The sequence below is a fragment of the Hylobates moloch genome, unplaced genomic scaffold (assembly GCF_009828535.3).
Source record: "Hylobates moloch isolate HMO894 unplaced genomic scaffold, HMol_V3 SCAFFOLD_20, whole genome shotgun sequence".
NCBI lineage: Eukaryota > Metazoa > Chordata > Mammalia > Primates > Hylobatidae > Hylobates > Hylobates moloch.
In genome coordinates this window covers 44076936-44149024 of record NW_026652295.1, presented here as the reverse complement: position 1 = coordinate 44149024, position 72089 = coordinate 44076936, and the positions used below count along the sequence as shown (strand labels likewise).

General features: G+C 40.6%; 1 long non-coding RNA gene across 1 annotated transcript; it reads right to left on the bottom strand.

Moving 5' to 3' along the window:
* Positions 1-17850: 17850 nt before the first annotated feature.
* Positions 17851-47215, bottom strand: LOC131382136 (uncharacterized). The gene is made up of 3 exons (XR_009211339.1): positions 47156-47215; positions 25254-25413; positions 17851-19400 (listed from the first exon to the last, which is right to left on the bottom strand). It is a non-coding gene; the product is annotated as an uncharacterized LOC131382136 (long non-coding RNA).
* Between the last annotated feature and the right edge of the window lie 24874 nt (positions 47216-72089).

The window sequence follows — 72089 nt, the reverse complement described above, 5'->3', positions numbered from 1 at the left end:
ATATGGCACTTCTACTGGATCTGTGTGATTTTCCTCCAACTTGTTTCCCTCAACAGATTTCCTGGACTGTGAACTGATCAAGCAGAAATATTTAGAGCAATGAAGGACACTGCAGGGCCCTGAACAACCTCACTGTCCAGGATTAAAGAGTCAGTCAACATCACATATTCAGCACTATACTAGGCACTGTGGAAAATAACAATGATGTCAGCAACAACAATAATAGTAATGACAATGAATGTTTATTGAGCACCTACTATATGCCAGGCACTCAACTATATACTTTTCCTAGATTATTTCTGAGTCTTCCAAAAATTGGATAAAGTGGTTGTCATTCCCTCTGTTTTATACACAAATAAATGAAGACTTAAAGAAGTTAGATAAGTTGCTCAAAGTTCTACAAGTAGTGAGAATAAGGAACTATATATGATAATTTCCTTGTCCTTGAAGAGTTTTAGGAAGCACCATCTCTCATTTGTTATCTAAGAATACTCTCTTGCTTCTAGTCTCACATCAACATTCATTCAGTCAATAAGTTTTTATATAGCGCTTAGTATGTGTATCTGCAAATACCACCTTTGCAGATACGCCATTTGTATCTGCAAATACAACAGAGAGAAAATACACAGAACAATTATTCACTCAACCCTGGGGAATGTAATGAAAGGTCAGAGACAGAAATCAGTGTGGGCTGGAGAAGTAGGGAAAGGTTTTATGGAGGAGTGGGACTTGGGTTGGGTCTTGAAGGATAAAAGAATTATTCAAAGAGCATTCCTGGCCAGGGGAACAGGATAGGCAATAGCACTGGGGCATGAATAAGCATGACAGGGGGAAGTACGTTGGGAGGACACAGAAATGTCATAAGTGGAAGAATGAAACTATTCAGATGCCCTATGGGGATTGGACAAGAGGATGGCATTCATCTAGGAATTTATTTGGGCTATTGCAAATGATAATCCAGCGCTTCAAGTTTCTTATTACCTGAAAATATGGAGTACATAAAAATGATGAATGAAAACAAACAATATTATTTTGCAGTAACATTTAAATTACTAACTCTTCTATAAGAGAAGCAGTCTACCAAGTTAAGGAGTGGTTAGGAAGATTAGGAAAGTGTTTCTGTCCCTCACTGAGAATTAAACTTTTTTGTTTGTTTGAGATGCAGTCTTGCTCTGTCTCCCAGGCTGGAGTGCAGTGGCGCGATCTCGGCTCACTGCAAGCTCCGCCTCCCGGGTTCACGCCATTCTCCTGCCTCAGCCTCCCGAGTAGCTGGGACTACAGGCACCTGCCACCATGCCCGTCTATTTTTTTTTTTATTTTTAGTAGAGACGGGGTTTCACCGTGTTAGCCAGGATGGTCTCGATCTCCTGACCTCGTGATCTGCCCGCCTCAGCCTCCCAAATTGCTGGTATTACAGGCGTGAGCCACCATGCCAGGCCGAGAATTAAACTTTGTCCTCCAAAGATTTGTGTGTGTGTGTGTGTATTTGTTCTAACAATACCCCAGAAAACTAGAAAAATAAGAAAGTGTAACTCCTCCTCACCCTGATGTAAAAGGCTCAATGGGGACCGCATTTATCGTGCCCATACCCCTCGTGAATTAGTCTAAAGGTCTTGGAAGGTCAAAGACTACCATGGCTGCTATCCTACTTTCCTCCAGTAACCTCCCAAGAGGGCAGATGATTCCACATTGAATAAATCCAATTTAGGGGAAAACTCCTGTCAGGAAAAGGATGGATCCCTATGGTAAGACAAGTTTCTATAGGTAGAGTGGCATTTCCCAGCAATGTAGACATTTACACAACAGAAGTAAAAAGAAGAAAGTACTCTTGAAAAGAGGCAGTGACTTGAGGACAAAGACAGAGGAGCAAGATTGCAAACTGGGAATACCTTCAAGGGAACCCTTCTAGGATGATTTAACTTCTTAGGTGTCCTTGCTCTAGGAAAATTAGATACAGGTTAAAATTGTTTTCTTTTGTGGCAGAGACTCTTAGCTGTCCACCTTGTGCTTCCTTTCCATTATACAAATTTCCCTCTGAGAAATGACTGCTCAACCAGGTGTCTCATTTCCAAGCCCCCTTGCATCTAAGTGGGGCCATGTGGAGTCTCATGTGGAGTCTTCTAGAGCCCCGACTGCCATGGGCATGAAAAGGTCTTTTTCCTTCAAATCCTCCCTTGCTTCTTCACAGGAAATCTATTCATAATAACATTTCAATCAGCAGGATAATAATAATAATTATACTAAAATTATTAACTTACAGTTTGCTCACATGCATGATCTCATATGATACCACAAACCCTGTAATGTGGCCATGGTATCACCTACTTTTGTCCCCATTTTAGAAAGGAGGAAACTGAGATTCGTGTCTTATCAAAATCTGGTGTTAGAGCCGTAAGAAGCTAACGCGCCTCTGGATAGATGCTCCCTAAAAGAGAGTTGGTGGGTCTTTCCTAGGGAAATTGCTGTGCTCTGCTCTATGTCACTGCCACTGTCACGGGTACCCAGCTTCATCACCTTCTGTCCAGTTGCTCCTGTTAGACGTTGCTACCATTTTCACACCCAAATAAGCAAAAGACCAAGAAGGAGTCCTTGTTTCCAGTGGTTTAATGTAGAATCTCAAAGTGATCATTGAAAATGTAGAAAACAGTTCAAACTAAAGTCAAAATGTTGCGGTAGTGAGCTAAATCTCTTAACATAGGAATCTTTGCGCATGTTAGTTGTCCAGCTCTAAAAATGGCACAGAGTTCCATTGCCTCTAACATTACATTTATTCAATCAGTTGATAGATGGATTTAGAGCAGTGTCTCTTGATCTTTCATTATTAGACTCCTCTAAAAAGTCTTTTTAGATATTTCCCCCAATATCCCCATGAAAATTTAATGGCATAGATATACTATGCATTTATTTATGTACTATGGCGCTTTGAAGGGTCACAAACCATTGCCTTAAGTTTTTTTCACATCCTCACCCCCTGAATTAATTTGCACCCCATAGGGGCATTGTCACCTCCTCTCCCACATTGACATTGCACGGTGTAGAGCATTTGCTTTGAGTGAGGGATATAAAGTGAGGAAATTGACCAGACCATTGCCCTCAAAAGCATACACTCCAGCATGAAGTGGGCTTTGTCTTGCATCATCAACAACCCTAGGAAAGGAGAGAAGCCAGAGGACCTGGGCTAATTTCTGTGTAAACCACCAAAGGTGATTTTAAAACCCTTCTCAATCCAGGAGTTTAGTAGCATTAGATTGGGTTTCAGTTCTAAGCCATCATCAGTGGGGGCTCTACATACAGAAAAATTGGCAAAGACCTGAGGTCTATGTGGAAATATGGTTGGGAGGCATTCACCACACATTTATGGCATGAAGAATAATTTTTGCTATTAAAAAACTGTTTATAATGAAACACAAGACAGAATGGAACAAATTCCTCCAAAAAATGAAAAATGTTTTTTTTTTCAATCACTTCTATTGAAAAACCATTCAGCCAGATTTAAATAGCCAATCCTACTCAAGATAATGTTTCAGTTTCTTTAACAAGGGAAAGAATTTGAAGCCGAAAAGCCAACTGCTACTTCATTACTTTAATGAAAATCCCCTCGAATGCTATGATCTACGCAATCCTAGGCTCATAGGTTGAGTCACAAAGAGGTAGCAAATTCTAAGAAAGGGACTGAGTGGGGAGTAATTCCATTCCACGTTAGCACCTTAAAGCATTACTACTTCAGTGCTTCTGGTGGGCGTGAGGGAGAAAATTAAACATGAGCCACACTCCTTCATTCAGCAAGTATTTATTAAGTGCTACTATGTGCCAGGCACCATGTGAGGTGTTTAACAACAACAAAAAGAAGCCCATTAGGGAAAGATTTAGGACTTCTCTAGCATCCAGAGCAAGCTTAGCTTAGTACTTTACACTTGGGAGGTTCCAAATATATTATTAGAAAATTCTTACATGAAAGCAAGAGACTCAGGTCCTAGATGTACCTCTGAGTTTAGCTGTGTGGCCCTTTGTCAGTTACCTAATGTCTCTTGGACGTGATCTATTCATCTGAAAATTAGGGGACTATTCTAGATAGAGGTTCTCAACTATGGCTCTCACCCAGGGTACTTCAAGGAAATACTGATGCTTGGGGCCCTCCCATCTACGACCTACAGACTCAGACTCTCTGGAGGTGGGGCTGGAAGACAGGTATTTTTTAAAAGCTCTCCCAGCTATACCTCCTTTGATAAAACTAAAGATAAAACCCTAGATAGAAGCACATCTGAAAACAAGATGGCAGCTCCGACTTCCTGACCATTTGGGCAATTCTCAAAGTAAGAGAAACAGGGCAAGATTTGCCTCCAGTACTTCCTGTTTTAGCATATTTATGCTTTTCTTCCTCCTTTCCCCCGTTACCATCTGTTTCCTGATTCCCTTTCTCTCCTGACCCATTCGCTATGGCTTAGCACTTAGTATGCTTTTCTTCCTCTTTTGGCAACACGTATGGTAGCATTCATTTGCAGCTAAAAAAGAATTCATCTCCAGAGTTCCTCCTCTCAGGAAAGGAGACATATAACAGTAAAATGAAAGGCTCAATAACACTGAGAACATCATCACAAGCTTCAGGCAAAATAGGTTGGGACACTTCAGGAGCCATACTGAAATCAAACCATGTAGAATACTACCTTCTCTGGCTATGTGTAAGCATCATATGCACTTGACCCCTAGTGGAAAATTAGACAAAAATTCTCCAAGATTTAACCTAAAATGCTAAAAAAAAAAAATTGTGGAATGGATTAAGACGTCTTCTGGTCAAAAACTGCCACCCAGTGTTCAGATACCCAGGCCCATCAGATAATTTTACTTGATATTTTCCAATTTGTGGATATGCCTCTTTTAAAAAATGGAAATTCCATTAAATTAAAATATCTGCTAAATTATTTCCATACATTGAAAACCCCATGTGCCTCTATAAAGTCCAGTTGTTTTAATTACCTGAAGACACGGACACAGATTTCTAACTTATATCCACAAGAACTTATATTCTTGAACATAGAAGGTATTCAACTAATGTTCCCTTCCTTTTCTTATGAAAGAAGTATATTTTACATTGCTAAAGTAAACACAGGACGTTTTTCTTCAGTGACTTTCTTTCAGCCCCCCAAACCAAAAATGCTTCAAGGGAAGACGAGGATTCCTACTCAACTTTTGATTTCTATCACTAAGCAGACTCTTTGTCACTGCAGTGAACAGATGAATTAATGAATGAATGACTCCCTCAGGGAACACTTCATAATTTTTTTATTGTATAAACCATCCTTCCTTCTTATTCCCAAACATGTACTTTTTCCCACCACAAGAAGACTTGTACTACTTCAAGATTAAGTAACCCTATGGTCATACCCAAATGTCAACCACACTATCTGCACTGTGCCCAAATGCCATCCTCCCTGCCCTTCTCAGGCACCCATGAAGCTGTACACACCCATGGTGATGGTGTGGCAGCCTATGATATCATTATAAAGAGCTTTCTACTCTGGGCATCCTATCTGGCCACATGAAAGTTCCCTGTAGTCTCAGTTGAGAGAAGATTAGTAATTCACTTAGATCTCATTCACAAAGCTGTTTTTGACTTTTATTCTGAAATAATTTTATGTTCGCAGGAAGTTGTAGAAATGTACAGAGAGGTCCCACACATTCTTCACCAAATTTCCTCCAGTTCACCAAACTAGTGTGCAGTTGGCAGAATAACTTTTGCTCATGTATATTTATGTGAAGGAATGGGAAACAGGATGAACAACCAGCCGTTTGCCCAGAACTGAGGAGGCTCCCAGAAAGAATATGGGACTTTCAGTATTAAAATGAGACGGCTCCAGGCAAGCTGGAAAGAGATGGTCATACAAACACCACGGAAACATCCATATAAACTTGCTTAGCAAGCCATATTTGCTAGGGATAGAGCTCCATTGCTCTTTTTGGGCCTCCTCTAAAACTTGCTCCCAATGGTCTCACTGTACTTCTACCTATTTAATTTCTCCTTCTGTTTGCAGGCCCTGTCCCCTCAATACCTGGATCTATCTTCCCCACAGAGCCCTGTTTTAGAATTATGCTCTCACGCTTTCCTGAGCCCCTCTTTGGCTACCAAAATTTGCATTTGTCCCAGTGAAGTGAAAATAGCCCTGGACCGGGCAGAAATGACAAAGGTTCCCATCTCTCTCCTACCACCAATTGACTGAGTGACTTTGTGCAAACCGTCTTCTAGCTCTGGACTTTTTACTCAGAAAATAAGGATACTGGTCTAAAACAAGCTTTCTCACCCTCGGCACTACTGACATTTGTGACCCAATAATTATTTGTTGTGGAAGCTGTCATGTGTGTTGTTTGTACAATGTGTTAGCAGCATCCTTGATTTCTGCCCACTAGATGCCAGGATCATCCCTAAGTTGTGACAAACAAACATGTCCCCAGACATTACCGAATATCACCTGTGGGGTAAAATACCCCTGGTTGAGGACTGGTCTACATTATTTTTAGTCCCTTCCAGTTCTAAAAACATTTGATTAAATCAATTCCAAGTAAATTATGCATGATTAATAGTTTCCCCTCAGCTTCCCAAGAATATTTGCATTTTCCAAATAGTACCTATTTGGAAAAAAGTCTAGAAGAATCTTCGGCAAAATATTAAAAGCAGCCCTTTCTATGGTGGGGTCACAGAGGTTTAAATGTTCTTTCATTCCTCCTCCTCCTCCTTTTCATTTTTTGGTTTAATATCTACATAATTAATCCATTACTTGAGTTCTTTTTTTTAATGGATGTTTAAAATCCAAATGAAATCAGTTTGTGCTATTCAAACCCAGCACTAAGAAACATGAGCTTAAACAGAAGAGATTACAGTGAAAACAGGGCCTTACAAAGTCACATCATTTTGAGCTATTTAAACCTTTTCACATAGTTGTATTTATTATATATTATGAAATTCTTATGATGTATTTACACAAATCAGATTGTTTCAGCAAACAGCGAGTTTTGAAAAATACCTTTCCTACTAAAAGCAACCCAGTTCAGGGCACCTCAGCTGGAATTAACCAAACCTCATCACCTTTCACCTCCCAGAAACAATCAACCAAAGGAGGAATCAGCCTCTGACACTCAGCCTGTCTGGCTGAGACAGAGACTTATGGGATGAATTCTTGGAAAAAACTAAAAGCACTTTCAAAAGCTTGCGAATTATTCGTTCCATACACATGCTAAATATTTAATTGAACCATATGAAATTGTCAATAGTTGACTGTTTCTAACCTACAAAAATTTAGATTTCATATGGTTTCCCCTAGTAATATTCAGTAATGGTCAAATAGGTTAAGAAACCCAACCATCCATTGCAGTTATCCTGCCAGGTGCTTTGACATAGGAAGTTGGTGGAAAGGTAGAGAGAAGGGTATGGATCCAAGTCTTGCAGGCCTAATGGTCTGACTAGACCCATGATGTCACCAAGAGGAAAAAGCTAAAACAAAATAGTGGCTCTGCCCTGTGCAATGTGCAAGCTCTTGAGGGAAGGGACCGGGTGCTATTATTCAGGTCTGTGTGTCTTACTCTGTGCTTCTCACACTGCTTTACACACAGCAAGGACCCGAGTGTTACTGTTTAATGGTTACGGGAGTAGAAACATCTAAAGCATATTGCATAATAAAATGATTTATTCTGACCTTCATTCATAGATTCCTTCTTCAAAAGTGTGTCTATTACCTAGAATTTGCAAAGAAGAATGCTACACAATGTGGTTGGTTCAATAATTTTGTCCCAGCTCTCACTCAATTTCTAGACTATGCAAATTGGACCTGAAGAAGTGGTTTCAACACTAGAATCCAAGCAAGACATGGTTCCACTTGAATGGCTTTATCATTGAAATAAGTGAACTGGGGAAACGCCTTTGAAGTTATGTTCATGACCCCAGTTCCTCTGACAAACTACAATGCACTGTTAAAGTGAAGAAAAAAGCCTCATTGGAAGGGAAAAATATGTTCACTTCATTAATGATTAAATCTTATGCTTAGCAACTTCTTTATGTACTCTCAAAAACCATGAATTTGGTCCTATTCTCAAAGCTGCACATTAGCAGTAAATACTCCACAAATACTTCAATCTACTGAAGTCAAAATTGAAGCCATGAGGGAGGCAAATTATAAATTTTTTGGATTATTTTTGGGGTGCATTTTCCCTTTTGTAGCATTTATGACTTATGAACAAAATTGACTTGAATCAGGCCTTCCCACTGGTAGAAAGCCAATTAGAGTCATTCCAAATGACCAGAGCTATTAGCTTTGACTTGAGCTCAATAGAATAAATAAGTCATTTTTCAAGGCTGTGTTAGGCCATTCTGGCTGCTATATAACAAAGCCATAAACTGGGTAGCTCACAAACATCAGAAATTGATTTTTCATGGTCCTGTAGGCTGGGAAGTTCAAGATCAAGGTACTAGCACATTTGGGGTCTGAGGTCCCACTATCTGGTTCATCAATGGCACCTTCTCCATGTGTTCTCACATGGTGGAAGGGGCAAGCAAGCTCTCTGGGGTCTCTTTTATAAGGGCACTTATCCCATTCATGAGGGCTCCACCATCATGACCTAGTCACCTTCCAAAGGCCCCATATCCTATTACCACCACCCTGAGGATTAGAATTTCAACATGGGAATTTGGGGGAGATACAAACATTCAGACCACAGCAAAGGGGAAGCTGGTCTTCCATTTTCTATAAGAATTTCACCAAAATGCTCAAAGTCTGAAAATCTCACATGTTTTGATCATTTTCTTGTTTTGCCCTGACATTTGCATTGTTAATCACTTCTTCAAACATGGTTGGCTGGCTTTAAGTGACTGCCAGAATTTGAGCAGGACCATTTATAAAAGGCACAACCACACACCAGCATGTGGTCCTGCTTCTTGGAACCTGCTGACTCTCATAGTTATCATGATGGAAAAACCTCTAGCTGGAGCTCGGTTCCATCCTCTCTTCCTAACAGAGCATGGCCTACCTAGCTTACTTTTTAAAATTCCTCTTTAGGTATCCAAGATCTCCAGAGAAAAAGAAGAGTACTGGCGGCAGTAGGAGGGTCAGGACAGAGCAAAGGTCAACAGAGCTCACAGCCCACCTTTCTGCCTCCTATGTCACCTAGGGCCAGTCATGTGCCTCCTGACCTCATCTACCAATCACAGAAACTATATTAGATAACCTGAAGTTGTTTTAAATTTTAATTTTCTGTAATTCAATAGCCAGTTATGAAAAAAGCATGCCTCTTTTTGTTTCTGCTATCCCTTCTTCCCTTCTCTCTCTCCCTCTCTCTTCTCTATACCTCTCTGTCTCCCCCTTTCTCTCTCCCCACCTCTTCCCCTCCATCACTCTCTCTCCTCCTCTTTTTCTCTCCTCCTCTCTCTTTCCCCCTCCCTTCTATCTTTCTCCCTCTCTCTTTCTCCTTCTCTCCTCTCTCTCTCTCTCCCCACCTCTTCCCCTCCGTCACTCTCTCTCCTCCTCTTTTTCTCTCCCCCTCTCTCTTTCCCCCTCCCTTCTCTCTTTCTCCCTCTCTCTTTCTCCTTCTCTCCTCTGTCTCTCTCTCTCTCCCTCTCTCTCTCCCCTTCTCTCTCTCTTCCTGTCTTCTCTCTCTCTCTCTCCTGGCAAATGCTTCCCAGCAGCCAAATAGAAGTCATTACCAGAAGCACCGCAGCTAAACAGAGGGAAATGTTTAGGTAAGCATTATAATGGGCATGGAAATAAAGAGACCACAATTCAAAGCATAAGTCATCATAGATGAGAATGCACATGTTTGGGGCTAGTTTTATGAGAAATGAACGGGATGATGCTGCGCTGGCGAATCCCTGGACTTGTGTTTTCTTAATGCCAGGAGTGATTTATTTTCTGGTAAACAGTTTTGCTCAAGTAGGGCATCCAATTACTACAAACCTTGTTTGGTATAAAAACTAACTGCATAGAAAAATATTGCCTTAGCAAGGTTTAACTGGTTGTTAATCCAAACATGTGGCAGAGCCCGAATTCCAGGGCTCAAAATATCCTCCCGATTCTCAGCAGCATCCGAACGTCCAGAGATCATAATCATCACTCTCAATGAGGCGTGACTCAGAGGTAGCGTATGGAAAGAGGACATTTCCAGAAAAACCATGGTATGGAAACCAAGCCTGCTGGGAGAGGCAAGGCCTCCCTTCGGTAAAAGTTCTGCTCTGCTCCTTTGAAGTGTGAGGTTGGGCTGCTTGGGGAGAATGTTAAGAAAGATGAAAAAAAACTTTTAAAATCCTCCTTTCCACACAAATCTCTTCACATACAGCTCTGTTCCCTGGGATGTTTCATCACCTTAAGAAATATATTTAAAACAGACATAGTAAGAGTATCCTTTTGCAAGTAAAGCAAAGCACTAGACTTTTATTTTTCACACACACAAAAAATTTAATTGCCTCCTTCAAATTTTCAGGGTTTACCTCTAGCATCCATAAGACCTAATTATCATACTTGAGATGTTTTGCTTTCAGGCAAAAAAAAAAAAAGTTTGAAAGAACTTAAGAGAGAAAAAGAAAGGAAAATGAAAGAAAGAAGGGGAGAGAGAGAGGAATAAATCTGCTCATCAAGAAAATTTAGTTTTGTGTCAAAAATATGTCTCAAAATGAGAAAGGGAGGAGACAAATTTAATATCCAAATCTTCCTGTTTCCCACCTCTTTTTCCATGAGGTTTCCTGCTGTGCTAATAGTTTTCAGTTGTCTCTAGGAGGTATCTGGTGACCATGTATTCTGAGTACTGCAAATGCATACTTTGCCTGCATGTCCTGGAGGATTTGTTTAAAATACTTTTCCTATTTCAAGGTGGCAGTTGGCAGTCAGAAAGATCCTAAACGACTTTGGAGCCATTTGAGTCGAAAGGAACGTGAAGTGTCAGCTTACCCCAGCACACAGACGCAGCAGCCCTGCCACAGGGCAGCAGGCTTCTGGCTCTGCACACTGGATTCCCTGCCACAGGCAATACACTCAACTCAAAGAATCATGGCGCACCAGGAGACTTGGCCTATGGAATTATTGGCTCTGCCATCCCTCTGCTGGCTAGCAGGCAGATAACCAAACCATCCCACCACATTGATTCATGCAGATCACATTAATTTAAGAATTCCAAAGATGGGGATTTCATAATCCTCCTTGGTTGTTCATTCCAGTCTCGCAACCCTATCAAACAAGACCGTCTTCATCTCTCACCCTAATCTCCCCTGATGCAATTCTAGCCTCTCAGTTTTTTTCTGTCTTCACTAGAAATGAAAAACAGATGAACACCATCTTCTGCATAATAACCTGCCATAAACTGGGAGACCATTATTAAATCAACCGATCAACCGAGTCCTTGTCTTCTCCAGGTTAAACGACGCCAATGCCTTCAGATTTCCCTCATAGTTGCTGGTTTCTAACTCATTATTTTCATGACTTTGTGTCACTCAAATCGTAGAGGCATGAACTCAAAATTTTATGAGGATTTGACTAATACTAACTAAGTGCGTGTGTGTGTGAGTTTGTGTATGTTCGTGTAGGAGGGAGGTTTAGCTTACAGTTCCAACGAGTTAATTTTTTTTAACTTTTTTCTTTGTGAAGGATATCAAAAAGAGTTTATATAACATACGAGCACAGTTTAAAAAAAAAAAAACAAAATAAAATGAGGGCACATGCACCCACCACAAGTTATTTTTTCTATTAAAACTGACCTTGTGTTTGATTTTGCTTTATTTGAGAGGAGGTGGAGGGGGATTACGTTTTAAATCACATTTACATTTGGATTTCACTGATTAGATTTTTAACCAATGATACTTTTTAAACTCTTACACACATGTTTGTTATAGCCTCCTTCAAATCTGACAAAATTTAGCCGAGGCATCAAAATTGTATAAGACGGCCCATTCTAAGAAATCCCAAACTACATCAAAAAGTCTTTAAAAGGGGGAATCTTTCCAAGGAGGCAAGTTTATTAAGAGTCTAGTTCTCTGTTATTAAAATATTCATGTCTGAGCTAAAACAATGTTTTCATCAGGAAATGTCAGGAAACAGGCCATTTAATCATGTTTCTCTCAGATGATATTTGATGGTATCATTCCCATCATTCAAACAAACTGCCAAGAAGCAGATGTGCCTGGGATCCAAGCGAGTTAGAGATTCAAACCTCCCTAGAGTTATTGTCATGAATTTTCTACTTCATATCAGTCCAAAAGATACCACTTCATGAAAACATCTGAAATTACTAGCACTAACCAATGACTTTCATTTTGTATGTTTTAGGGAAAAATACGTTAATGAGGTGCCGTTATATCATTGATCCATAGCTTACCATTTATAGTCCATCTGAATCTCTGCTTGAGTCAAAAGCCAAAGAGCTTCCTGGAGATAAAGCCATAAATTTCAGTTCAAAGATTTGCAAGTGCTTGTTCTCAAGAGCCTGATATTCGTACGTCTGTCATCACAGAGGGCCTATCCCATGTCTAATTGCAGAAAAGGCCTCAGTTTACCTTTGTGGCTCTACTTCCAGGCTCTTGGTTGTCAACTTTTCATGTTGGAGAAAAGAATCAGAAGTAAAAGCTATGCTGCAACCTTCCCTGTGTCTTTTTTTTTTTTTTTTCTCTAGCAGAATGAGGTTATTTCTTGCTTGTTTTTGTTTTGTTTTGATTGTTTTTCCATTTAACCTCCTCTGTTTGCTGATTCACTCTTGTGGCTGAGACTGCACCTAATTTGCTTTGTGTTTATAGGTGCTTCTCTCGGGACTTGATCAAGGCTTGTGAATTGGTCACAGCTTATTTTTGTTTCTTTCAAGATTCCAGACCCAAACATTGAAACCGTTTTTGAATACAGACCTCAGCTGGCTTCATCACACATTCCCAGGAAGCTGTGCCCTGTTTGCTTCCTGCATCCAGTCCCTTTATCCAATACCCACCCTTTCCCTTGGCTTCTGGGAAAATATTTTAGAAACCATCTCCATGCTTCCTGAGAATATATAAAGACTATTTGTTTCCATTTTTTTCCTAGCTAATGTCCACATTTTATTCTTATTCCCATTGCTAACACTGAGAAACACTCAGGATTTTCTTTTTTCCCTCCTTGGAAGCAACTTCCCTGTGGACATTTCCTGCAAGAGTCTCGCTCCACCTGTCAGAACCAATGCCAGATTACTTCCCATCTTTATAATGCTCCAAGATTAGAAACAAGGCTGGACCCACCAGCAGACTCAGTACAAGACCCAAGGTAGGGCTGTGTTGCGCTACCTAATCTGGAAAAGAAAACCTTGTCTATTAGGACCATCTGCCTGACACCATCCTGCAGTTTCAGGCTGGTCTTTTAAGAGGGAAAGGGGTGAAAAAGAGAAAAAGTAATATAAAAAACTGATCTCAGCACTACCCATGGAGTCATTAATGTGGTTTCTAGCAAACTGCTCATAAAATTCATAGCAGCAGCTAATTGCTACCATGTTCTTCCTCATATACTCCCATATTAAATTTGAAAGAAAGAAAGAAAAGCCCTTTCAAAGCCATATTAATCCATGCACAGCAGTGGAATGCATGATCTAAAGTGAGTCTTTCGTATCACCACAGCTATGTGGGCTAGCTGTCAAATGGTGGATTTCATGTCACTCACAATACAATGAACAATGCCTTTGCCTGCCACTGGCACTGCCTGGGCCCAGCTCCCTTTACCCCGGCAGCAGTAACCAGCACAGAGTGCCGTGTGAGTGCACACATTTGAATGTCAGTGTATCAGCCTCCAAGCCGTCTCCAGGGAATTCAAGCACAATCTTGGCATCTATCTTTCTGTTTCTGCCTCCATCCCATATACACATTTGCTCGCAAGTCCGCAGCGGAAGAGTTGTGGCCAGCGGCCAAACTCCAGCTGCTGCCTTACCCCCCATGAAGGTATTTCACTACATAAAGCCATGCAATGTGCTAAGACCGACCTTGCCTCAAGAAAGCTCTTGTAAGGACTTACAGAACCACAAACTCAACAAGTCTATCATACTTTTTGAAACTCTTTCTAGTAGAAGGCTTCTTTTGGAATTAATTATTCCAAGCATTCATCTGGACTGGGCTGCTCCTCAGCTGGTCTGAGCTTATGTGGATGCATTGGTTGCTTATGCTCAGCTTCTGTTTTGATTGGACACGCCACTGATAGCATGCTGACTGGGGGTGGCACCCATTCCATTTGATCTTGGCATCCCTCTGATTGTCCAAACCGATTGTTGCATATTGTTAAAATGTATTAAATGAAATAAGTCTAGTCAAGAAACCAATATGTTCAAACAACATATCAGAATAGCTGGGTAACAACTAATCAAAGACATACCAGGGTCTGCAATGAGCATTTAATTTCAGAAGGTTCTGCTGCAGTATGAAAATCTGACTCTCTCCCAGGTATAGCAGGGATGTCATTGCAGAATCAGTACAGATTACTGTTTCTTTTCTCCATCCACTCTGAGGGTTAAGCAGGTAAGCTACAAAGAACTGACGTATGTCTTTCTAATGGATAAAGATAGCATATAGCATCTTACTGGAGGTACTATAACTCTTTCTTCTGCCTCAGCCTCATGCCCTACAGAGCTGAACACTCTTCATTAACACTTCAGACCCACTGTAGCCCTGAGCCAGCCCAAGCCGGGCAGTAAATTAGAAATCCTCTCCCAATCAATAGGCATGTTTGGAGTTAGTTTGGATCATCATACAAGCTGATGGCTCATAGGAATTAGGTGATCATTATGTGTCCACCAAGTCACTAACCTTAGCCTCCTCCTCGCAGTCGTTGCTACTCCACATCCCATCATTTCCATGGGGGTGAATGCCCTGCTCTGAACCACAGCCCACTGATGCAGGTCTAAACCCTAAGTATTACTGATACCCTCACCTCTAGAAATAGTTCAAGGCTTCTCTTCTCTAAGTGGCTTCTTCAATACCCCCACTCTCTGTCTGCCTCCAAGAGGAAAAGTTCTGAAATCATAGAATCTCAGAACAGAGTTCAATCTCAGTCCTAGGCAGTGAAGCTTTGGATGGGAGGAGATTAAATGGGCATGAACCTGGCCAATTTCTCTTTCTCTTTGGTTCTTTTTGTGTGCATCCTCATATCAGAGTGATATGTCAAAGTGTCCTGACTTTAATCTAGGTCTTGGATTAGAGGAGAAATATGGGGTCCTTACAGTTCATACATGACCCAGCCCACTGCCATAGGGAAGACTTTGGGTAACTATGGCCAGAACCTGAGTTAGAAATAAAGCATCTTCCCCTTGCCCCTCTCCCTTAGGAACCTGTAGCAATGATAAGCAGCTGGTTGAGTAATAGAAATTCACGATTTTGAAAAACACAACATTCTATCCAGGGCTATTAACATAGCCTAGGTTCAGGAGCCTATTCACCATATGCCTCCCTACTGGCTTGGGTTTTGCTGCTAACAGACAAAAGTGCCTAGACACAGAGGCACCCACCCTCCAGACAAAGAATATGCCTCTGCCCAGATCCTTTTGTTGCGGAGTTTCAGCCACCATGTTGGTATCTTAGGATGTTTTCATCAACACACATTCAATCTCAGTTCGGCCACGTCACTATGACATTTAATCAGCCCTCCTCCTTGGAGGCCAGTCCTAGAGTTGGCTTTCTACATCCTGACATTCCCCTCTTTTCTACTGCCCTATCTTGGAGTCTTCAGATTGCCTTGCAGCCATGATAATAGAAGTGCTGGGTATATGGACAAAAGTGGAATTGGCTTGAAGTAATTTGTGAGACCTTTCTATCCATTTGAAACCAAAGAATCACAGAGGAGACAGATAGTATAATGTCCCAAGTCTGTTGGAAATGTATACATTTTGACCAAGACAAATACAAATCTCAAGACATTCCCTTCCTTACCTCAAGGCAATAGTCTTCTGCTTTCAGTCTCCTCCCCAAATGATATTAGAACCACCCACATCAGAAGGTGAGAGAAAGAGGCACAGGGAGGGGTGTATTAGCAGAAGGCATGGGATAAACTTGGCAATATTTGGGTCTTCTTGTGAGTGCTTGATGTCTTGTTAAGCATCTCCATAAGGCCTAGCTGGCTTGATGTTTGGGTTCCATTCCTACCTGCAGGTAAATCCTAACCACATTGATCCTACTTTTGACTAAGAGAATGACACAAAATATCCTAAGACATTATGGGGATAACCCTACTAAAAGATAACGAAAGCAAAACAGCTGATGTGTTGCTGGATGCAGAAAGGCAGGGGACTAAAATGCAGCCAAATCCTGGAGCAGCTTTGCTTCTACCCCCAGGATGTTTAGTGGGGAGTCCTGAGTATTCCTTCATTCAACAGAAGTCAAGTAACGTCTCTACCTGCTTTAATAAAAATAATCACTCAGTTGAATAAACCCATATTTTTGCTCAGGAAGCTCTCAGGGGAATATTTAAGAGATATGTACAAAAGATGAACATTAAATCAAACATGAAAATACAAGTTTGGCTTAACAGGAAGGAGAGTGTCAAGGAGGGCAATATCCTCTCTGACAGGGTGGCCCACCATTCCAGTTTACCTGGGACTAAGGGGACTCTTGGGGTATGGAACTTTCAATGCTATAATTGGGAGAGTCCAAAAAAAAAAAAAAGGACCGTTCGTCACCCTGATCCTGGTCCACACTGAGTGAGGCTAGTGACAATGTAAGAGTTAAAGGAGGGTGTTTTGTGGTAGGATGGGACCAACTACACAATGTGAGAGGGGTCTAAGGCTATTGTCAATGCTGCACATTTGGAGGATGACATCATGAAAGCAGAGCTCTCCAACTCCGGCTTTGCTTCTGTCCTGTCTGGAAAGAACAGTGATCTTCAGGCCAACAAGAGCAATATAAAAATTGGTGACGGATCTCCCAAAGCTCAACAGGGACGTGTAGCCAGGATGAGCTGGTCCAGCTGCCCAAAATGAAATCAAGAGTCTTGGCCCAGAAACTTAACCTGAGAGAAGTATCAATAGAACTACCAAACCTTTGTAGACAATCTTCACAAAAGAGTCCCTAAACTTGAGTGTGCTCAATGTCTTCCTGGGAAGTTTGTTGGGAATGCAGATTCCAGGGCCCCTCCTTCAGATAGGCTTATTTGATGGGTCCAAAAGAGGGGGTCTGAATTTTTAATAAACGCACCAGGCGATTCTCTTAAAGGTAGACTTTTAATGGACCACTCTTTGAGAAACATTTGAAGAATATTGGTGAAAAACCAATTGGTAAACACCTATTTGTTGGTGGACAAACAAAAAAGACTAGAAATTTAAGAGAGAGAGAGGAAAAAAAATATATATATATATGTATGTATGTGTGTGCGCCATTGTAATTTTCAAATAAGAAATTTCTAAGGTGGATTTCTCAAAATACAGCCTACTGAGCTACTTGCCAGTTCCTATCAGATGCAAGGCATGGCCTCTCACATGCTAGGACAATACGAATATTAGTGGCAAAGCCTGGTCTGCTGATGCCCAGTCTCTCTAAGAGATTTTTCCTCTGAACACACCTAAGCACTATTCTGAGCTATCTGTTTATTTGTTTGAAGTCGATGCCTTTACCCAAAAGAATGAACTTGAAGATAAAAATCAAAGATGCCTTGGCAAACTGAAGCATAATATAGATACACATATCACTTGGGTGTATATTTGGTCATCAGTGGGTTAGATAGCTGCAAGTATGCAAATCAGAGCCCTGGAAGCCACACTGTTAAAAATGCCTGGGCTGGCACCTCCCCACCACTCAGGCAGCCCACATTCTAATAATGGCATTTCCTTCCTATCTGGTTGCTAATTCTCTGAGTTGCAAACAAAGAAGAAAAGAGAAAAAGAAGTGACCTGCCAACTAGCTCCATAGAAAAATTCCTCCCAGATTTAAGATTTTTATCTCTTGTTAACTTTGGTTTCTGAAATAATAACTAACATGTGCATAGTGCTTTATTCTTTAACAAGGTTCTTTCATGTATATTATTATCTCATTTTATCCTCCCATCAGTCCCATAAAGTAGATAAGACAAATGGTTTAATGACACTGGGGCCGTACAGGCTGAGCTGGAGGCAGAGCTCAGATGATCAGAACTGGGACTCGAACTCGGTGTCCTGATCACAAATCCAAAACCAGTCCTTTGAGCCAAACAATCATCTCTTTAAATCCTTTGTGGAAAAGAAGACAGTGCAAAGTACTTAATAAGCTAATTAGTCCGTTAAATAAATGGCTCAGATAGTTGTGGCTGCTCTTCCGATCACCGTTATATTTGTGTTTGCTTTTCCTCAAGATTAACTTTATTATGTCTCTGAGTTGGCGGATGCCAACACATATCCGCAGGGAATTACATTTCTGCACTGGAAGGAAGCTCCCTCTTGGATGTCTTGCAAGATCCATCAAGGAACCTGATGGAAATTGAGCCTGTCATTAATGAGACAGGGCAATTTGGCCTAAAGAAAACAAACTCCTAAAATGACTGTGTCAGCAACCTCCTTGCACTCCCCGCTGAAATAGAGCAAGAACCAGTTTCCAGAGGGCAGGGGCCATGTAGTCAAACACTCTGCCATTGTGCCTAGCGCAGTGTCACAGGCAGAGTGGGTGTCCAGAAACATTTGTGGCATGGATGATTCAGGATGACCACACGCTGTGTGAGACAGAAGCTGAAGAGCAATAAATCAGGGTCTGAGGGTTCTCATCCAAGCTCCAGTCTGACATAAAGCAATTTTCTCTTCTTTCTCATGGGTAAAGCACTCTAGATGAGGACAAACTAACCATCTTATTACTGGAAAATCTATACAAAATCCACCAGTGGAGGTTAGGCACTTAAACCAAAGTGGCTTAACGAGAAAGGGGGAAGTAGCCCAAATTCAAAACTCAGAACACTAACCAGGAGAAACATCAGTTTCATTCACTTGCCTTTGTAAAATGATCCTCCTCGCTAACCTGAGGTTGACTGTATGCTTAAGGGTTAAATGTATTACCAGCTGGCAAGTGACCTTCTTGAGAGAGAAAGGGGAAGCAAGAGAGGCCAATGCCTCAGAAATAACTAGTTTAATAAAAATAATCTCCCCCTCACATTTCTGACACCACCGGGCAGTCACACCATCCTGCCTCAGGTCACCAGACGCAGCTCCGTGAAGTCAGAGGAAATTATAGAAATCCATCATGGCTGAGTTTTCTGACCTGGTTATTACTTGCTGCTTTTTATCTTCCAAACAGTCCCTAAATTTAATTGCCTTGTTGTAATGGATTAACCTCTGAGGTCCACAGTAGCATTTATATTGTGTTCAAAGGGAAGGTTGATGGTTCTGAGCCAGTGTGGGGAGTGTGCTTTTATCAGACCAAAGCTGTCCTCGCTCAGTTCTGAGTAACTCCAGTAAACACTTGTCCGTGAAGGTCACATGAATGTCTAGACAAAGAGAAACACAAAGAGACTCTCATTTAATCTGAAGGAATCAATGCACCCTCTCCAAGCTAATTTCAATACGGAGGAGAAGCAAGCAAAGGCCACAGGGACTGTGACTCTACAAATAAGTACTAAAAGCACCAGTTTTAGAGGAGGGACACATGTGGGTCTTAGTCTTTCCTGTGTCATATATCTCTCTACTTCTTCTAGATCATTCTCATCAGAAAACAGCCCCTCCTGTCTCCCATCTACTAAAAGGACCTCGATCCATATTCCCATTTCTTTGCTATTCCTTAAAATAAGTTCTTTAAAAATATTAGCTATGCAGGCAATCTGTCACTTCCCTTCCACTCTACCTACACTTCTCTTGTCAGAGTCATCCACAACCTTTCATGATGAAGCCAGATTCCATAGACACATTTTTTAATCCATTTCCATCACCTTTGTAGTAGCATTTGACACAAGACTGATCCCTTCTTCTTGAAACATGATTTCCTCCTAGATTCAGTGTGAAACCCATCCTCTCCTTGTTTTACTTTTCCTTTCTGGCCACTCCTTTCCCAGTTCCATTTCTCTTACTCACCTATCAATCATGTCAGTGTTCGCTCCTGGGCCCTCTTCTTGTTTCTCTCTATCCTCCTTCTCTAGACATTCTCATCTGTTCCTATGGCTCTCAATGCCATCTATATACTGATGACTCTAAAACATGCATCTCTAGTTTCTAACTTTGTGTTTGAACTTGAGACTAGCATATTCAGTTACTTGTCCGGCATCACTGATATATCCCAGAGAGATCACAAACATATGCTCAAATCTATTTCTTCAAGTATTCGTTATCCCAGTACATGGCATCACCATCCACCCGGATGCTCAAGCCAGACCCAACTGAGAGTCACTCTTGAGCCTACCCTTCTCTTACCGCCAATCTACTGCCAGTATTGTTGATTCTATCTCCAAAGTACATTTCAAACAAATCTACTTCTCTGCATCTCTTTTGACATCATCTAGTTCAAGCTGACAACTTCCCCTCTCAAACCTGCAGCCAGTGAACCCCAGTGCAGGCTCACACACTCTCTGTCAACTCCACCTTACTTGCCTGTTTTCTGTTCCTCAAGTACACCAAGTTCATTCCCACCCCAGGACATTTGCACTTGCAATTCTCTCTGCTCTGTCTTCTGATCTTCTCATGCCTGGTTCCTTCCTGTCACTCTGATAGTAGCTTAAGTATCACCTGTTTTGAGATCTTCCTTGCCTACTCAATCTAAAAAATTATGAGAGACTTAAGTTCAAATTCTAGCTCCCTACTTTCTAACAGTAAGGAAAAAATGAAGAGTGAGAATAGGAAGCAGGAGAGTGAACAACATGTAACACTAACTGATATGGTTTGGCTCTGTGTCCCCACCCAAATCTCATCTCGTAGCTCCCATAATTCCCACATGTTGTGGAAGAGACTCGGTGGGAGATGACTGAATCATGGGGAGCGGGGAGGTCTTTTCCATACTGTTCTCATCATAGTGAATTGGTCTCAAGAGATTTTTAAAACAGGAGTGTCTCTACGGAAGCTCTCTCTTTGCCTGCTGCCATCCATGTAAGACGTGACTAACTCCTCCTTGCCTTCCACCATGATTGTGAAGCCTCCCCAGCCATATGGAACTGTAAGTCCAGTTAAACCTCTTTCTTTTGTAAATTGCCTAGTCTCGGGTATGTCTTTATCAGCAGTGTGAAAACAGACTAATACACGAACCGTGGTCTTGGGTTCAAGATCTGGCTCCGACACTACTTGCCTTATGAGTCTTCCCACTATATTGTAGCAGGTAGAAAGACTCTAGGTAAGATGGATGGGCAATGAGCAAGAGGGAGTTTATGGTGGGATGGCTGTTAGACTTTCTGGCCAATATGTGAAGGAGGCTTCTGCCAAACAGAAATGACCACAGACAGCAATTATTGGCTGAAAGCGAGCTTTAATAAAATGGATGCAGCTTGTATATCCCCAAAACAAGCAATAAACTTCACTCAGTAGGAATATGAAGGATTTTAACTTATAATCCTTTCCTTTGAGCCCTAAAAATACACATGACAATTAAGAATACATAGATCAAATAATAATCATGACTTGCATTCGCTGATGCTCTTATGCTAGCTGGACACCCTACTCTCAATATCCTGTTCAGTCCTTCCACAACCCTGTGAGGTAGGTTTTCTGTTCTATTCCCACTTTATAGAAGAGAAAACTGAATATTACACTAAAGCTCCCACAGGTAGAAAGCTGAGATTTGAACCCAGGTGTGTATCCTCCCTGGGGCTATAATATTTCCTGTAAAAAAGATGTCTTGGGCAAGATCTGATTGGGTTCTAACTCAGGAAGTTAAGCAAAGTTCATTATTTTGGGAGAAGTCCTCTTAGAGGAGCTGGAAATCATGTTCAGTCTTAGTGTATGTGTTGGAATAGGAAAGACAAAATCAAGAGAAGAGGGCATGGAGCAGATATGCCTGTACTGAGTGCACAACCTATGGACGTGAATAGTAGGGGACACATTTGGAGAGAATGGGAGGCTGCAGTGGCCACAACACAGAGTGCATATCCTGCCTTCCCTCCTTCCTTCATTCAATCATTCATTCCACAGATGTTCATACAATACCTCCTGTGTAGCACAGTCCTGGCAGCTTGGGGAATATGAGGGACAACCAAGGAGACATAGTCCCTGCCCACACATGGCTAGAGCCAAGTGGAAGAAACAGATATTAACAAATAAGCACAGATAAATGCCTTGTTTCTTTGATATAAGACATTATCAATTGTAAGAAACACAACTTCATAGTTTGTAAGATGCAGCCCAGTTTGGAAGCTTTAAACTATTGGGGAAGAGATGTAGATACAGCATATAATTGCATAATTGTGAGAAGTTCTATGAAGAAAAAGTAGAAAGCACTATAGGAGAGGCTAGTGGGGTGTGGGAAGGATTAATTTAGGCTGCAGGAATCATAGAATCCCTCTTGAAGGAAGTGAAGGATGCTGGAAGAGTAAGGCGGGTGAAGAAAGGGGCTATCATATGTGCAATCCCTCAGGCAGGACTCATACTATAGATGCAAGGACATGAGGGGCCAGTGTGGCTCCAGGAAAGCCAGTGTGTGTGTGTGAGTGGGGGCAATGTCACCAGAGTGTAGCTGTGGCCAACAGCTTCAACATGTGGGCTCTTGCAGGTTACAATAAAGACTCTGGGTTTTATTCTAAGTCCATGGAGAACCATCAGGGGTTTTTAAGCAGGAGAGTAACATGGTCCAATTCTTGTTTTTAAAGGTCACTCTGGCTACAATATGAAGAGCAGATTGTGGGAGCAATAGCAAGGAGATTAGTTAAGAGACACCAGCAGTAGTCCAGGAAGAAAGGATGGACCCTTCCTCAGGGTGTGGAGAGAAGCTGATGGATTTGAGACACATTTTGGAGGTATAATTGAGAATACTTGGTGATATTTGTATACTGAAGAGGGTGTAAGAATTAAGGATAAACTGTCAGGTTTCTGACATGAGAACTTGAGTGAATGGGGATAACCTTTCCTGAGACGAAAAAGAACAAACTTTGGAGGAGAAGCCTACGATTTCTTTTTTGGATGTAAGTTTGGGATGTTTCAGAGAATCCTAAATAGTCAATTTGGCACTTAGATGTGAGTCAATTCGGCACTTAGATGTGAGTGTGGAGTGCAGAAGAGAGGTCTGGGTATTTCCATGTCTGCAGTTGGTGTCTTTAGATTGGAAGTTTTCAGCATAAATGATGTTTAAACTCATAAGATTAGAACAGCTTGTCTAAGGAAAGAATATATTGTGAGAAAAAGACCAGGGTGAAAGCTTAAGGTGCCCCAGCATTTAGAGGTGGTGTGAAAGATGTAAGTCCAACAAAAAGGATGAGCAGAAATGGCCAGAGAGAGCAGGGGAGCCAGGCACCCAAAGTGAAGGCCAAGAGAAGAGAGTTTTAAGAAGCAGGGAGTGATCAATTATGTCAAACACTGCAGAGATGGTCAGGAAAGACGTACCCTTTGGATTTTACACTGGAGAGAACATGTATCACTTTAGCAATAGCAGGTTTTGGCTTGCGGTGAGGAGAATACAGAGTGAGATGGGCTAATGAGGAAGCGGAGGCAGACTGTGTAGGCAGTGCTTTCAGGAAGCTTGGCTAATGACGGTATATGGGAGAGGGTGGAAACTAGTGAGGGCAATGAGGTCAAGGGAGGATTTAGTTTGCTTTTGTTTGGAGAGCCATTTGCCCAAGTGGAAAGCTAACACAATGATCCACACAACGGTGGTGGGTTGAAGATATGGGAAAGAAATGACAATATTAGAAGAGTAATATTCCTGAGCCCCCAGGGAATGTTGCATCTAGAGCACAATGCAAGCCATACATGTAATCTTAAATATCTTTGTAAATATGTTAGCAAAAGTAAAAACAAAGAAGTGAAATTAATTTCAATAACATATTATGCCCCACGCAAAATATTCAAAATATTACCCTTTCAGCATGTAATCAATGTAAGAAATTATGAATGAGATATTTTACATTCATTTTTATCCTATTTTACACTTATAGCACATTTCCCCTCAGACTGGATACATTTCAAGCACTGAATAGCCACATGTGGCCGTTGGCTACCATATTGGACAGCCCAGGTCTAGAGCACAGGTAGAGGCATTGACCTCTGATGGAGTAAACAACATTTTCTCCCTTGAAAGATAGAAATGAAAAGCTGCAGAAAGGTTTGAAGATTTGGTGGTAGGTGAATGAAGGATATTGGGAGGAATTTTCAAGACCATTTAGTACAACTACCAGGACGTTACTTAATCTTTCCATCAACATACTTCTGCCCCTTTGAAATTCCCTTTTACTTCCATAATACATTGAGAAGTCACTGGGCTTCTTGAGTGATAGAAGGTAGGCATATTTTATGTTGGAAAGCCTCCCATAGTATATTTTAAGAATCCCCTTTTAAGCACCATAAGGGCTATTTTTATACATTGTCTTCTCATACCTTTGGAGAGACAAAGCATCTTTCAGTGGCAAAGCAAGTGTAAGTTCTCGGTCCTAAGCCCAGTCTTGCCATTCACACTTCACTGTGCTGGGCAGTTCCCTTCATAGGGATGGATGGTCTGAGCAACAAGCATAAGAAAGATAAAGAGACCCTGCTAGGTATCTAAACGGCCACATGCATCATCAATAGTGATCAGAACAACAATGACAATGATACTCACAGGCCCGGCCACATCCTCCTGGTGCTGGCAGTTGATGCCCCCTCAAATCTATGTTTCACTCATCTAAGGATCAGCAAAACCCCAAGTGTGAGTCTGCCTAGGCCTTTTCCTCCTCTCCCTTCAAACCCACATGTATCTTGAGGTAAATCTAATCCACATGTTTCTGATTCATTTACACTTAACTCATCAAAATGTTGTTTTCTAACAGCTATTTGATGGCCAAAAACTCTTTCTTAAAGCTCCTTTCTTACAAATAGGATGTTGTGGTTTGCCAAGAGAAAAAAAATAAAGTTGGGCCCCCAAAGGTTTGAGTCTGACTCAAAACTAAGAAATCATGAAGTTTGGACCAAATTTGGCCAGAAGCTTTCTTATTATTCCTCATAACCTTTCTTCCCTAGGTGATTTTTCAACTCTCAGTTCAGTGATAGACAAAGTGACAATGCTTACGCCAGGCAGGGTGCTGGTCCAGGATTGCATTTGACGCTGGTTGAACAAGAAAATAGGATGCATTCGCAAGGGACATTTTTCAGTCAATTCACTTTTCCTCCCATGAAATTCCCTTTACCTCCGTGGTTTACAGTGGGCCTCTTGTCCACTAAATGGCAGCTCCTTTACTCACCCCAGGGCGCTTTCTGCACACACAAACTGCTCCCCTCGGGTGGGGGCTATTCATGGTACTTGGAACCATGCTTCTTTCTTCATTTCCTCTTCTCAATGAAAGCTCTGTGTCAAAGGTTTCAGGAAAACAAAAATCCCAGAGCATGAAGAATTTCATGGCCCTGCAAAGAAACAGAAAATACATTAGGTCAGATGTTAGGCTGATAAACTCACCAACTCCCTTTAACTTAAGACTTTAATTAAAATGACCCCTGTAAGGGGGATTAAAAATAAACACTCATTTATGGTTTCTCTCTGAAATCCTGTAAAATCGACATGAAAACACTACTTCTGGTTTATTGTAGCTTCCTAAGACACCCTGGCCGGACGGATTTTATTCCTGCCATTTGGAACTAAGACAAATCTTCAGCAGCCCTCACAGGCATAGATACTCTGATCTTCCTCCATGTTTGTTTCTCTTTGGGCAGCTTCCAGACACGGGCCATTGGACGCATGTTACACTAGCAAGATGAGTTTATGAGGTCTCTCTGCTGTAGGAGCAAACTGTGTAGTCTGGCAGTAGTAACTAGGACACAATAAATGTCCAAAAAGTATGTGTTGAATTAATCTGTATCAACAAAACTCAGTGGGTCTACGGATCTAGAGGAATAGAGAAGAACCATATTCATGGTTTGCAAAGCAAGGGAAGAAATGAAAAGTGTGGTGGAATGAGGAGAAACGCAGAGAGAAGGTACCTAGTAAAGTCATTTTGCAAACAACTCCAACCATTGCCTCTCTTCCCAGCAAGCAATGAATGACAATTTCTAGAAAGCTTTACCAAGGTGACACTGGATAAGACAGGATAAGCCAGATTTTGTGACATATACCAATCTAGAGCTATTTTGTTATATCTTCGTGGAGCAAAGGCAGAAGCCCACACCTTGGTGTATCTGAAATTCCCGCTGGGAAGACAATAGGGTAATGGAAGAAATAAGGCACAGTCTTTGGACTGGGAAGGAAGATTTTCCTGTTTCTCTCAGGCCAGTAGTTCACTGGGCCCAGACTGTAAGACACGGATATCCTGGATTGATTCCAGTAGTGAGGATGAGCCATCCCTGGGAAAGTGGCAGGAGCCAGCAGCAACAGCAATGTAGAGAGATGGCCAGTTTCTGGGCAGCCAGGACGTAGGGCAGCAGCTGTGATGCCCTGCAAACTCAAGCAGTGAGGCCCAGTACCAGTACCAGTACCAAACATCTGGTGTACCAGTGCCAGTAGGAAGGTCAAGAGCAATCAACCCTGCCTGTGAACTTGAGGTGAGCAGCGCCTCACCCTGAGTCTGGAGTCAAGTCATCACCAGCCAATACCCACATGAGACAGCAGAGAGGCAGTATCAGATTATTCCATGCTCAGCCAGAAGCAAGATCAGAAGATGGAACCTGAGGGTTTGTTCCAATCACAGCCTTCTGCAAACCTCTCAGAGCATCTGAGTGACATTTTGGAGATGGTTCTGTCCAGAAAGTCTGCAGGCATGAACTCATGTTCTCACAATCTTGGACTTTAAGAAAGCATAACTTGGTTCTTTAGAAAGCCTTGGAACATACGTAGGTGACATGAATAATGCCATCCTTAGGAGCCCCAGCCAACTATTTAGTTCCCTTATCTAAGACTGGCACTTTAGGATTCCCCCACATTTGACACCACCTTTCTGTCATCTTCTGCCATCACGTAGAATCTTTTCCTGATGTAAAAGGATCAGAAATGAAGGTTAATATGTATTTTTTTTTAATGTAAAAAGAAGGCAGCCGGGTGCGATGGCTCATGCCTGTAATACCAGCACTTGGGGAGGCCAAGACAGGTGGATCACGAGGTCAGGAGATCGAGACCATCCTGGCTAACACGGTGAAACCCCGTCTTTACTAAAAACACAAAAAAATTAGCCGGGCGTAGTGGCGGGCGCCTGTAGTACCAGCTACTCAGGAGGCTGAGGCAGGAGAATGGCGTGAACGCGAGAGACAGAGCTTGCAGTGAGCCAAGTTCGCGCCACTGCACTTCAGCCTGGATAACACAGCGAGACTCCATCTCAAAAAAAAAAAGACAAAGCTTGTGTACCTTGAGTTATACTCCTCGATATCCACAGATTTTCCAACCTGGTGAGGTATCGACACTTCCTTGAATTAACTCCTATTCTACGTTCAAGAGGATTACAGCTATCGCACTTGGGGTCTCCCTTTGGGATGCTCCTCACATGTACCTGGTAGGCCCCTGGCACCCGGCCCCCTATTTTCTGTCTGCTCTTCATGAAGAGTGGTTGAGCTCCCCAAACTCTTCCTGTACTCTTTGGGCTAGGGAATCTTCCCACATCTCATTCAACAACATGTTAAAAATATCGCTTGCTGCTCACCAACTAATGGAGATGACAGAAAAAAAAATCTATCATTTGTCATTTCTGCTCCCACCATGTCTCCTGAAAGGAGTGAATTCTGGAAACCAGAAGATCTTTTTAATAAGCTGAGCCCTGCGTTATGGTTCTCAAAATAATGGGCTTGCACATGTTGATGGCAATGTGATGAAAGACGTTTCCCAAAAGCCTTTCACCAGGACTCACAATGTGAAATACATTTTGCACTATAGTCCCCCACCAACACACACCATTTTAATTTCATTTTTTAAAATTTATTTCATTTTTAAGAAATGACAGTGTCACCCACTAAATTGATTTCACAGCTCACTATTGGTTTATGATCCAGTTTGGAAAATACAGAAGTAGATTTGGGCAGGGGTCTGAGTGTGTGTGTGTGTGCAAGTGTGTGTGTGTGTGTGCGTGTGTGTGTGTGACAGATTGTGTGTGTGTGTATGTGAGAGAGACAGAGAGAGAGAGAGATGGGAGAAAGAGACACAGAAGTGGGTCGGGAAGGGTCAGGAGAAAGGAAGGAAAGGTCTATAGCCTAAGGGTAACTTTGGAGTAGATGGTACATGTTTTTAATGAGGATTTTTATTAGTCTCCCCTCTTGATTTCCAGTAAAACCTACATTCCTCAGTGATGCTCCATGGAGTGGATTAGCCTGGGGGACAGGGTGTATAACAAAGAGTTATGCCTGATTCAAGGTTGGCAGGGAATGAAACCAGAGGCTGCCCAGGAGAGCAGAAGTGTGTGGATTGTGTATGTCAAACGGCCAACTCTCCAAATTTCATAGAATTCCATGCACTGAGAAGTCAGCAGAATTTAGAGAATGGCAGGTGAGGGTGATAGAAAGAGGGAAGGCTGGGGAGCCATGAGGACTGGATCTTAATCTAGGGTGGCCTCTAAGAAGTCACTTTGCCACGTGGGCCTCATCATCACCTAGAAGAATGGAAGAATTTTAAGATTTGTAAGATCCTGTCTGCCTTGAACTTTCAATGATTGCTACATTGTGTTCTTTATCCTTAAGAGCTCACTTCGGCAGCACATACACCTTATCCTTTAGTTATTTACAGTCGTTGAGATATCCTTCTTATGGACCAAATAAAATGTCATTGTTTATCTCCTTTGATTTTTTTATTATACTTTAAGTTCTAGGGTACATGTGCACAATGTATATCCTTTGAATTTTATGCCAAATTAAGGCTCTGTCTTTGAGACATCTCCTCTGACACTTCCATACATGATGTGCTTGCCCCCTTGCCACAGATACACATACCCTCATGTACATGTATGTGAACACACAAACACAGACTGTAGATGTACTGGGTATTTGGCTGGGGGGACTGTGGGTGCACTGGTCATCTAGTTGTGGGGACTATGGATGAACTGGTCATCTAGTAGGGGAGACTGTGGATGCACTGGTGGTATGGTTGGGGAGACTGGGGATGCACTGGTCATCTGGTTGAGGGGACTGTGGATGTACTGGTCATCTGGCTTGGGGGACTGTGGATGTACTGGTCATCTGGCTTGGGGGACTGTGGATGCACTGGTCATCTGGCTACTGGTCATCTGGCTTGGGGGACTGTGGATGCACTGGTCATCTGGCTTGGGGGACTGTGGATGCACTGGTCATCTGGCTTGGGGGACTGTGGATGCACTGGTCATCTGGCTTGGGGGACGGTGGATGCACTGGTCATCTGGCTTGGGAGACTGTGGATGCACTGGTCATCTGGCTGAGGGGACTGTGGATGCACTGGTCATCTGGCTGGGGAGACTGTGGATGCACTGGTCATCTGGCTGGGGGGCTTTGGATGCACCAGCCATGTAGTTGATGGGACTGTGGATGAAGTGGTCATCTGGTTGGGGAACCGTGGATGCGCTGGTCATCTGGTTTGTGGTACTGTGGATTCACTGGTCATCTGGTTGGGGAGACTGTGAATGCACTGGTCATCTGGTTGAGGGGAGTGTGGATGCACTGGTCACCTGGCTTGTGGTACTGTGGATTCACTGGTCATCTGGTTGGGGAGAATGTGAATGCACTGGTCATCTGGTTGAGGGGAGTGTGGATGCACTGGTCATCTGGTTTGTCCCTCCATGTCCCTCTCCACCTGATCTCTGCCCTGAGGCTGATGTGAGTGTATACCCCACCAGTAGTCTCCTGGATCTTCTACTGCCCACTTGGTTAGTGAAGAGCCCTGATGGGGTTAGGAGAAAAAAAGAAGGATGAATTCTGGGTATTTATTCTAGCTAGGTATCCTGGAAATTTGTTCCCCCACTTCCCTCCCTGTGAGTCTGCCCTGAGCTGCTCTGTCCCTCACTCTTCTTCTCAGAACTCTCTTCCTTCTGGTTCTGGCAATGTCTTCTCCTTGCCCCTCTCTCCCCTGTCAGTCTGGCAGTGGCAATGACTCTGTTGCTTCCAGCCCTTGTTCCTGCCCCCTCCCTTGTGGCTCCTCTGCATGTCCCCTGCACCTGTATAACAAATAACCTCTCACAGAATTTGGACAATTCTAATTGGAGCGCATCATCTGTCCCTGTTGACACCTTATACAGTGTAAGAGTCACAAAAGGTCTCTACACTTCATCCTTGGAAGCTGGTGACAAAAAGAAGTTAATGAGATTTTGGTTGCTTTAGAAGCCAATAGTTACAAATTTAAAAAAAATACATGTTTTCTTAATCCAGTCTATCGTTGTTGGACATTTGGGTTGGTACATATACACCATGGAATACTATGCAGCCATAAAAAATGATGAGTTCATGTCCTTTGTAGGGACATGGATGAAACTGGAAAACATCATTCTCAGTAAACTATTGCAAGGACAAAAAACCAAACACCACATGTTCTCACTCATAGGTGGGAATTGAACAATGAGAACTCATGGACACAGGAAGGGGAACATCACACACCGGGGACTGTTGTGGGGTGGGAGGAGGGGGGAGGGACAGCATTAGGAGATATACCTAATGTAAATGACGAGTTAATGGGTGCAGCAAAACAACATGGCACATGGATACATATGTAACAAACCTGCACATTGTGCACATGTACCCTAAAACCTAAAGTATAATAAAAAATACGTGTTTTATAAAAAGGTAAAATTTTTGTTTTTTAATAATATTAATAAATATGGATTGGGAAAATTAAATAAAGCTAAAATTGGTGATAAAGGTATTAGAGAAAATATCAGTTCTTGAAACGGCACAAAAGCTTGAATCACAAATTTATCAATAAACTCATGAATTTCGATAAATGCTTGTATCCCTTACGGTCATATGAGTCACATAGGGCACTATGTTGAGCCTCTTCTCTGTTAAAAATATACTGTGTAAATATTATATATACATACATACATTACATATGCGTGCACATAAAAGCCCACCCACAATGAGGAAATACAGTGATTTATGCTATGTATCCGTTTACATGATATACCATTTTATTTGGCTAAGAGTATTAAAGAAGAAACAAATATTGAGCATCTCATTGATTACGGGCATATGTAATTCAAATCATATGTTGGGATAGTGATGATTCCATAGTTTATTTCTCAAAAGTTGTGTGACTATCTAGAACATCATAGGAGAAAAAAGGATCTTAAGCTAAGTTCGTAAAAAGATACAGAAAACTCTGAATCCTGAATATGCAGTCGGATTATGAAAAGCATATGGCCAGGGCCCTCTGTTCATCTCTCCATTTCTTAAAAGAATTGTTCACAGCACTTAGCTCAGAGTTGTACACCTAACAGATAACTGAAGTATGGACCTGACTGTTGATCAAGTTACATTAAGCCAAGTTAAGACCTTACTATAATTCTTTCATGTACACACACACACACACACACACACACACACACACATCTGCAGTCAGATTAATGCTTCATTTATCTGACATTATTTTTGTACATTTCCCAAGTAAATAAAGCTCATTCATTTAAAGTTACATTTCTTTAATTGGGATCACAAAACTTTCTAAAAGAAAATACACACTACTCTACCTTCTTAAACAGAAAATTCTCAACATGGTACAGACTGTAAACAGTGACTCATGATGGTTCCAATTATGAGCATCAGTCATTTTACTTGGCCCTCACATTCTGTTGAGAATCTTTTCGCGATTGTCAGGCTATTTATTATCTTTAAGCTGCTTTCTAAACAGCGGAGGCAGTGAGGCCTCTCTCCTTCCTAACAGCCCCTTACATCTGCTGACAACTTTTGTCCCCAGAAAAAGCCTGACATTTGGTCTCTGAAGAAAATATGTTTTCTGCCTGGGAAGGATCCAGGTGTAGGATTGAGCCTGAGGATTGAAACAAATCTTTTGGTAACTGTAGCCATCACCCTGATTAGAGTCTTAGGGAACCAAAAAGGCAGCTCCACCCAGGAGTAAAATACACTGAAGGGCAATACTCCCAGACTACAGCCCTCCTTCTTTTGTCCCTCTAGGGTTCTCCCGGCTGCTCCATGCCCTTTTACCCATGGAGAGGCCCGTGCCCTGCCCACTTAATCAGAGCCCACAGCCTGCTCCCCTATTTATGGGAGAGGTTTGTTGGGTGAACAGCCTTGTCGTACAAAAAAAACAAGGAAACCTTATGACCAAAGATCATCTCATGTTGAAGAAAAGCTGATTCCATAAAAGGATTGGATGAATAAAGACGTCAGTGGTAATTCAGAGAATAGAAATGGTATTTTTTAAAAGTATAATTAGTATTCACAGAGAGTTTTAAGAAGATAATGCATTCAGAAACCTAGAACAGGCTATACAAAAAAAGAGAATCATTCAAAGAACAAGAAAGAATAGTTGGAAACTTTAAAAACAGCAATTTTCAAAATAAAACAGCCGTATCAACAATAAAACAAAAGTGCCTAAAGATGAGGGTGATGGTCTGGAATCTACAATGAAGCAAACCGCTCATAATGTAGAGCAATAAGACAATGAAATGGAAAATGTAATAAGAAAGTTAGGAGACAAACAGGAGAAATCTACCCGATCCAGTATATGTCCAATAAAAGTTTTAGAAGATGAGAACAGAGACAAGGGAGGGGAGAAAACAATCAAAGAAAGGAGGAATAAACTTTCCCTAGCTTGGGGAGCAATAAGAATCTGCAGATTGGAAGGGGTTCATAAGATCTCAACAAAATGCCGTAAAAGGTTCCACCCTGGGGATAGGAAATATTACAGTATTTTAAAAAATAAAAAGAAAACTTTAAAAGTTTCTAAGAGAAAAAGTTTTTATAAGGGAACTTGAATCAGACTAACATCAGACTACTTGTTGCTAACAGTAGATGCTAGAAATCAGTTAAGTAATGCAAATATACACATTTGGAGAGAAGCAAGGGACCCAGAAAATGCACCTGTGTATCATGCAAGGAAGCTGGAGGAAGACACTGCTAGTTATTTGCCCAATATAACTATTACCTTCTTTTCCTAACAGAAACCCGGTTTCTTGGGGCAGGGCAGTGGGTAACCAATGTACCCAGCTAGAATTATTTACATCACCAGACTCTCTTGAAGCTAAGAGTGGCCAGATAACCCAGTTGTGGCCAGTAAGTGTAAGCGGAAGTTGAGTTTGAATTGAAAGTTTCCAGATGCCTTTTTCAAAAAAACAAACTTACCATCCTGTTTCATGCCTTTGCCCTTTTCCCACCTCTGTTTTAGAATGTGGACTTGATGTCTAGAGGCACACGCTGTCTTGCGAATAAAAGCACCGAAGCCTATTGTAAGGAAGCTAATAGAAAAGGATGGAGAGAGCCTGGGTCCCTGATGAAAAGCAAAATCATAAAAATATTAAAAGAAAGGTGGGGAGATTTTAAAAATAATTTTAGAGGAAAAAAACTATTATAAGTATGACACAAAATTCAGAAGCCATAAAAAGATTTAAGGAAAATTTTAAATTTCTATATCAGAGAAAATAGCCGCACAAAAAGTCAAATAATTACTGATGAAATGGAAAAAACATAATTGTAACTCATATCATAAAAAGATAATTTCCTCAACATATAGTGAAATTCCTAAGAACTGCTACAGAAAAAAAAAAAAAAAAAAAAAGGACTTAATTAGAAAAACAGGCTCAGTGGCTCACGCCTGTAATCCCAGCACTCACTTGAGCCCAGGAGTTTGAAACCAGCCTAGGTAACATAGTGACACCCTGTCTCTACAAAAAAATACAAAAAAAAAAGACAAATATGCAAAAGAGAAGAGCATAAGAATCATTCTTTGCCTAGCCCTAGATCCTGAAGATTTGCTTCTGTGTTTTATAAAAGTTTTATAATTTTATGTCTTATATTTAAGGCCACTAGCCATTTTGAGTTAGTTTTTGTGTGAGATATGAGACTTAGATCAAGGTTCTTTTTTATGGGGGAGCTGTTGTGGGTGCCCAATTGCTCCAGCACCATTTATTGAAGAGGCTATCCTTCCTCCAGGAAATTGCTTTTGCACTTTCATCAAAAATCTGTTAGGCATATTTGTGTGAATCTATTTCTGGGTTCTCTTATTATATTCTGCTGATGTATGTGTTTATCATGCCATCAATACCACACAGTCTGGATTACTGTAACTATAAAATAAATCTTTAAATCAGGTAGTTGATTCTTCAACACTTATTCTTTTTTATTTTTTTAAGACAGAGTCTCATTCTCTCGCCCAGGCTGGAGTGCAGTGGCGCAATCTTGGCTCACTTCAACCTCCACCTCCAGGGTTCACGTGATTCTCCTGCCTCAGCCTCCTGAGTAGTTAAGATTACAGGCACCCGCCACCACGCCCAGCTAATTTTTAATGTTTTTAAGTAGAGATGGGGTTTCACTGTATGTTGGCCAGCTGGTCTCAAACTCCTGGCCTCGTGATCCACCCGCCTCAGCCTCCCAAAGTGCTGGGATTACAGGCGTGACCACCGTGCCCGGCCCTTCACCACTTATTCTCATTTTTCAAAATTGTCTTAGTATTCTAGTGGGGTTTTTTGCCTTTCCATATATATTTTAGAATAATTTTGTTTATATTTACAATGAATATCTTACTTGGATGTGGTAAGGGATTGAGCTAAACCTGTATATCAATTTGGGGAGGACTGACATCTTTACTCTGCTATTGTACTATTCATGAACACAGTATGTTTCTCCATTCATTTAGATTGTCTTTAATTTCTTTCATTACCATTTTATACTTTTCAACATACAAGTCCTGAACATGTTTTGTTAGGTTTCCATGTAAGCATTTTATCTAGTTTGAGCACTTATAAATAGTATTGCATTTTGCTGTCCACGTGCTGTTTGCAAGTATATAGAAATACAACCGAGTTTTATATGCTTATCTTACATTTTGTAATCTTGCTGAAATCATTTATTAGTTCTAGGAGGTTTTGCTTATGGATTCCTTAGGATTTTCTACGTAAACAATCATATCATCTACAAATAGGAACAGTTTTATTACTTCTTTTCTAATCTGCAAGCCCTTAATTTTGTTTTTCTGCCTTATTACACTGGCTAGATCCGTCGGCATCATATTGAATAAGAGAGGTAAGAGTAGCCATCCTTGCCTGATTCCCAATTGTAGGAGGAAAGTATTCAGTCTACTACCTTTAAGTATAATGGCAGAGGTAGGTTTTTGCAGATCATCTTTATTAAGTTAGGGAAGTTGCCTTTATCCCTATTTTTCTAAGAGTTTTTCATGAATGGGTGCTGAATTATGTCAAATGTTTTTTCTGGATAATTGATATGATCCTATGATATTTTTTCCTTTAACCTGTTTATATAATTAATTACACTGATTAATTTTCAAATATTGAAACAGCATTGCATCCCTAGAAGGTACAAAAATCAAGGATTATTCATGTAAACTGGTTGTGGTATCTTTGCACCATCCTTTCTCTGACCTCACCACACTTCCTCATGGGCTGGAGAGGTTGCCAACGCCAGCTGTGGTGGACACTAATTCAGGCAAGGACTGCTAGGCCATGGAGCTGGCATGTGTCATGGGGCAGCCAGTGTTCCAAGCAAGGAAGTGCCATGGATGCATCAGGCTCAGGGGAGAAGTGAGATGTGCCCTCCATGCCAAGCTTGCTGCCTGCAGTGCCCAGTGAGGCACCAGCCTTCAGTTGGCCAACAATTCCTACTACAGAACCATGTGGTTGGTTAATTCTGACTAACTATGCTTACAACCATGCAAAGCAGGAAGGAAGAATGTATGCAGCTATTATTGGAATGTAGTACTCATGCATGGAAACTCTCATGTTTGCTTACTTTGCCTTGCTACACTCTGAGAACTCATTCTGCATTTTTATTTGTGTGGAATAAATTCTCTTCAACAAATCCCAGACTTTGCCACATTTATCCAGTGCTAAGTCATAAAAATACCCATAGACCTTGAATATTGCTAACAGGTTAGGATAATGTGTCTGTGGGAGATGAAACTTGGAGGTAGCTCCTTCTAGCCCAAATTCTACATAACACTTAAGCAGCCTGGAAAAAACAGGCAATATCTGGTGCGCAAAAGATCCTTCTCTGAATCTAGGACCTCTAGAGAAGCCAGAAAACAGAGGCAAATCTCCATTCAGAAGCAGAGGCCATCTGTAAATCTAATTCTCTCACATTAGTCAGCAAGAAAGGAATTCATACATGTCTAAGAAAGTGGAAAAACACTGTTCAGCATTTTAAACTGAAAGAGCTCTGTTTTCTATGTTTTTCCTCTAATTAGTGTTTCTTAGACTTTTTCCATTATGTCTCACTCTAAAGAGCCTTTTTAGACACATATTTCCTAAGTGTCTCCCTGTCTTCCCCATGAAATTTGAGTATCATAGATATACTGTAGATATTGTTGGGTAAAGTTGAGTTTGAAGAGCCACAAACCAGTGTGACATCTAATTCCCTCCCCAGTCAATCTTAGCCCCTTCGGAGCAATATTGCCCCTGTTGAGAATGCATGTCCTAAACGAATAAGTGCCAAATTGTTCACTAGAGCAGAAGAAAGGAATAGTCTAAAACCACCTCTAAGGTTGCACCAATATCCTGTCCTCAGAATTACAATGACAATAATTCTCCTTTATCTGAGTGCAACTATTAGTATGCATTAGTCCAGACTCAAGTAAAAAGGGATTTATTTCTATTAAAGAAATGTCAGGAAAGCTGGTGTCAGGGAGTCTTAAAAGGCCTGTTAAGTCATAATCAGGCAGCTACCTTCCCATCTTCAGTCTCTTCTGGGAACATGAGATACCTTCTAAGTAAGTTCTAGGTGAAGGCTCTCACCTGTTCCTGCCCAGGGCTGTGCACCTCCTGCACAGGTACAAATGCCTGAGTATCTCAATCACACAATCTTCCAATGTTCCTTTGCTGTTAGATAAGAGTTATATGGAGCCATTTGTTGCAATATTTGATGGCTGGACTCCGATGCCATAGTTTAGTGGACCAGCTTAATTTAAAACATTGTAAAAATCTTGGAATTATGTTTTGGGCTCAGAGTCTAACAGACTTTTGGTAACTGAACCATGCCACATGTATCGGGGGTGGCAACTGTTGTATATTAAAGTTGTACATCTGATTTTACTCAGATGTGCTTCTGTGACACATTTCCACTGGAAGCGGGGAGCAGTCACCATGGTGTCAGGTGGCAGGGAAACTGAAGCTTTGTTGTGGCAGCTCAGTGTACTGGGAGCTAGGATTTTCAGGAAAGACAGTTGCTGAGTTTGAGGAAGCCTCTAACATTCTCTCCACAAACTGATTTAATGAGGAATCTTGATTCATTAGATAATAAACATAAAATGGATTCTTTTATCTAGTGTCTGTTACCAACCGGGCTCCGTTGAACTACCCTTTTCCCTTGGTGGGGGCACTCTTAGCAACACCCAAGAGGACAACATGCCTTTCCTGTTTCATTTCAGTTCTCTAAGAGTCAGTGCTGTCAATATTAAATCTCCAATTCCATATTCAAGGGGTAGTGCTTCTCCTTCCACCTTCTCAGCCTCAGGGAAGACTGTGCATGGAGCTTGACTGGATTGGCCAGGGGTGTACAGTGAAACACAGTCTCTCTCACGTGCTTCCTTCCTCCTGTTCTCTCCTCTTGTGTTGGAATGGAGAGCAGAGGAAGAGAAGGTGTGTATCTAGTATGTGAATGTCACAGTGAGCTTTCAGACATCACCTTGGTTGGTAGTAACTGCTGACTTCATTCATTATCTATGAAATCAACCTCATCAAGTGGTAGCTCCAACAGCCATGCTGACAAAAAACTCTTCTAGGCATAGGTGGTCTCCTGGAGACTAGGCCACATCTTTCACTTGTTCTCCAGCCAATGGGTTCATCCACTTGCTCTGATGCCCCGAACTCCTTTGGTCTTTGGCAAGACTGTTGAACCAAGTCCCAATCCTTACCTTCCTAACCCCAAATCTGGGGCCCATGACGTGTACAGGATCTGTTTTCCATCCTCTCAGGAACCAGGATCCCTAGAGGGACAGTCTTTGTTGCTGCCTGGTAGCACACCATGCCATCTCTTTCTGCTGCTTTGGTAGCCCAGATATGGGCTCTCAAGCCTGGTGACTGGATGCCACCATCAGGAAATAAAAAGCACAACTCCTTCTGCAGTTGGATTTACTTTCAAGAGTCTGCATAAAAGTGTATGAGTGGTGCTCCATCCTTTGACTTCAAAGAGAGCAGAAGCCCTCTGGGAAGGGGAAGGGAGAATGGTGTGGGGGCCACATAACACTCCCTTATATAGGCAGTTTTATTCCACTCCTGGTTGCCCTTTGATAGCTATGGGAAGAAGGGATGGGGAATAATAGAAGCCACTCTTCTCAGCAGCCCAGTGGTGATGTCTGACCCATTAATGACAAGCAAACAGGACCTCCTTCTCCCTGTTGTCTCCCTTCCAAAGCCTTTGACTCCTTTGCCCCCATCATAATGACTTGCAAATGTGCCTTTAGGTTGTTGTCATAATAGATCTGGCCACCGCTCCACCTGACCTCAACTCCATTGTTCAAATCCGCTTGGCTTGACCTTAGTGACTCAGTCCAAATTGTCAAGAGAGGGACTCCAACTGGCTCTGCTTTGGACAGAGGTTCATGAGGGAATCAACCCGACATGGACATAAAAGCAGATCACCAGGGAAGAACATGTCTTCCTAGGTCTGTTTATTCATCAAAGATTATGGCTGGGGTGACTGTATCATAATATCAATGAAACTTATGCATTTTAGAGAGTGAAAGGGACACTCTTCCCCAAGGCCAACAGGCATAATCTGGGACTTTCCTGAATAAACCAGAATGGATGTATGCCCTACACAAAGGAACTTCCAAAGAAGGAAGCATAGCTAGATAAGTACACAAGGTACACTGGTGCCACAGCAAATCACATTCAGCCTGCAGCAGAGGGTGAGACCATTGTTTAATCATCATTACTGTGTTGTAAATAGGTTCATATTTGATGATTTTCTATAAAAATATGATTCATATAGCTAGAGAAATAGAAAAGATATATAAAGATTAAAAGTATCACCGTCTCCCCATCTCTCTTCACATTTTAAAACTATACTTTTTATTTCTTTAAATTGTCATACTGTAGTATAATATGTAAACACATAGCGTATCTCATTGTTGAGCCTTGTATTTATGAGTGTTCAAGTTGCTTTATCTTTTTTCTTTATATGACTATATTATTTTAATTACAATATTGGCTGAGTTATGGTGATTTCTCTGGAAGGAAATCCACACCCCCACCTTGTTCTGTGGGAGAAGCTCTAATGCCAGGCATTTCCCCTCTCAGGGTGGCAGCCACCTGAATCTCAGACATAAAGCCTCAGAGTATTTAACTTGGCTTGCAAGAGTCTCCTTGCAAACTCATACTTAATGAAGACAGGAAAATTATTACAGAGGTGTTCTTGATGGCATTCAGAGTAAGGGCACATCTGCCATTGGTCAGTGACAACAGGGCACACCCCTCTATGTGTCTCTGCCAACCTCAGGCTCTCGGAATTTCCCTGAGGTCCTGTTGGTCAAAAACCCAATAAACAGTCCAGGTTGTTTATTGGAGAGGGGCTCTGCCTCTCACCCACCATTCACCATTGCCCTGGGTGGCCTGGCCACCCTTGCTTTCAGGTTGGGAAAATAGCAAATTCAGGTTTATGCGATGCACTAAGTTGTCACCTGTAAGAAAACAGAGAGAGAGAGAAAGCCTCAAGAAATCAGTTCATCTGGGCATGGAAAGATGAATGCATTTAGGTTACAAGGACCATAAATGGATTATAGGTTTTGTTTTGTTTTTAAGATTTCAGAATGTTTTCATGATGGTTTAAGCCCATACAAATATCATTTTTTAGACCACAGGTTGGCAAAGTATGCCCTGTGGGCCACATCTGGCCAGCAGCCTGTTTTTGTAAATAAAGATTTATTGGAACACAGCCACACTTGCTTGTGTACATACTGTCTGTAGCTGCTTTTGTGCCACAAGGCAGAGTTGAGTAGTTGCAACAGAGAACATATGTTGGTCCACCAAGCCTAAAATATCTGCCATCCAGCCTTTTACAAAAAAATTTGCCAACTCCCGTTTTAGACCAACATTGACACAATCTCATTTTCCTCACTAATTTAACATGAGGAAGTTTATATATTAATGCAAAAATAGAACACATGGCCCTTCCTCAAAATGTACCCCCTCTCATATCTTATAAGCGTGTTACTGCTTTTCTATACAAGAAGCATGTTTTAGAGTAGCGGTAAAGAACAGAGAGTTTGAGTCCTGACTCCATGCTCTCCAGCCGTGTGACTTTGGGCCCGTTCTTCAGTCTCTCATGCCTCAGTTTTTCTCATCTGTATACGGGGATTGTGATGAAGATTAAATGAATTGATACACGTAAAGAGTCGAGAACAGTCCCTTCCCATAGTGTGGCCTCAATGAGCATTGGCTTCTAATTGTTTGCTTTGTGCTACAATTGACTTCCAGTGAAACACACATGTATCAGAAAAGGGGCAAGAAGGAGAACATGGAAAAAGAGAATAGAAATCCATTTTGCACTTTAGCAAGATCTAAGATCTACCTAGCCCAGTCAGCCTTTGCTTCCTTCTCGGAGCTGTTTCCCCAGCTTGCTACACTGATTTTTATTTATTTTTCCTAAAAACCATAAAATTTCTGAACTGGATGCATTAGAACATGGCCTGTGGAATGCCTCCTGGAACATCCGAACTAACAGCTGGAGAGAATGACAATTCTTAGTTGCATTGGAAGCTGTTGAATTCACGATTCCCCCAGATCCAGTTATTTCTATTCACTCTCAGGCTTCAGTGAGTTCATTGTTCCTTGGATGGAATCACCAGCTTGGGCTCAGCACCCAGCCCTTTTCAAAGTGCTTAATAAATTAGTGGCTCTCCACATGTACTTACCCATGTGGCACGAAGTGAGACACACAAGGTTAAAAAAAAAAGGCTGATCTGAGTTTGAAAACAGGAAGACTAATCAGGCCTTTGCTCAAAGCAGGTCAGGATAATTTGCCCCAAGCACCCAGCACTGCGTTGTCCCTTGACAGGGCTGCTGAATCAATTAGCCTAATTAAATGAGGTGGAAAATTACTCAGGCAAATAAGTTGCCATGAAAGGTAAGTCTTAATTTGGCCTAAGGGAAAGCAAACAGCTCTCCGGTGTCTTGCCAAAGTCTATGAATGGGGAATAATTGGCAATTTATGTGTATGTGTTTTTAAGGCCGTGGGACAAATATGTTTTTGTTGACAAGCAGCTGAAGCTTTCCCTGGTATAAAGACAGGGTTTCTAATTAAGGGATAGTATAATTATGTGTGTTGGCAGAAATGTCACATATGTACCATGGCTGCAAACATCAGGGGCCTGCGACCCAGCTCATCACAGGGGGTTCAGGCCAAGATGGACCTCTGGGGCAGCACCTCACATCAGGCCAGTCAGTCATTGCTTCCTCCTTGGTAATGTTTCCCCAGCTCGCTACACTGATGAGGACTCCATCACAAGCCACTGGGAAAGATAGCCTATGAAGTTTGAACATGTGTGAAAATGCACCTTCATCTCATAGAATCCACTGCAGGCCTCAAGAATGATGTTGGAGAAGTCTACATTTTTTAGTGTAGGAAGGTAATTGAAATTACGTGATATGAAAAAATATATCTATATAACGGTCTATGTCAGCATGGAGAGTGGAAAGTACGCATCTCCCTCTTCTGCGACTCAGAATCCAATCTCTGGGGCCAGCCTGCCCCAGCTCCATCCTGCAGGGGGAAATGTGAGATCCTTCATTACTGAGGTTCTAGGTTCCTGGGATATCTCAGAAAGGCACATCTCCAAACACAGAAAAGTTCCCTCCCAGTCATGTGGACCGCCTCATGCAGGGTAACTTTGATAAGTTTTTTCACACACACACACAAAAGTCTGCTTTGTATGTATTTCTCAGAAATCTCTTTCTCAAAAGGAATGCAGTCTCGAAAGAAAGTAGGCTGTGGGGAGAAAGAAAATCCCTACAGTTCTGGGTAACTAAAAAATTAAATTATTAAAACAATCACAGCATGTGAACTTCTCCCAAAACCCTATTCCAAGCTTCCCAGTCAGACCTAGAGCAGTACTGTTCAGAGCCCAAGGGGGCAGTGCAGACAAGCAAGGCCAACATGGCCTTCTCGGCCAACTTGGCTTCCTTGGGGTTTTCCTGGCCCCTCCTGTACAGTGCAGCCCTTAAGCCCCTACTGTTTGCTCACTTGTCTGTGAGCCCAGCTTAGCTCCATGCAGAGCTTCTGGAATCCTGGCCTGCGTCTTGCACTCTCCTTCTATCTAGCTGGGGAAGTGAATGATTAGTTAATGACCTAGCATGAGGCAGAACCCAGAGTTCTAAAAGATCCTTGAGAAGAGTGTCCTTGAGGTGATGGGGGAGAGGCTCAACAAGAACCATCTTTTAAATGATTGAGGACCATGGTTGTGTGCCCTGAAGGCACCAGAAAAATTAGTGCCAGCCCTTCTGTATCATGACAGGGCTCTGTGTTTGAGATGGCAAGTTTATGAGGCAGCATAGCATGGGGTTAAGAGTAGGAGTGCCTTTCGCTCTTTCAGTAGCCAGAGGGAAGGAGGGAGGATAGGAGAAAGAAGGAGGAAGGAAGCAGGCAAGGAGTGCTAATAGTAATTCCATCATCACCGTGTGCTGTGCTCTTCACAGACAGTATCTCATTTAAACCTCCCCCAAACCTATGGGATTTATCATTCAAAACACGGCATTTTAAAGTATGCCCTCTTGATTAAATAAAGCTCAAAAGTCATATAATTAAATGTTCCATTTGATCTGTAGCCCTCAGGCCATCCCTGAACTTTACCTCAACTCTGACACCCCCACCCCATCTTGAGCTTTATTCCATCCCAAACCCTCTCCATCCCTAATATGAGGCTTAGAGATGGGGTAGGAGTCAGGAATGTGTTAAGGTGTTTTCCTCAGAAGTTATTGGGGAAATTTTAGAACTGATATTTTTTAAATGGATTTTAATTTTTATTTTATTTATTTATTATTTTATTTATTTAATAGATTTTATTTATTTAATAAATAGATTTTATTTATTTATTAGATCTCCTTAAAAACAAAAGTAATCAATGATTCTTCTAACAAATTAAATAATAAAATGGTAAATGAAGAATAAGTTAATAATTCCTCTCACAAGTTCTGCTTCATGTGATAATTAATGCTAATAGCCCAGTTATTCCTCTCTGCTCTTTCAAATACATATGAGCATCACAGACCTAAATCTATATATCAAAGCTGACATTTTAATGGTTTTCTTTGAGTATCATAAAATTTACTGTGAATGCCAAAAATCTCTACCAAAATGCCAAGTCAAATTGTCACATTACCACTATTTTTCCCATTTTAAAGATGAAGGAACTGAGCTCTAGAGAAATTAAATAACTGGGTCACATTCACACAGCTAGAGCCATGCTGGCTGGCTGGCTTGTGTGCCTGTCTTTCCACCACACAGCACTGCCTCACGTTTCATATGGGACTTGGGGTTGAGCTGCACAGCCTAGAGGTCATCTGCTTACTCATCTTCCTATGCCACTCCCAGGCCAGGGCTTGACCTTTGAGTGTCCGGGATCATGAATCTGCCGGGACAAGTTCCTTCATACCTCATGCCTTAATTTTCCTGTTAATAGCCCAGTAGCTTACTGTGTGGGATTGGTCTGAAGAACAGACGGAAAAAAAAATAGTTCTCATGAAACAAAAATATGAAGTCAGAACAAATGCTTCAAGAAAAAGCTTTCTTTTCTGACAGGTGCCATTTTTCTCAAATCCACATAGATTTAAAATGGGCCAGATGTTGCCTTTTTCAGCATTACACAAGGATCAGGTAAATGGATCCATGGGACCAGTTCCTACTCTCCATTTCCTTTTAAGGTACTTAAATAATATGGGCACGGTCAGTTGTTTAGGGAAAGAGACAAGCTCTTGAGATTGAGGTAATGAGAAGATCCATTGAGAAGAGTCCTAGAGAAGGGCCTGCACTGGACTTTGAAGGTACCCTCGGGCTGCACAATCTTCTCTGAGGCTTGTCAGACTCTGAGATTCCTGACAAAGGTCTATTTTTTTCCATTACTCTTCATCGGTGAGGTTTTCATTTGAAACCTGAATGCACAAACCAAGAGTTCCTTCCATCTAAACTCAAGAAGAGAGCCACATGAGCCAGAGTTGACTCTCTGCATTCAACTTTTTAGAAATGGTAGGGCGGGGGAGTGGCAAGGATTTTGTTTTAGTCTGTTAAGGGACAACAAGCTTCCAAGGTTCCATTTGAGGAACACACAGGAGGCTGAAAAGAACCAGTAGGCAGCTCCTTGTCCTATCCCTGAGGTTACCCATGGATCAAATGATTCTGCTGTGTTCTCTGCCCCCTTCAAGTCTGACAAGCATTGACTGTCCCTTATTTCTTAGGGTCTGTTAAGATTTTTTTTTCAATTTGAAACACATAGCTTAATTTGAAAACAAATGAGTTTTCTTAGAAGAAATAATACTTGTCACCTATTAAAGAGGCTTATTGCATTCCACGCTGAGAAACAAGTTGCCAGAACCAGGGGTTTAGATGGAGACGGGTGGCAATGAGCTGGCTGATGTCTCCTCTCCGGACTTAGCATTTCCAGATCCACTGTGGCCTGACTGTGACATAGCCCTGTGGGCCTTGGCCACCTTGGACCCAGACACACATCTGCCAAGGTGAAGTAACAAATGCTTGTCCAGTCTGGTGATCAGCAGGACAGAGACAGGCACCCAAAAAATTATTTTTGGCTGGGTATGGTGGCTCACGCTTGTAATCCCAGCAATTTGGGAGGCCCAGGCAGGCGGATCACTTGAGCTCAGGGGTTGGAGGCCAGACTGGGCAACATAATGAAACCCTGTCTCTACAAAAATTAGCTGAGTGTGGTGGCCTGTGCCTGTAGTCCCAGCTACTCAGGAAATTGAGGTGGGATGGTTCTCTTGAGCCCAGGAGGTCAAGGCTGCAGTGACCGTGATTGCACTACTGCTCTCCAGCCTGGGCCATATAGTGAGATCCGGTCTCAAAAACAAAGAAACAATTTTTAAGCCAGAAACCTACCCATTCTTAAGTAAAGACAACAAGGATTCAATAACCCTATCTAGACCTTCACCACACAGCAGAGTACGTCGAGCCCCTCCAAAATTGTGCTGCCCAAAGGGGACAGAACCTGCCCAGCAGCCCCTCCACAAGGCTGAGGGGGATGTCCTCCTGTCATTCCAGGAACCCAAAGCAGGCCCCAGGAAATGAGGGCTTTTTCAAAATAGCATCCTGGGCTCCCTTTTTACCTCTCCGTCTCTGCAAAACCTACAAGGCTCTGTGGAGTTGGGTTGGAGCCAAGATAGGATTAACTGGAATTGTAGAAGTTTTCAGAATAAGCAGTTTCCTACTATTAGCAACTTCGCACCCATAGCTAAGGCTCAATCCCCCTTCCCCTTTCTTAGCCAAAAAGGATATATATAATAATTCTGCTTTGTGAGATAAAGTGTGTGGTGTGTGCATGTGTGTGTCTGTAGGTACGCCTGTGCACAGTGGTCCTTGTGAATGCATACACACCTACACACAAGGACTGCACAGCCATATCCCTACCTTCACCACACTGCAGAGATGGACATGTTCCACTCCCCAAATATATATATATATATATATATACACATTTATATATATACACACATATACATATATATACACATATATATAGTAGATACTTACATAAGTGTTTTCAGTACGTGTGTGTTTGTGTGTGTATAAACATAGATAGATATTTATCCCTTCTCCTCTTCCTCATTCTCCTCCAAAGTCTTCATCAAATCTAAAAACTGTTCTTTTCCATTTCTACCCAATCCAGACTTTCTGTTATGTCTGCTTCAAGTGTCACAAAACAGAGGTTAAATTCTGAGCCTCACTGATTCTACCTAGAGCCACTGTTGGGCGCTTTCCTTACTGGCCTTGACCTGTCTGGGATATCGCCTACCAGCAGTCTCCAGAAACATGCCATCAGCCAGGATGCATGGCCCTGCATCTCAAGTGTTTTTTCTGGGTTATGCTATAAATTTTGGCTGAGACATCAACACATGTCAACATGTTACTTTCAGTGACATGTTTTTCTTTTCTCTGTTAGCTTTGGTTCAGGGCTGTAAATCCATTTGGGGAAGCAAAGTGTCCAAGCCTAAGCAAAAGTCATCTAATACGCTTCATGGATTGTGGGATTTCTCCATGCCTGACCCCTCCTTCCATCACTCCCCTCCCTCCTTATTTTCCTTAGAAATTGAAGTGAAAAGGATATTCAGTTGGATATCCTTTAGTGATTAAAGTGATCAAAGTGAATTCAACTGGCAGGGCATAAATGAACACAAACCAATGAGCTCCCAGTGACCTCTGTCTTTGGTTGGATCTTAATGAGATCCCTCCCCGGTACACACATTTGCTGCCTCTAGGGAATTGTAGCCAACTCTCCTTTTGTTCCATCTGAGCTCTGAATTTTCTTTTTTGTCTTTTCATTGACAACAGAGGTCTCTGTCCAGATTTTAACCCCGCTTTGTCTAGTCTCTTCTTTCCTTTTTCATTATTCAAAATATCTTTGATGTGCTTGAAATAGGGCTCTGGGCTACCTGAAACATTCCTTCCAGGCATTCTGAGAGCTCCAAAGACTCTCCTCTTGCCCCAGGGGGGCTGCTTCTCCACTCTCTTCCTTTTGCCCTTGACAGAGTGAGTTCCCTTGGCTGTGCTTTCATTAACTGTAATGGAGAAGGAGGCGCCACAAGCAACTCAGCTCAAAGCTGTGGCTTATGAAGAGTGATCTAAAAGGTGTGCTATACATTCCTCAGGCTGGCTGAAGGTGGCTAGCAGAAAGTCAGTTTATAGGGAACGAAAGAAACATGGCTTTACTGCCTCTCTATTAAAATAAAAAAAAAAAAAAAAAACTCCTCAGGTTTTGAACAAATAATATTAATGTACAGCTTGAACACACATCTTAACCATCAATCTTAAATCTAAATCAGTTTTGGCTGTTCCAAAAACCCATTTGCAAAGGATAAAGACTTACCACGATTAGGGTATCCTAAAGAATTAGTCATGGACTCTGAAGAAATTGATTGCAGGAGACAGCTTACGGCTGTGAAAAGAGCAATAAGCCAGAAATCAGCCAACCAGGATTCTAAACCCAGAACTGTGAGCATGTTATTTAATTACTTTAGGTTTCAGTTTCCTCATCTGCAAAAGGGGAGGGGTGAACTTAAACCTCTAAATTTCCATGGGTTTCAAAAATGTTTTGAACAAGTAAGTAATATTAAAATAAGCCAGTATTCTCCCAGGGCAAATACTTTGCAGGAAAAGTATATATTTATTTGGATATACAAGTTCTAGTGTTTGTTTTAAAAAAATTTTCATTGCTTCATAGTCATACCTTGTATATTCCAGCTTCTGTTAGAAGTCTTTTATGACTCTATCATTCATAAATTTGTCCAAACTCCTTTTTAATCCATTTACATTTCCTGTCTGTACAGCCTCTCAGGGTAATGAGTTCCATAACTTTATTACGTGCTAGGAGAAGTATTATTTCCTTATTTTCCCTAAACTTACCTCAAGCTTCTAAACTGCCTGCTTGCCCTGTATTTCAGAATCTGATGAACAAGTTCACCCATAGTCTTTGCTTTATAAAATGAGATTAAAATCATTTTAGGCTGCTACAAAAAGCAGCGGCCCACCCCACACCTTCCCCTAATTATTACAGTTACTTATACAATAAATGTGGGTATTGATGGCATAAGGAAGTCCTGGCTCCAAATGACTGAGAGTCAGGAGAGCCTCGAGGCCTAAAGTATAACTTTAGAGTCAGACGGGCCGAGGCTCAGATTCCAGCTCTGCTGCTCGGTGGGCAGTCTCTCTGAGCCTCATTTCCTCATCTGAAAAATGGAAAACAGTATTCACCTCAGACTTTGTTGTAAGAGTTAACTAATACAATTTTTGTAATGTGACTAACACAGTGCTAGGTCCATTGTAAATATCTCCCCAAATCGAGTGGGTTTTTGTGATCATTAATGAATGTCAGGACACTAGAAAGCCCTCTAGGTTCTAGAATCATTGCTCATATTGTGAACAGGGCCCAAACAACTGGTTGACAAAGAACAATCTGAGCTTCCATGCAAGAGATGTTGGAAAAGTAGGATTGGAGAGTGAAGTTTTGGACAATAGAAAGTTAGTAGAGTTTAAGAAGAGATCCTTGGCAGCAGATCCACAGAAAACCTACCCTCAGCTTGAACTAAAGTGGCATGAGACATGGAAAATAAATATTTACAAGGTGCTAGAAGAGATTTTAAACCAAAAGAAGGAAGGGGAAGCCAATATGCTCTTTCCAGAGCAATGGCCTATGGGTCTTGAGAGTAGAAATTCCATTTCTAATGCTTACCAATCAGCAGTGCAATCTTAAGCAAATCAATGCCTATATCTAAGTCCAGGTTTCCTTGCACATAAAATGGAATTAGTCTGGTTCACTGACTTACAAACCATGCTCCTTGGAACCGGTATTAGGGAGGAGAGGAAAGAGTTGGGGAATGAGGATAGGATGTGAGTCTTCATCCCTAATTCCATCAAGTAGCCATATTTGTAAAGTCCTAGAATTGACGCATAAAGGAAGATGGCATGGAGTCAAAATTACTCTTAAAAAACCCTAAATCACCCAAATGTTTACTGTGGGAAGTACAAAAGAACCAAAACCAAGTGAGGAAGAGCAGCTCCCATCTCACACTTACTCTGGGGTATGCCGTCATTGAGCCAAGTTTCTCTCTCTCTCTCTCTCTCATACACACACACACACACACACACACACACACACACGTATGTATGATGAAATCTGTTCGAATTTATAACCTAATGCTACTGCAATGAGATTCCATTTAAGATTTAAAATTTGGTTTGTAAAAAGGCTTCTCCGGCTATAAAGAAAAATAATCAATACTGCTAAACTAGACACTGGGGTGCTTTCCACTCCAACAGGCTGGGATTCCAACAAGAAGAATGTAAGCTTGAAATTCAGGATTCTTATTAGAGGGGTTTGGAAAGAATCCATTCACATAAGAAGAAATTGGGACAATTTGTACACCTAATCAGACAACCAACAGGTGCAGGAAATGGAAAGAAAATAAGCCAAAACATGTAAGCATTTCTGGAAGCCTAACAACAATAATAAAAAGAAACACTTGGCATCTAGCAGATTCATAACCAACTGGCATCCCCACAATCAACTAGTTACAAGAAAGGAATTCAGGACACTCTATAGGGTATTCCCTGAAGACATCATCCCAAAGTGTAGCTAGGGCCAAAAAGGCCAATAAAATTCTATGCACATCATCAGCATGATTGCTTTTTTGAAAATATAGACAATTTATGTGATTCCTGAATAAAGGCATTGTGCAACACAACCGGAGTAATTTGCATTGTTCTCATTCCCACGCCCCCTGACCTCGACCCCCAAAAGACGTAATGAGCTGAGCAAGGCAACCCAGAAAACAAAGAGAGAAAACAGAGCAGAAGAAACAAGGACAATGGATTGAGGGAGGGAGAAATGGAGGCAGACTGAAGCATATTAAAAAAAGGAAACTGAAATAATTAAAGTGATGGAAGTTTCTTTAGTTGGGAACATTTAGAAGGGATATTACTAATATCTATGAAATTACAAAGGAGAAAGCAAGGTGGTCATGGGTTTTCCCATGGCTCCCTTCCTTCCTCACACTCATAGGAGTTTAGAAAAAGTAGTTTTGGGGCTAGACTAACAAAAAGCATGCTCTATTTATTCAATAAAGCAATATATATTTAAAGGATACATCACAGGTATTGTGTGATACATCACAGGATACATCACATTTATCCATGGGAAATATATGGAAGTTGTTATTCTGTCAAAAGAATCCAGCAGATGTTATAAATATATTCAAGAAAGGTTAGAAAAATACAGATAAATATGAGAGCTTTATTTAAAGAAAATGCATCTCTTCATATATCTTTGCCCAAAGAATAGTCAGTTTCTTAGGCAGGGGAAGTCGTCTTCTTCAACCAAAAATAAGAATCTGGACAACATTGCTTAAGGGTCTTTGCATTTCCATATTAGTCTGCTAGTATCTGGGGGTAAGGATTAGGTCTTGTATTCCTTCATACCCATCTAATTATCCTGCTAACACAATGCCTTGTATCTATTCAGCGGTAATTAATGTTTGCTGAAACAAATCTAATTGCATAGATTCATTGGAAGAGCTGGTAAATATAGTCTCTCTACAAGCCCTCTTGGTGCTTTCAGTGTTCCCTTTGGATACATAAGATCAATCTCTAATAATCATTACATTTTTGTCATCTGGAGAACGTTCTTTCTTTTTTAAAAAACCTCTTTGAAAAATCCAACCTATTTAGCTTCCCAAGAGTTCCATCTAATAAGCCTTTTAGAAAAGCATGCAATTTGAATAACAACAGAATAAATTCAACCTTTGCCTATTTGTGATACTAGGAAACAGGGCCAATCAATTTCAAAACAAATCTCAGGGTTAGTGCATCCAAATAAAACAGCGGTCAACCAACAATTTTCTTCAGAGCATGACTGTTGGTGCTGAGCCTGAGGAAGAAAAGGGTTATCCATGAGCTATCGGGATTTGTCATCATTTCCTTTGAGGAGCAACCAACCGAGACACAGGAGATAGAAAGTCTCAGCCTAGTTCTATCATCAATGAACTGTGTGACCTCAGGTGAACGATTTAGCCTGTCTGGGCCTCAGTTTCCTCATGTGTAAAATGCAAAGGTTACTGACTAAGGTCATAATACACAAAATCGCAGAATTCTATTTACTTAAATCTACTGATCAAGGAAAATACTGTTTTCAGAATGAAGTTTTGATTTCTAATTTTGAGAAGGTAGATTTTCTATCTTACTCTAACTTAATGTAACAGCTCCACAAGATGTTTGGAAGGCTGGAGAAGAGTGTGTGTGTGTGTGTGTGTGTGTGTGTGTCTGTGTGTGTGTGTGTGTGTGTGTGTGTGTGTGTAATATGGGGTGGGAAAGGTGAAGAGGGTTGGATAAGGCAAGAGTTTAATAATAAGCACCCCTTAGGCTCCCCTCATTCTGGAAGAAAACAGTTTTCTCACATCATACCACATTTCCATGTTCATATTTATCAATGAGACAGCTCTCCAAGATGAAATATTTCTTCTGAGAATTTTCTCAAGGCCCACCTTTTACTCCACCATCAGATGAAAAATTCCTAGAGAATGGAGACCTTAGGCCACCATCCTGAAATGTTTCAAGAAGGAAAAAAGCAGAGTCCTATGTGAAAAGAATGGAGCTAAGAGAGTTTCAAAAGAAAGGACTGTGGAGAAACATTGCAAGTCTTGCGAGAGAAGTAAGAGTGATGTGGCTCATTCTAGACAGCTACAATCCCAAAAGAAAACATAAGGCTTCCCCCAGAAGATCCTTCAATCCTTCTAAAATTCCACATCCTCACCAGGCACACAAAACTAAAATTAGTGCATCATACACCATGCCGTGACACACCAATAGGGCCTGCTCCTGGAAAGGCTCATGGACCCAGAGGGTCAGCGCCTGGCACAGGGTAAATGCTATAGAAATGTTTGTAAATAAATGAAATAAAAATTAAAACCCTTATTGTTCAAACCCCATGTGAAATATAAGCCTGCCACACACATTTTCAAATATTTTCAGCATTGTTACCTATAAGATGTTCTCCATTCATATAAATAATAGGCCTGAGCTGTGACTGTGTTGCAATAAGACCAGATGGGGAAAGGTCTCGTTCACTTGCAGCCAACTTCATATGTATTGAAGATATGCTTTGCCCTATGGCAAAAGAAGACAGAGTAAAGTAGCATGTGTGGCCTCTGCCCAAAAGAAGATCGCAATCCAGTTGGTGAGGTAAATTATACAGGTGCCCAAAGTTGATGATCTACCCAAGAGATGCCATTAGACAATACAGAAGGAATGTATTTAATACAATAGACAAGAAGACAGAGAATGAACTGGGCATGTTAGGAAGGGCTTCACGAGAAAGGCTTTGAATGGTAGGCACGAATGGCACTGTGGAGAGGAAAAGAGAGACTTCCAGAAAGTTGGAAGACTGAATATAGGCACCCATATCAGAGGAGATTGAGCAATTCGGGCAGGCTAGCATGGAGAATCACTACTTGGCAACTTACTCTATGATGTTGCAATAACTGGGTAAATCAATTGGGTAGGCTAAGCAGCTTGGACTTCATCCTGTGAATAATAGGGAACCCTTCGGATAAACACAGCAAGATAGGCTGTTGGTCATGCAAAATTTCCTAAGCCTAAGATATTGATCATTTCTATCAGTGGTAGTCTTTGCACTGAGTAACCATGGAAACACTATACTACCCAAGGGTGCCCTCTCACATGTGGTCTTCTTCCTAAGTTAAGGGCACCCTGGCAACCTTGAACAACATCTTAGAATTAGAAGAAATATAAGAAGTTATAAAACCCTATTCCTCAAACAGTGCAGAATTTTTTTTCTACAAGATCCTCAAGAGTGGCATATTCCTTGGGCTGGCACAGTACACTGCATACAAGAGGAACTCAGTAAAGCTTTGTGAGTAAGCAAAGTAATCCAGCCATTTCTTAAACAATTCTGATAATTTAGATCTCCCTTACAGGCTTGGGCAGTATTTAATCATTAGAAAGTTCTTTCTTTATTTGAACTTAGGTCTACCTTTCTATTTCTACTACCCATTGGTTCTAGTTCTGTCATCCAAAGAAACATAGAACAAACCTACTTATTCTTCCACGTGACCACTTTTTGAATATTTGGAGATACTCATTGGGTCTTCTTAGTCTTTTCCTCTCAAAAACATCTCCAGTTCCTTTCTAGAGCAAAGGAACCAACATGCTGTTTTCAATAGTGCTGTATTCCTGTCTCTCTTTAATTTACTAAGTAAGATGGGTTGCATGAAGGGTTGGATTATAGATTTTGGGAGGAGAGGGATCCCACCAGAGGCTAGATACATGAATCCCTGAACCTTTGTATCTGTGCTATGATTCTCAGTGGCATGTTTTCCGCCCCCACTTGCAGCCAAGTCTCCCGATAAGCCTGATCTTTTCTCCCCACAAGTCCCCACGCCCTCATGCTGTAGGGTCTCTGGCGGTGTGTCATCCTCCCCCACTTCCATTTTCAACAGATGGCATTTTCGCAGCTAAGAGCTTTGCCAGTGTCCCCTGGCAGCTTTTGCTGCTAGCCTCTCTGTCTACTACTCTAAATCGCAGCCATTACCATTTAAGTCCACTTCCTCCAGGTTGGTCCCCAGCGCCTCAAGCAAGCAAGGGCAGCTGGTTGCTCATCCTCTACACCGTAATCCTTCAAATCCCTGAAAACCTTCATTAAATCACAGTTCCACCAACGTCACCACACCCTTAAGCTTCAGGGAATGCTCTGCCACAAACCTTCACCTTCTAAAGCAGATGATCATAGTCAGCATTTTTAAAAAACAAAATAGAAAACACCAGAGTGCATGATAATAAATGTAAATATTGTTTCTAGAATTTTTGTATATACATTAATACTTTAGTTATATATATCCTATATATATCCTATATCCATATACATATATATTCTTCATGCACTGTGATGAAATGTCAGTGTCTTTGTTATTGTGGGTTAAGGTCAAAAGTGTTTGATGAACACAGGTTTTCCCCAGCCCAAAGCTGTGGCTGTCCCTAGTTAATGTCTGAGCCTACAGGGCTATCTGATAAAAAGAACACGAGGTCAAGGCCATTAGACTCTGGGTTCTCAAGGTAGATATCACATCTGTCTTATTCGTGAAGGCATCCCTGCATCTAGTTCAGTATCTGCACAAAATAGATATTTGCTAAATGAATGAACACCAGTCACTAACTAGGTGACCTGTGGGACTCAGTCCCCTACTTACAAAATGAGTTTTCAGCACTTTATGATGAACTCTGAGTCCCCTGAAACCCAGTCCTGAGAATCCGAGACCATCTCTGTGTCCTGGAAAACACTTTTGCAATGGCAAAGATTGGCTCTGGTAACTTCTCTTTTCCCCCAAACTCACACTGTACAAATAACCACCTATGGGTAGGAAGTGTGAGGATAAGCTGGTGTTGAAAATGAGCTAAGAAAAAAAATTAAGCAAATCCTGCCCAGTGTATGTCAGGTTGTGGTTTGTACTAGATTAATGAAAGCCCCACATGGCATAATTGTGTTTACAGTGAGCTTATAGGAGTTTTCCCTCAAGGTAGGGAAAGGGGATCAGGTTAAACAAATTATTTAGCTTTTCCTGACCTGACCTGGCAACAGTGATGGGGAGCAGTAGCTGAGGAATGGCCTTCTCAACGTCAGCCTTAACTATGCTCACCTCCAGCTCCTTTGAAACCAGACACTGGTCTTCCCTCTGGGAGGGGAAGACAATTCTGAGGCCTGAAACTCCAAATTGCTTCCTGTGGGCAAATTGTGTGGCCAATTGTGTGGAAGTGATTTCCAGCTACAAGACAATAGTATTATAGGAATTAAAGGTCTTGCTTTTTGGATAGCAAACTTGTAGCAAATAGCAAATCTGATTGTCTAGAACTAGAATCTATCTCTTTCTTTATTATCATTACCACCTCTTCTTCCTGAAACAGAAACACTTTATGGAGTTATATACAGCCCACTTCCAAAGGAGGGCACTATCCTGCACTTCTATTAAAAATAAAACACAAATTCTATCTGGATGCTGAATTTACACGACAAAAATCCAGTTTGAATTAACATTGACTGAATGGATTCAATGAACTACATGTTGCACTGACATGTTTGACTTTGGTCTAAAAGCAAATTAATTTTAACTACAGTTTGGGGAGTGTGGATATAATTTTGCTTTGTTTTTATGGTTGACTTTTTTTTCCAGTCAATCTATAGACACTGCCAGTTCTCTTTAGTCTCTGAAGATATTTTTAGGTATGAGACTGTACTAACAGGATGTATGTAATTTATTGGCAGAACTTTTCTGTCAACCTGTCAGTCACTTTTTATTCCAAATTACATGGGCCCAAACCAGGTCTGGGATGCATTCACATTAAATGATCGTGGATCATTTATTTCAGAAATGATAGGTTGAAGAAAATGTGCTTTGCATATGAGAAATAAAATCCCACAGCGCATCCAGTTTCCTGCTTCCTTGAGAGCTTCATTTTTCCATTTGGCCCTTATTTAACTTTTCTTCCGTCTTACTTAAAGGTCTTCAGAGGATCCAAATTCAGACCAGGAAAACCACCCACTCCCTGGCCCTGGGTTGTGTAAGACCACATTCCCAGAGGGCAGGAAGGAAATCACAGTCACAATCGATGTTTTGTAGAACTCTTGGGAGTTCAGCAAGGGAGTGAGATGAGGTGTTATGACCCACATTTTGCAGGCCAGGAGATCTAGACTGGATCGGGTGATGTGGACAACGTCACACAGCAAGGAAATAGGGAAGCCAGAACACAAACACTACTCGCCCGTCACCAAATCAGGTGTTCTCATGACACTACACTCTTTTCCCGGAAACAGTTTCCACGGTTTGTGAGTCTTTTCCTAGCTTATTTCACCAAGCACAGTACCTGTCCCAATCCAGCAAATTCTTATCATCAGGGTTCACTCAGAGAAGCATAACCTCTGGATGGCATGTGTTCTGGGATGGGCCTTCTGCAGTCATGGAAGTAAGCTACATGGATTATGTCAGTCATCTGCTCGCTGTCAGGGTGGGCAGGCAGAAGGGGAAGGTGGGGAAGTAGGGAAGGCCAAAGACAAACAGGAACCCTGTGCACCTCTCACTACCTCCAATCCGCTAATGCAAGGGGCGCGTGGGTGGAGCTGCACTAGCACCTGGTCCAGGAACTGGAGAAGCTGAAGCAGGAGGTCTGTGGGAGCTGGAGCTACCCCGGGCCTGGAGGCTGCCCTGACGATGAGCAGACCAGCCCTAACACACTGGCAGCAATTATACAGGGTCTACTCTATGACCATTTTCATGTACTGTTTAGATTTTATGTATTTAAGCTTTTTGTAGATGTATAAATTACATATCCTGAATCTTACATGTAACTGTGATTGACTCTGACAAATGCACATGTCCGTGTAACACACACCCTTATCAAGATATAGCATGCTTTCATTACCCCAGAAATTTCCCTCCCAGTCAACACCCCTCCCCAACACTACCAGAAGCTACCACTGCTCTCATTTCTTTCCCAATAGATTAGCTTTATTACTAGACTAGTAGTACTAAAGATAATCTATTAGCTTTAGTACTAGTACTAGTTTAGTTTAATACTAGTACTAAAGTTAATCTATTAATCTAAAGCTAATCTACTGGGAAAGAAATCTGACTAGTACTACTAATAGATTAATACTAAAACTTTATGTAAATGGAATCATACTGTATTTACTCTTTTGCAATCTGGACTCTTTACTTAACATAATGTTTGTAAGGTTGTCCATGTTGCCAGTATTAGTAAATCATTCCTTTTTATTGCTTAGTACTATTTCATTATGCTAAATCTATCCATTCACCTGCTTATGGACATTTGGGTTGTTTTTATTTGGGGGCTATTATAAATACAGCTACTATAAACATTCTTGTACAAGACATTTGGAGGGGGAATATGTGATTTCTGTAGGGTACTTAAAAATAGAATTACTGAGTCATAGGGTAGAGACATGTTTAACCTTATTACAAGCTGCCAAACTACTATTTTTCAAAGTAATAAGTTACAGGCTACATTGTGTCCCTCTAAGATTTATGCGTTAAAGTCCTAACCCCTAATATCTCAGAATATGACTGTATTTGGAGATAAGGTCTTTAAAAGAATAATTAAGTTAAAATGAGGTGGTTAGAGTGGGCCCAATCCATTATGAATGTGTCCTTTTGCAAAGAGGAGATCAGGACAGAGATACACATGGAGGGGAGGCCATGTGAAGACACAAGGAGAAGACAGCCATCCACCAGCTAAGGAGAGAAGCCTCAGAAGAACCAACCCTGCTGACACCTTGATCTCGGACTTCCAGCCTCTAGGATTGTGAGAAAGTATATTTCTATTGTTTAAGCCACCTAGTCTATGGTACCTTGTTATGGCAGAGTAATACATGGTAGTGCCATTTTTATACCTCCTAACAGCCATGTATGTGACTTCTGGATGCTCCACATCCTTGCCAAGACTTAGTGTTGACAGCATTTTTATCTTTGGCCATTCTAGTGGGTGAATAGTGCATATAATTGTGATTTTCATTTGCATTTCCCTGATAACTAGTGATGTTCAGCACTATTTTGTGTGCTACTAGCCCAGGGGTCCCCCTGCATCCTCACTGGCCTCTTTACAAACCATTTTCCACAAAACATCTGATCCCTTTTACCATCTAAAATCTTTAAGTGACTTCCTATTTTTATGAAGCTAAAACAGAGCTCTTCTGATGGTTTGAAATGAGGCCCTACGTGGCTCTCCACTCCATGCACACTAGACTTCTTCCATCCTTTGTTCTCTCCTCATTTCTCCTGCCGTCGGAACTTTTGTACACTATTCCTTGTGCCTGGAAAATGATGGTTTCTCTTCCTTATTCAGACAATGATGGCTTCTCTTGCTTACTGAGCCTGTAGCTCACTTCTTCAGGGAACCCTCTGTTCACCTTTCTAATTAGATCCTTTTCCTCTCTTAGTGGTAGTATCTGTCCTTTACAGCCAGCAAAAAATTGCGGGAAAGAAAAAAACCAAGGTGTTCCCCATCTTTGAAGTTTCTTCTCCCCAATTTTTGACTGACACAGTCATATTCACATTTTACTGAAGTCATATATGTGAAGTCATAATGTGAAGTCATATTCACATTTTTCTTTCTCACTGAAGCAGTCATGTTTACATTCTATGGAAGGGAAGCTTATTAGAAGACAAATCCCAGAGCCTAGGGCACAGTGGATTAGTGGACTCTCCCTCCAGATATTGGCTGAAATTTGGGGCCTGGAAAGACAAACTGGCTTGACATTGGAGAGGGCATGATGTGGCAGCATAGGGCTAAGTTTACAGTTTTCCTTTCTTGATTTATTTTAACATGAATCCATACTTATAACAATGCTGATTTCACACTTATAACAAAGTGTTGAATAGGAACTTGGGAAGGAGGCAGGGAGGTCTAATTTAAGGCTGATGTCCCATAGTAAGACTGGTCCCAGTCTTTAACTTTTACAAGACACTTGCTGAGGATTTGTAATAAATAAACATGGGGGGAGGAACAAAACCTCAAATTCAGTACTATGACTATGTCTTTAGAGTTTGTGAACAAAGATATTGGAAGCAATGACATCAGCACTCAAACCATGGAATTCAACTTGCAATGTTGTCATCTTGGGGGAATCTATTCTGTTTCTTAAATCTCCATTCGTCCTGTGGCCCTAGGGAATAATTACTTGCCATCAAGGTGGAAGTCAATTCCCACTGTCTCCTGCCACAATCCAGTTTGTGAAGAATACAACATCTATGTGGAATTTAATAATCTCCATTGACATTTTTGTGAAAAAAACAAAAGCAAGTGAATCTAACCCAGAAACACTGCCCATTATAATGTATCTTATACAGGAATATCTTATAATCTTTATTCTGTTTAACTGGTAGGATTTTTTAGCATTTCATTATGCAGTGTTTATATTACTTACACCCATTTTAATAAATTTAGCATAGAGGGTATGGATAATATCTTCTTTGGAGGACTTTAAGTACTCTTCTTAGTGGTAGATATTCTCTATGTATTGTATACTTCGGATTTTGAAGCACTGAGCTTGCAACATTGTAATGAAATAAAAGCAGTTTTAGAAAATTAATATGAGAAACTGTAAACAATTTAATGAGAGGGGATGCTGTTTTGTTAAATGCCTAGGATGTAAAACTGAAACCCTTAAGTTTGGCTTGAAAATTCCTAGCAGCCTAGGCCAAAAGGAGATCATGATGTCTTCTAATGAAATAAATTATTTCCCTTGTGCTAAAATGTGCTTGTAATATTACACACAGCCCAATACATAAAACCCCAAAATACAATTATGTCTTCAGTTTGAGTTGCAGAGAAAACACAAAAATTGTCTTCAACATAATCCTAAAATAAAATCTGAGGGTACATTATCCATCAAGATATATATCTCTTCAGGAACCTTGAGCACCAGCTTTGCTCTGATAGTGTAGGCTTGTGATAACTAAGATCCTATGATGATGCTGGGCAAAAGCCAGTTCTTCTGATGTTAGTTGCCAAGGCAATGGCAAAGGCACCAAAAGCGAAAATAAGATTTCTCCAGGAAAACATGAAACCCCCAAGTGTCATAAGTAACTGTAGAAGAGGCTCTCTATCTTGGCATAAACCTGAGCTACTTGAGGGTGACTTGTATCCTTATATGGTTAGGGATCTGGGCTTCCTTCTGCCACCAAGATGCAACTTTGCAAGTCTCAGAGTACTTGTGCCGGGAGGGAGAGGTAAGAGATTAGTGCAATCATCCAACCCAGGTAGTGGTCATAGGTGGTCATTTGACAAAATCATTGAACTAAGTGAAAGCTTTATAACTATAAATCATAATTTTCAACACACGAAAAACAAGTTCCTGCAATGAAGATTGTATCACAAAATTAAACTCAATGTTTCTAAACAAATTTGTTCCCCTCTTTTTCCTTATTTGTAACACACTCCCCCAGCAACTGTCAACCAGAAAACTTCTGAATAATCACTAAGTATGTATTGTCATTGAGGTGTCATTTGTTTAATCTGACTATCTCTGTATTTTAATTGGTATGTATAGGCCATTTATATTTGATGTAATTATTAATATGGTTGGATTTAGGTCTACTATTTTATTATTTTATGTTTGTCTTTTTTTATTCTCCTCACTTTTCTGCCTTGTTTTGGATTATTTGCCTATTTATCTTTTCACTTTTTGGTTATATCTCATTGTACTTTCTTAGTGGCTATTCCACAAACTACACACCTAACCTTTCACAGACTAAATATAGTTAACATTTTACTTTGAGTAAGATGTAGAAGACTTCAAGTAAAATGTAGTTGCTTTAGCACTATATATATCTCTTTAAATATCCCCTTTTTATCATAGTTGACATATGTATTACTTTTGTATACATTTTCCACCAACATAATTTTTGCTTTCAATAGCCATACATATTTCAGGAAACATAAGAGAAAAATAATCTTATATTACAGCCAGATATATACCATTTATCTTGCTCTTCCTTCATTCCCAAAGTATAAAGTTTTTCCCTGATACTCTCTTCCTAAAAAACTTCCTTTAGCATATCTTTTACAACAAGTCTGCTGGCAAAATTACCTACTCTTTATTTCATCTTTATTCTTGAGAGGCTTTTAAAAAATACAGTTTGACAGTTCTGTTCTTTCAACACTTTGAGGATATTCTTCCACCATCTTTTGGCCTCTTTTGTTTCTGATGAGAATTTCACTCTCATTCAAATTTGTGTTGGCCTACATGTGGTGTTTTTCTCTGGATGCCTGAAATTTTTTTCTTTATCTCTGGTTTTCAGAAGTTTGATTTTGATATATTTGGGCTTGGTTTCCCTTGGGTTTCTATTGTTGGGGTTCACAGAGATTCTTGAATCCATATATTTGTATTTGCACTACATTTTGGAAGTGTTCAGACATTATTTCTTCAAATTTTTCATACCAACCTATTTATCTTATCCTTCTGAGACTCCACTGATATAAATGTTGTTTTGATATTGTCCCATAGGTCCCTGACAATCTATTCCCCATAGATTTTTTTCTCTTTTCTCTATTCTTCAGGTTGGATAATTTCTGTTAATCTATATTCAAGTTCACAAACTTCTCTGTTATCTTCATTCTGCTATGGAGCCCATCCAATGAAATTTCTATTTCAGATATTATATATTATACTTCTAAAAATTAAACTCCATTTAATTTTTTTAGTTCATATTATTCAGTTGAGAATTTCTCTCTTTCCATTCACTTCAAAAGTGTTTGCCTTTATACTAAGGAGCATGACTCTACAAGTTGCTCTAAAGTTCTTTGTCTGATAATTCCAACATCTAAATCACCTTGGGTTTGGCAACAGTAGATTGTCTTTTCCTTTGGGAAGTGGTGCCATTTTAACATTTTTTTTTTTTGTATGCCAAGTAATATTGGATTGTATCTTGGAAATTTGAATAGTGTGCTGTGATCCTCTAGTTTCTGTTAAAATCTTTGAAAATTTTTCATCTATTTGTTTTATTATACAATCAACCACCGTAGGTCAGTCTGCAGTCTTACCTTGCTTTTTGTGGATGCTGGTTTTAATGGCAGTTCATTTTCATGGCCTTTGCACTGCTGTTTGTGTTTGTACCATTCAGGGGTTAGTCTGGTAGGTGCCTGGGCAGTTTATATCATAGCTCAGTTCTCAAATACCTTACTATACTTCTTAGGTTCTTACCCACACATGCATAGTTCAGGGACAAGCCTGATGCTTATGTTAGATTATCCATGACATTTGGAGATCTTATCTTCTAGCTTTCTTCTCTTATTCATTTCCTCCAAACCTTCATCTTCTAAAGCCTCCTTTAGACAGTTTTTATAGCCAGAAATATGTGTTCTTCTCAGAGCTTTAGCCTCCTATGCTGTCATGCAGTTTTGCATGACCGGGGTTGCCTCAGAGAAGAGAAAAAAGAGAGAGAGAGAAAGAGAGAGAAAGAAAGAAAGAAAGAAAGGAAGAAAGACGAAAGGAAGAAAAAAAGAAAGAGAAAGAAAGAAAAGAAAAAGGAAAGAAGGAAGGAAAGAGGAAGAAAGAAAAAAGAAAGAAAGAAAGGAAGAAAGAAAGAAAGAGAAGAGGGGACGGGAGGGGAGGGGAAGGGAGGGGAAGGGAAGGGAAGGGAAGGGAAGGGAGGGGAGGGGATAGGAAGGGAAGGGGAAGGGGAAGGGGAAGGGGAAGGGGAAAGGGAAGGGGCTTTTTGTATTTTGTCCAGAGTTTTTAGTTGTCTTCAATGGGAAAGATGTGCTCTAGTAGGCCTAGATCTTGGCCAGTAGCAGAAGTCCTCTGCGAAGTTTATAAAAATATGAAAGACATGGAGCTCTTCAGATTTTCTAGTCCTTCCTGTGTCCTTTGGATAATTTGTATCTTTCATGTGTTCATTTAATCCTAGCTATCAAATTTGTTGGTATAGAGTTGTTCACAATATTTCTTTATTATTTTGTAATGTCTTACAGTATGTCCCGATAAATTCTCTTTCATTCCTTATTATCTGATTTGTTTTTTTTTTTTCTCTCTTTACCCTGATCAATTTAAATCTAAGAGTTAAACAACTTTGGTGATCTTTTCAAGCAACTAGTATGGAGTTTTGTTGATATTCTACTTAGTTGTTCATTATTTCATTAATTTCTGCTCTTAATTTTACTATTTCTTTTATTTCACTTATTTAATATGTTCTTTTTCTAACTTCTTAAGGTCGAAAGTTTAAATTATTGATTTTACACCTTTCTTTTTTCTTAGATATGCATTTAAAGCTATAAATTCCCTCTAAGCACCACTTTAGCTGCATCTCACAAAATCTGTTATTGTGTTTTGTTTATAAGTCAGTTCAAAATACTTTCTCACTTCCCCTGTAATTTCTTCTTTCATCCATGTATTACTTGTGTTGAGTAATTTTCAAATATTTTGGAATTTTCCAGTCCTCTTTTTAAAATTTATTTCTAATTCAATTCCACGGTAGTAAGAATACATACTCTATATGATTTCAGTCTTTTAATATTTACTGAAACGTATTTTGCAGCCCAGAATAGGATCTAGCTTAATTAAAGTTTCAGATCTTGAGAAGAATTTATGCTCTGCAGTTATTTGGTAAATGTAATCCATAAGTATTAATTAGATCAATTAATCTAATTGATATCAAAACTACCAATTATTGATAGTTTTAAGGAGCCTTTGATGTCTTAACTGATTTTCTACTTGTTCTATCAATTACCGAAAGAAAGTGTCAAAAATCTCTGATTATTATTATAAATCTCTCTTTTACTTCCTTGATTCTGTAAGTTACTTGCTTTATGTATTTTGTGGTCTGGTTATTAGGTGCATGTATATTTAGAATTATCATATATTTATTATGAATTGACCCTGCTATAATTTTGAAATGTCTCTCTTTGTCTCTGGAAATACTCCTTATTCTGAAGTCTATCTTGTCAGATACTAATAGCCATGCCAACTATTTTATAGTTAATATTTGCCTTCTATATCTTTTTACATGTTTTTACTTTTAACCTATATGTATTTACATTGAAAGTGGGTTACTTACAGACAGCACAGTTTTGGATCTTTCTTCTTAATTCAGTCTTAAGAATCCTATCTTTTATTTGTTTATTTATTTTTCATTTTATTATTATCATACTTTAACTTTTAGGGTACATGTGCACAACGTGCAGATTTGTTACATATGTATACATGTGCCATGTTGGTGTGCTGCACCCATTAACTCGTCATTTAGCATTAGATAGATCCCCTAATGCCATCCCTCCCCCTTCCCCCCACCCCACAACAGTCCCCGGAGTGTGATGTTCCCCTTCCTGTGTCCATGTGTTCTCATTGTTCAATTCCCATCTATGAGTGAGAACATGTGGTGCTTGGTTTTTTGTCCTTGTGATAGTTTGCTGAGAATGATGGTTTCCAGCTTCATCCATGTCCCTAGAAAGGACATGAACTCATCATTTTTTATGGCTGCATAGTATTCCATGGTGTCTATGTGCCGTATTTTCTTAATCCAGTCTATCATTGTTGGACATTTGGGTTGGTTCCAAGTCTTTGCTATTGTGAATAGTGCCGCAGTAAATATATGTGTGCATGTGTCTTTATAGCAGCATGATTTATAATCCTTTGGGTATATACCCAGTAATGGCATTGCTGGGTCAAATGGTATTTCTAATTCTAGATCCCTGAGGAATCGCCACACTGTCTTCCACAATGGTTGAACTAGTTTACTGTCCCACCAACAGTGTAAAAGTGTTCCTATTCCTCCACATCCTCTCCAGCACCTGTTGTTTCCTGACTTTTTAATGATGGCCATTCTAACTGGTGTGAGATGGTATCTCATTGTGGTTTTGATTTGCATTTCTCTGATGGCCAGTGATGATGAGCATTTTTTCATGTGTTTTTTGGCTTCATAAATGTCTTCTTTTGAGAAGTGTCTGTTCATATCCTTTGCCCAATTTTTGATGGGTTGTTTGTTTTTTTTCTTGTAAATTTGTTTGAGTTCATTGTAGATTATGGATATTAGCCCTTTGTCAGATAAGTAGGTTGCAAAAATTTTCTCCCATTCTGTAGGTTGCCTGTTCACTCTGATGGTAGTTTCTTTTGCTGTGCAGAAGCTCTTTAGTTTAATTAGATCCCATTTGTCAATTTTGGCTTTTGTTGCCATTGCTTTTGGTGTTTTAGACATGAAGTCCTTGCCCACGCCTATGTCCTGAATGGTATTGACTAGGTTTTCTTCTAGGGTTTTTATGGTTTTAGGTCTAACATGTAAGTCTTTAATCCATCTTGAATTAATTTTTGTATAAGGTGTAAGGAAGGGATCCAGTTTCAGCTTTCTACTTATGGCTAGCCAGTTTTCCCAGCACCATTTATTAAATAGGGAATCCTTTCCTCATTTCTTGTTTTTCTCAGGTTTGTCAAAAATCAGATAGTTGTAGATATGTGGCATTATTTCTGAGGGATCTGTTCTGTTCCATTGGTCTATATCTCTGTTTTGGTGGCAGAACCATGCTGTTTTGGTTACTGTAGCCTTGTAGCATAGTTTGAAGTCAGGTAGCGTGATGCCTCCAGCTTTGTTCTTTTGGCTTAGGATTGACTTGGCGATGCGGGCTCTTTTTTGGTTCCATATGAACTTGAAAGTAGTTTTTTCCAATTCTGTGAAGAAAGTCATTGGTAGTTTGATGGGGATGGCATTGAATCTATAAATTACCTTGGGCAATATGGCCATTTTTACAATATTGATTCTTCCTACTCACGAGCATAGAATATTCTTCCATTTGTTTGTATCCTCTTTTATTCCATTGAGAAGTGGTTTGTAGTTCTCCTTGAAGAGGTCCTTCACATCCCTTGTAAGTTGGATTCCTAGGTATTTTATTCTCTTTGAAGCAATTGTGAATGGGAGTTCACTCATGATTTGGCTCTCTGTTTATCTGTTATTGGTGTATAAGAATGCTTGTGATTTTTGCACATTGATTTTGTATCCTGAGACTTTGCTGAAGTTGCTTCTCAGCTTAAGGAGATTTTGGGCTGAGACGATAGGGTTTTCTAGATATACAATCATGTCATCTGCAAACAGGGACAATTTGACCTCCTCTTTTCCTAATTGAATGCCCTTTATTTCCTTCTCCTGCCTGATTGCCCTGGCCAGAACTTCCAACACTATGTTGAATAGGAGTGGTGAGAGAGGGCATCCCTGTCTTGTGCCAGTCTTCAAAGGGAATGCTTCCAGTTTTTGCCCATTCAGTATTATATTGGCTGTGGGTTTGTCATAGATAGCTCTTATTATTTTGAGATACGTCCCATCAATACCTAATTTATTGAGAGTTTATAGCATGAAGGGTTGTTGAATTTTGTCAAAAGCCTTTTCTGCATCTGTTGAGATAATCATGTGGTTTTTATCCTTGGTTCTGTTAATATGCTGGATTACGTTTATTGATTTTCATATGTTGAACCAGCCGTGCATCCCAGGGATGAAGCCCACTTGATCATGGTGGATAAGCTTTTTGATGTGTTGCTGGATTCAGTTTGCCAGTATTTTATTGAGGATTTTTGCAACAATGTTCATCAGGGATATTGGTCTAAAATTCTCTTTTTTTTTGCTGTGTCTCTGCCAGGCTTTGGTATCAGGATGGTGCTGGCTGCATAAAATGTGTTAGGGAGGATTCCCTCTTTTTTTCCATTGATTGCAATAGTTTCAGAAGGAATGGTACCAGTTCCTCCTTCTACCTCTGGTAGAATTTGCCTGTGAATCCATCTGGTCCTGGACTTTTTTTGGTTGGTAAGCTATTAATTATTGCCTCAATTTCAGAGCCTGTTATTGGTCTATTCAGAGATTCAACTTCTTCCTGGTTTAGTCTTGGGAGGGTGTATGTGTCGAGGAATTCATGCATTTCTTCTAGATTTTCTAGTTTATTTGCATAGAGGTGTTTATAGTATTCTCTGATGGTAGTTTGTATTGCTGTGGGATCAGTGGTGATATCCCCTTTGTCATTTTTATTGCGTCTATTTGATTCTTCTCTCTTTTCTTCTTTATTAGTCTTGCTAGCAGTCTATCAATTTTGTTGATCTTTTCAAAAAACCAGATCCTGGATTCATTGATTTTTTTGAAGGATTTTTTGTGTCTCTACTTCCTTCAGTTCTGCTCTGATTTTAGTTATTTCTTGCCTTCTGCTAGCTTTTGAATGTGTTTGCTCTTGCTTCTCTAGTTCTTTTAATAGTGATGTTAAGGTGTCAATTTTAGATCTTTCCTGCTTTCTCTTGTGGGCATTTTGTGCTATAAATTTCCCTCTACACACTGCTTTGAACGTGTCTCAGAGATTCTGGTACATTGTGTCTTTGTTCTCGCTGGTTTCAAAGACTATCTTTATTTCTGCCTTCATTTTGTTATTTACCCAGTAGACATTCAGGAGCAGGTTGTTCAATTTCCATGTAGTTGAGCAGTTTTGAGTGAGTTTCTTAATCCTGAGTTCTAGTTTGATTGCACTGTGGTCTGAGAGACAGTTTGTTATAATTTCTGTTCTTTTATATTTGCTGAGGAGTGCTTTACTTCCAACTATGTGGTCAATTTTGGAATAGGTGTGGTGTGGTGCTGAAAAGAATGTATATTCTGTTGATTTGGGGTGGAGAGTTCTGTAGATTTCTATTAGGTCCACTTGATGCAGAGCTGAGTTCAATTCCTGGATATCCTTAACTTTCTGTCTCGTTGATCTGTCTAGTGTTGACAGTGGGGTGTTAAAGTCTCCCATTATTATTGTGTGGGAATCTAAGTCTCTTTGTAGATCACTAAAGACTTGCTTTATGAATCTGGGTGCTCCTGTATTGGGTGCATATATATTTAGAATAGTTAGTTCTTCTTGTTGAATTGATCCCTTTACCATTATGTAATGGCCTTCTTTGTCTCTTTTGATCTTTGTGGGTTTAAAGCCTGTTTTATCCAGGACTAGGATTGAAACCCCTGCCTTTTTTGGTTTTCCATTTGCTTGGTAGATCTTCCTCCATCCCTTTATTTTGAGCCTATATGTGTCTCTGCCCGTGAGATGGGTTTCCTGAATACAGCACACTGATGGGTCTTGACTCTTTATCCAATTTGCCAGTCTGTGTCTTTTAATTGGAGCATTTAGCCCATTTACATTTAAGGTTACTATTCCTATGTGTGAATTTGATCCTGTCATTATGAAGTTAGCTGGTTATTTTGCTCATTAGTTCATGCAGTTTCCTCGTAGCCTTGATGGTCTTTACAATTTGACATGTTTTTGCAGTGGCTGGTACTGGTTGCTGCTTTCCATGTTTAGTGCTTCCTTCAGGACCTCTTTTAGGGCAGGCCTAGTGGTGACAAAATCTCTCAGCATTTGCTTCTCTGTAAAGTATTTTATTTCTCCTTCACTTATGAAGCTTAGTTTGGCTGGATATGAAATTCTGGGTTGAAAATTCTTTTCTTTAAGAATGTTGAATATTGGCCCCCACTCTCTTCTGGCTTGTAGAGTTTCTGCTGAGAGATCCGCTGTTAGTCTGATGGGCTTCCCTTTGTGGGTAACCCGACCTTTCCCTCTGGCTGCCCTTAACATTTTTTCCTTCATTTCAACTTTGGTGAATCTGACAATTATGTGTCTTGGAGTTGCTCTTCTCGAGGAGTGTCTTTGTGGCATTCTCTGTACTTCCTGAATTTCAATGTTTGAATTTGAATGCCTTGCTAGATTGGGGAAGTTCTCCTGGATAATATCCTGCAGAGTGTTTTCCAACTTGGTTCCATTCTGCCCGTCACTTTCAGGTACACCAATCAGACGTAGATTTGGTCTTTTCACATAGTCTCATATTTCTTGGAGGCTTTGTTCATTTCTTTTTATTCTTTTTTCTCTAAACTTCTCTTCTCACTTCATTTCATTCATTTCGTCTTCCACCACTGATACCCGTTCTTCCAGTTGACCGCATCGGCTGCTGAGGCTTGTGCGTTCGTCACGTAGTTCTCGTGCCATGGTTTTCTTCATCAGGTCCTTTAAGGGCTTCTCTGCATTGGTTATTCTAGTTAGCCATTCGTCTAATTTTTTTTCAAGGTGTTTAAGTTCTTTGCCATTGGTTTGAACTTCCTCCGTTAGCTCAGAGTAGTTTGATCTTCTGAAGCCTTCTTCTCTCAACTTGTCAAAGTCATTCTCTGTCCAGCTTTGTTCTGTTGCTGTTGAGGAGCTGTGTTCCTTTGGAGGAGAAGAGGTGCTTTGATTTTTAGAGTTTCCAGTTTTTCTGCTCTGTTTTTTCCCCATCTTTGTGGTTTTATCTACCTTTGGTCTTTGACAATGGTGACGTACAGATGGGTTTTTGATGTGGATGTCCTTTCTGTTTGTTAGTTTTCCTTCTAACTAAGACCCTTCTAAGTCAGGACCCTCAGCTGAAGGTCTGTTGGAGTTTGCTGGAGGTCCACTCCAGACCCTGTTTGCCTGGGTATCAGCAGTGGTGGCTACAGGACAGCGGATATTGGTGAACCGCAAATGCTGCTGCCTGATCGTTCCTCTGGAAGTTTTGTCTCAGAGGAGTACCCGGCCATGTGAGGTGTCAGTCCGCCCCTAGTGGGGGGTGCCTCCCAGTTAGGCTACTCGGGGGTCAGGGACCCACTTGAGGAGGCAGTCTGCCCATTCTCAGATCTCCAGCTGCATGCTGGGAGAACCACTACTCTCTTCAAAGCTGTCAGACAGGGACATTTAAGTCTGCAGAGGTTATTGCTGCCTTTTCTTTGTTTGTGCCCTGCCCCCAGAGGTGGAGCCTACAGAGGCAGATAGGCCTCCTTGAGCTGTGGTGGGCTCCACCCAGTTGGAGCTTCCTGGTCACTTTGTTTACCTACTCAAGCCTCAGCAATGGCGGGTGCCCCTCCCCCAGCCTCACTGCCGCCTTGCAGTTTGATCTCAGACTGCTGTGCTAGCAATGAGCAAGGCTCCATGAGCGTAGGACTCTCTGAGCCAGGTGCGGGATATAATCTCCTGGTGTGCCGTTTGTTAAGCCCATTGGAAAAGCACAGTATTATTAGGGTGGGAGTGACCCAATTTTCCAGGTTCCGTCTGTCACCCCTTTCTTTGACTAGGAAAGGGAATTCCCTGAGCCTTTGTGCTTCCCAGGTGAGGCGATGCCTCACCCTGTTTCGGCTCATGCACGGTGCACTGCACCCACTGTCCTGCACCCACTGTCTGGCACCCCCTAGTGAGATGAACCCAGTACCTCAGTTGGAAATGCAGAAATCCCCCTTCTCCTGCGTCGCTCATGCTGGGAGCTGTAGACTGGAGCTGTTCCTATTCGGCCATCTTGGCTCCACCAAGAATCCTACCTTTTAAATGAAGTGGTTAGTCCATTTACATTTAGTATAATCATTGGTGTGGTTAGATTTAAGTCTACCATCATTTCTATTCATTTATTTGTCCTATCTGCTGTTTTCCTGTCTTTTTTGGATTTGAGTTCATTTTGCCTTATCAGTTGGCTTTTTATCTATTCCATCTTGTGGGGTTTTTCATTTGTTTGTTTGTTTTTAGTTAAGATTTACAATATGTAACTTTAACATATTACATTCTGCCAAAAAGCAAGATTTCATTGTTTCATGTATAATGTAGGAGATTTACCCACCTTTTGTGCTTTGAATACATTTTAATTCTGCATTTGTTATAAACCCCAAAACATATTGTTGCTATTTTTGCTTTAAGCAGTCTATTAATCTTTAGGGAAAACTAGGAAAAAAGAAAAAAAAAGTCTTTTACATTTACAATATATTTAGCATTTCCAGATCTCTTTATTACTTCTTGTAGCTCTGAGATTCTACCTAGAATCATTTTCCTTCTGACTGAAGGTCTTTAACTTTTTTTTCTAGTGCTGGTTTGGGTGGTGACAAATTCTCTGAGCTTTTGTTTATGTAAAAATGTCTTTTATTGTACCTTAATATTTGAAAGGTATTTGTGCATTTTTTGGGGGATACAGAATTCTTCATTGATTTTTTTCTTTTAGTATTTTAAAGATGCTTTCTTTTGTCTTCTGGGTTGTATTGTTTCTAATGAGAATTTAGCAGTCAGTTTTATGACTGTTCTCCTGTTTGTAGAATGCCTTTTTTCTTTTATGAATTTCTCTTTATCTTTAGTTTTAAGCATTTTGATTATTATATGGCTAGGTTTGTCTTCATTCTGCTTAGGATTCATTAAGTTTTTATCCCATTCTTTCTATCTTTTCTTTCTAGGATTCCAATTACACACATTAGACAACTTAATATTGTCCCACAGATCACTGATGCTCTGCTTTTTTTTTCTTGTTTCTTCTTTCTGTATGCTTCATTTCTGATAATTTATTTCCCTGTTGTCAGGCTTATTGATCTTCTGTTCTGCAGTGCCCAATCTATTGTTACACCTGTATATTGAATTTTTTCATACCTGACATTGTATTTTTTAATTCTAGAATTTCCGTTTGATTCTTCTTTTATGTATAATTATCCTTTCTCTATTGAGATTTCCCTTTTTTTAATATATTTCATATATTTTTAGAAATCTTTGACTATATTTAAAATAGGATTTTTTAATCCTTGTGTGCCAATTTCAACACTTCTGTCATCTGGGTTTATTTATATTGATTAATTTTTCTCCTAGTTATAAATCACATTTTCCCATATTTCTCCATATTTATCAGTTTTTTTAATTGCATAGTGGACAGTGTGGCTACTACATTGTTTAAAGGCTTTTGTTGCACAAAATCCTTTAGAAAGAATATACCATATTTCATTGATTCTAAGAAACTAACTTTTCCATTTTAAGTTTTCTGAAATCAAGATGCATCCAATAATTACTGGCATGTCATAATTTAATTTTTCTTACTTACTTTTACATAAAATAATGGTAGATTTTTAAATTGGTGGCACTTAGATTTGATGAAATATGGTACTAATGTTCATTCCATCAACAACACAGGAAAGTTATTCTGAAAAAATTCATCAACATCAATAATTTTTTCCCAATATAATAGATGAAAAACATATACTTTTATTCCTATTTGCATTCCTTGATTACCATGGGGTCATTTTATAGATTAAAAAACCTGGGGATGAGGAAAGCAATTAATAACCTGATATAAGTCCTTCCTCATCCCCTCTACCCTACATACTTTGGGCTACATTTTACTAATCTGAGAAATACAAGAATCTCAGGACAGCTGCTCTTTGCTATTTTTCTCCAGGCAAAACAAAAGTAATAGTTACATACTGTGAGGGTAGATTCTCAAACCAAGATGCATTAGAACATGTACACAAGTTGTTAAAATATTGACAATGTTTTCTATGCAGGTTGATAGCTAGCCACTGCCTGAAGATGCCCAAGTGTTCCAAGACATCTACAACTATCCCAACCATTCCCATGGTTCTCTAAGACCATCCAGTTAACCAGCAACTAAAGGGTTAGTGCCTAGTTCAGTAGACATAGGATCCTTCAGAAACCTGCTCCAATTCTGTGACCAGTATCTTTTTGTTTGGTTGGTGTGTGTGCCATACTAGTCACTGAATCTTTTGAATATCACCCCTGTTGAGTATCAAAGATTAATTGATTAAACTGATCCCAGCTTATCTATTCAGGAACAATTCAGAGGAAGAGGAAAGAGAACAACTCAAAAGTGGCAGGAGAAAATGTATGAAAGAGAAGTCTGTGTGGTTACCACATTGGCATGCCTGGGATAGCCAAGAAGTATCTTGAGGCTTCAGGACCTCTGAGAAAAACAT